Genomic DNA, 72,089 nt, shown 5'->3' with positions numbered 1-72,089 from the left:
AGAAGAAAAAAACTGATACCTCACGCATATCCAGCATAGCTCCCTGCTTCAACGGCAGGGGAGAAGATAAACAACCAATAAGGGCTGTATAACATAATCTGGGTAAAAACAAATAAGCATGGGTGTAGCTTGCTTATTGCGGCGGTTACTACCCCTACTACCTCTAACTAATCAAGCTAGATATTTCACTTGGATGCAGCTCCATCACCGCTCTCTACATTAATGGTGGGGGTGGAAGGGAATTAGAACCAAGAGCTAAGAGAAAAAGATAAGTATGAGAGAAAAAATGAGGGAAGCTTGCTGGGCAGACTGGATGGGCCATTTGGTCTTCTTCTGCCGTCATTTCTATGTTTCTATGTTTCTATGTAATGTGCATTCCAGCATTGCAGACCATTTGCACATTGAGGGAGTGGAAGAGCTTTCTGTTGCGGTACACCTCCTCCCTTTCACGTGGTGAAATGATGGCCACATGAGTGCAGTCAATAGCTCCAATTACATTGGGGAAGTGTGCAAAGGCATAAAAACCTCTCTTCAAGTCCATCAAGTCCTGCCTGTTGCAAGGAAACTATATGTATCAATGAATGCGGTCCATGACAGCTTCAATGACCTGATCCAGACAGTGTGAGAAAGTGCTTTGAGACCTTACCCCCACAACTCCAACTGTGGTTTGGAAGGAGCCGCTGGCAGTGAAATGGAGTGCAGCCAACAGTTTGGTGATGCCAGGGACGGCGTGGGACCTTGTGGTTGCCGGATCCAGATCAGCTCACATGTCTTCATATAATTCATGCATTGTCTGAGAGCTGAGACGATACCTGCTTACCACAAAGTCCTCAGGCATGCCCTCCAAGGAAGTTCATGGAGGAAATATACGCTCCCTATTTATCCTCGGCTGGGGCCAGGCATGTGCCCAGCACTGACCAGGCCTGTGAGCCTGCGAGAGCAGAGCCTCTGCCTGCGCTGCTGGTAAATCCCTGTGATATCTTGGAAGTGGCCTTGCCTGTTTATTAGGTTGTCCTGCTTCCACATGCTGTCGTCTGCGATGAGACTGGCGAGGCATGAAGTGGTCACCTGGCAGTGAGCAAATTGTATCCGGAAGGCAAACCTACTAAAAACAAGCATTTTTATTGGACCATGAAGGCTGGGTAGCTGTGTGGGGATTGTTTTGAGTTTTTATCACACGCGTTATGCGCCGCGATAATACCACAGACAGCAATATAACCTGCAATAACATCTTTGCAGAAATAAAAAAGGTGTAGCTATTATCCGCGTTAATGACCTGCGATAATGGCCAATATTTTTCAGACAACGCGCTAGCAAATCCTACTTTACATGAGACCTCCCCCAACTCCTCCTCAATCCCTCTCCTTTTTAAAATTTGCATCTCCATGTGCAATACAGACCTTTTCGCATGCGTTAACATGTTATTGCATGCGTTAACACGTTATCACATGTGTTAAACTCTTTAACACATGTGAAAACACCATATAGCACTTTGATATATGACCCCTTATGTATGAAATGAACTGAACCAAAAAGGGCTTTTTTGATTCAGATTCTTTATTTCAAATGAATCAAATCCGTATTGCTCAAGAAGCAGTTGCTAAACACATTGGGGTTGATTTTAAATGCAGCGCGAGACCGTCCATGTGTGTGCGGTCCCCGCCGTGCGAACTTGGACGCGCCAATTTTATAACATGCGTGCACTGGGAACCTGGCCACAGGGTAGCCAGGTTGGTACCAGCAGGTCACTGCTTCCCAGAAATCAAATGGGTCAGTGCCATTAGGGGGGTGGGGCCAGGCAGTGCCCAGAAAAATGAACAAGGCTCAAAGATTTTGTTATAGTTAGTGAGGTTTGGGTGGACTCTTGGACACTGTGGCAACTGACCACGCCCACGGGGGGAAGACCCGTGAGGGGCCACAGGTCAGGCTCAGCTCTGGACACACAAACACAGATAGTACTTTATTTTGACAGTTTGAGAAGCCACCAGAAGTGGTGGTAGTGAGTAGAAGATGTAGCCCGGCTGGGCTAGTATTCCCCAGAGCGCTGGAACAGCGGTTCTTCTGATAGCAGTGCTGTAGTGGAGAGAACTGAGAAAGTGAGCACAATAGAACATTCACAGAGTCCCAGATATGGAGAAGCCCTGAGATAGGGAGAGCTGGCCCTCGAGGTAGAGAGACTTGTTGGCAAAGTACTCACACAGCGGTTCCACATAGAAGATGGCACTGGCGCTGGAAAGGGGGCAGGCCCTTGAGGAGCGAGTACCTGGTTCCAGGGAGACAGCTCTGAGGAGTAGATGGTAATAGTACTCACTGATGGTGTCTGTAGCAAATTCTGCCAAGTAGAAGAGGAGATAGATGCAGGCAGCGGGTCAGGGAACATGGGCCCTTGAGGAGCGAGTACCGGTTACCTGATAGCGAACTGAAAGAAACAATGAGGCCCCCGAGGAGCGGGTACCCCATTAGCAGAAAGAGTCCAATGGGAGTTGGAAGGCAGAGTAGCTGGGTACGGAGAGCGAATCCCATCCATAAGATCACCCTTGCTAACTCAACGGCTAGCAATAAACAGTAGGCTTAAATATCCAGGCAGTGTGATGTCATCACAGGGGGACGCCCCTGAGGAACGCGCCAATGAGGAAATAAGAATGAGGGTCACGCGGCGCGCGCGCCCTAAGGCACCTGAAGAGCATGGCGGGAGGCAGCGCCCAAGCCGGTCCGGGGACGCAGGAGAGGACGGCAGGCAGACGCCACGGCAGCCAGACGTCCATGAGGAGCAGAAGGAGTCACAAGAAAGGAAAGGTAGGCGGAGTGAAGCCGTTGGGAAGTGACGGTCGCAACAGATTTTTAGTGAAGTCCTGAAACAGAACTAAAAGCAATGGGCCAGATTTTCCAAGGGGTACGCACGTAAGATACACGCATACCCCCCCCGAAAACCTGCCTGAAGTTCCCCCTGCGCGCGCTGAGACTATGTTGAGTAGGTTCGGCGGTGCGCGCAAGCCCCAGGATGCGCGTAAGTCCCGAGACTTTCCTGGGGGGGGGGGGGGGCATATCGGGGGGCGTGTTGCGGCGGCGCGTCATTTCGGGAGCGGGGCTGTGGGTGTGGTTCCAGCCGGGGGCATTTCAGGGATGTGGCCGAGGCCTCCAAAACTGCTCCTGGGCCTGGGAATCGTGCGTATGCAAGTTACGCCTGCCTTGGGCAGGCAAACTTGTGCAACAAGGGAATGGGGGTTTAGGTAGGGCTGGGGGGGTGGGTTAGGTAGGGGAATGGAGGGGAAGTGCGGGGGGGGGGGGGGGGTGGGTGGGTGGAAGGAAAGTTCCCTCCGAGGCCTCTCCGAAATCGGAGCGGCCTCGGAGGGAACAGAGGCAGGCTGTGCGGCTCGGCGTGTGCAGGCTGCCGATTTTGCACAGCCTTGCGCACGCCGATCCCGGATTTTAACAGATACGTGCGGCTACGCGCGTATCTATTAAAAACCCGTGTACTCTTGTTTGCGCCTGGTGCACGAACAAAAGTACGCATGTGCGCAAATTTGTAAAATCTACCCCAATCAGTACACTCATAAAATCTGAAGTGTACTGAGCTACTGATCATGCATAAACCAACCAACACCAACCCACAAAATCACATGAAAAAAATCGTAAAGGGAAAGTGCCTTCAAAGAACTCAAATAAAAAAAATGAATCTTGAGAAATAAAACTTCAATGAATTTTAATACATATATTCAAAAGTACATATCAGCATTTTCAACATTATACATATTTTCAAAACAAATGAAAAAATAAAAATAAAATACATTAAGCACAACAATACACACAGTGTAAACTCACCCCCTACCCAAAACACACCTCAATAAAAATGTCTTGGTAAGAAACCCACCCTCCACCCATACCACCAGGTGCTCCAAATACTTCCCAAGATGACTCCCAGAGCACTACAAAATTGTACATACACAATCATTTCCTGGTATAGCAAGGAAAAACTACTCTGACAAAATATGCTTGCTCTTCCAACAATGTTCTTAAAATATATTACATTTGCAGCAAAAATAAACTGCTCTGGCAGAAATCAAACATCACTTCAGGACCAACTCATCTTTCCCAAAAGGCATTCCTACAATTCCTGGAATAAAAACTGCTCCAACAGAATTCACGCACCACTTCAGGGACATCTCATCTCAAAACTACAATGTTTCATTCATATTTCCCATATCTTCTCACGTCTTCACACAGGCCTGCGTTTTGCCTCACAAACAAGGTTGCCTCATGGAAAAGAAATCTTAAATCCCACCAAAAACAAAAGAACCCCACCCTTATCTAAAACAATCTCACTTACCCTCATACTAAAACACTAAATATGACTATGCTTTTACTGATTCAGATGTGATTTCCTTATAGCTTATGATGTCTCTTCATCTATATCCATTGTAGTTGTTGAACTGTTTGTCCCCACCTATATTGTTTATACCAGTGAGGAGCACAGCCCAAGGAGGAAGGTATAAACCCTAGCCAATCAGAGCTGAATCCTGCTAATCACACAGGGGCCAATGTAATAAGCCGCACTGAGCCTACCGTGGGTTTTTACTCTAGTTTTAGCATAGGTTTTTTAGTGCTAATGTAACTCTTATTTGCAATATGTTTTAGTGCTGAAAAAACCTGTGCTAAGAAACTTGTGGTATGCTAAGCATGGGTGCATGCAAATCATATGTAAACAAATCTATTAGTAAGTACAGGACAATGCAGAGAGTTGTTTTAATGCATGTTTTTTAACATGGGAATATTAATGCCAAGGTCAGGTCAGGAGTAAAATTTAAGTAGCATTTCTGGTGGCCATTTTAGTCTATCGGTGTATAGGTGCTTCTCTGTGCCAAACATGGATTGCATACTTTTTTTTTGCATCTTCTTGCCACTGATTAATTCCAGGATACAGTAGCTGTGATGGCTGGCATGGACCAGTCATCATTTTCAAGGCATTTCATCCAGGTACTGAGGGCTTTAATGAAATAGATCAGGGAGTACATCAGGTATTCACAGCAGCTTACAGAGTGGCAGGAGATAAAGTGAGTTTTTTTGATATAGCTGGCATGCTGAATGTAATGAGTGTAATTGATTGCACTCATGTCGCTCTCACACCACCCCCACACAGAAGAGAAATAGCATACTATAACAGGAGGTGTTTCCACTCCCTGAATGTGCAAGCTGTGTTCAATGTGCACATGAAGATTCTCAGTGTTGTCTCCAACTTTTCCAGAAGCAACCATTATTCCGTCATTTTTGCTCAATTGATGCTGGCTCAAAATTTCACTGAAGGGAAATATGGTGAAGGTTGGTTGCTCCATAAGTTTGAAATAGAAGTCAAACCAAAGCGTAAGCTAAAATTTCAAAATGTAAGCTCACTGGGGCAGGTACCAACAGTGGAATAATGCACACTTTCTGGTGCATGGTGCCAAAAGTGTGTAATTTCTGTTAATTGTCTGGTATGGGAATATGTAAGCTCTCTAGGGTGGAATAATACACATTTTCTGGTATATGCTGGCAAAGTGCATATTATTCTGCTACATATATAAGCTCTCTGTGGTGGGAGCTGAAAGCTTTAGCCGAAAATGTAAAATGTAAGCTCTCTGGGGTATCAAAAGAAATAGCACACTTTCCAATTTTTTTTTGCAGGAGATGGTAACAATTGCAAAACATGGTTGCTTACACCCCTCTCAGCACCACGTACTGCAACGGAAATCCAGAATAACAAAGTACACACAAGAATAGAATGGTCAAAGACCATACATTTGGTGTTTTGAAAAGCCGGTTCTGCTACCACTTTGGAGTAGTGCTGCAGTATTCACTAGAAAATGTGGCAGATACATCGTGGTGTGCTGCATGCTTCACAATATCGTTCTTTGGCATAGCATTCCTCAAGACATGGATCTGGACCTTGGGCCAGAGCTGATGTGCCCACCTGCTACAAGTGGAAACAGTATAGTAAGGGGGAATAAGCTCCATTGCAAGGTTATAGTGGACTATTTTGGAGATAAATTTGAACAAATTGGAAGAGGGGGGGGGGGGGCTGGAGTTGACAGGGGTGGAGAGGGTTGTGTGGAAGAGATAGTGTTCTAACTTCATTATTTATATTTTCTCAGATTGATACGAACCCCAAGAAAGATGAATACCAGGAGAAATAGGCACTGTGGCTATCTGCTTGTTCTTTAATTAATAGGTTCAGATTTAAAATGTGTTTTAAATACACACTGTGGCCATGTACTTCTGGTTTTGAAAATGTTTTATATGTGTTCTGATTTTGAAGGCAATTTTAAGAAAGTGACCTTTTTATTGATGATTGGTCTCATTCTCATCGGTGTGGTTCTATTTTATCACATCTGTGTGATCCTTGGGCCAAAATTTCCTCGCAGGTCTTTGACACCCATGAAACACAAGCCTGGGAACCCATATTCCGAGGATGGGCCAGTGATTCATCACAGGCTTGCCATCTTCATGTGTAGGGTTTCCAGACTGTCCTGTAATTCCCATGCCAAAAGGATGAAAGGTAAAGCCTGTGACCTACTTGCAATAAAAAAAAAAAAAGACAAGTACAATTTTCAGATTGTTTATTTGACTTCAAAAGCAATTGCACAAGTACAAATTTAAGATTGACTTCTAAGAAACAGCACACAATGCAAGGCTGCATAACTAGCAAAAGTCCACAAATTCCATCAAAAGGTCTATAAACCACAATAACAGTTGGAAGACCTATGCTGACAGCCTGGCAATGTGGATAAAGCATCCCCGTCTGAAAAAAAGAGTTGCAGATGTTATATCGTTTCAGTAGTGTTAAATGAGTAGGAAAGGAACCACCATTTCTGCAGACTGTAGTGACAAGCACCGATGAAGAAGATGCACCCACCTGCAAAAAGAAAGGAAAAGAAAAACAAAAGTGAGAAATGTAAATCAGAAGCCTAGATATTGATTAAACTATGCCCATTGTGGAACCAGTAAGAACAGTACATAGGGGGGTAGATTTTTCGCTGTGCACACGCGTGTGCATGTGCGCGTGCTTCCCGGTGTGCACACATGGATTTTATAAAGCACGTGCATGCATGTGGGTGGTGCGCGCAAGGTGGGGAGTTTTGCAATTTACGCATGGTGACGCATTCGGGAATTCCCAAGTTCCCTCTGGGGATAGGGAAATGCCTATAGCACCTGAATGTGATCCACTCTGAAGTGCTGAAAAGAGTGTGAAAAGCAGAATACAAACAAAAAAAAAATCGAATACCCATTGAATGGGAGTATGTGGTTTTAACATGCATAATATTAAAAATCAGCACGAAAATGTTGTGCCAGTTTTGGCATGAGTTTCATTACATTGGCCCCCATGGAAAGGAAAATAGTGAGACAATACCAGCACTCCAGAGAAGAGATGAACTTTCTGGAAGATAGCACATCAGGGGAGAGCAATCTGCTATGAAGATAAACGGAGTCAGACTGACCAGCCCTGGTGCTTTGTTATTGTATGTTTTATGATAATGTCCTGAGCCCTTGCCTTCCAGTATTGGTTTTACTTCAGGCAATAAGTGATCAGCATCAGCTTGCCACATTTGCATTGCAAGAGCTGAATGTGCTATATTAATGAATGCAAATTATGAGAACAAAATGACATATGAATACTTAAAATTTGTGAAATCAGTCTACAGAGAAGAAATTCATTTACATATCATTTCTAGCACCAGAACCAAATATACTAATTTATTCTAGTATTTTGAAGTTTATTCAGCTGAAAAATGTAGAGTAAGAAAATAAGTGTGTGTCCATCTATTTATCTATCTAAATATAAAGAGAGAGATGAAAAATATACATTTTATTGTTGTAAAAGGGCAAAGAATCTAATCACTGTTTTTATACCCAAAATATCATAACAAAATAGGAATAACATGAGAGAAATAAGTAAAAGTGACTGTAGTCCTATTTGCAAATTCTGAATTCCTCCTAGGACAAGTTACGGATGTTCATTTAGCATATACACACATAAGTAGTTTGCACGTGCTATTTCATAAGCATTCAAAGTATGTGTGTATTTTCAGTTCTGCATGCAAATTTATCTATGCAAAAAAAGGGTGGTCTGGGGCCATTCTGGTGAAAGGCCAGGTGATACACATTTAGGCCTAGATTCATTAGTCCTCTATAAATATAGCAGAATGATGAGCCGTGGCCAGAAAAGGGGTGGAGAAGGCGAAAGTGTGCAGCCGGCCACATCGCAGAGGGAAAAGGTGGTGTTATTTACTGTGGTGCTGCCGGCGATAATGTGTAAAACATTATCGTCCTCAGTGCTATAGGGTCCGAACACCACCCAAACCCCGCCCAGACTCCACTTCCACCAATTAGCATTTTAGTGCCACGATGCGGCCGGTATCATGTGCGGTAACGACCCATCACACAATAAAGAATGACCCTATTGCCATTTATGAGATTTACATGAATACATTAGGCAACTTATTTGTGAATTTTACACCTGCTAATTATCTAGCACAACGAATATCAGTCTTGTCAGTTATTTGCTATTATTGGATGGGAGGTTTGGGTGAACTGGGGAGTTCAGAGTGAAGCGCTAGGAGGACTGGGTGAACTGGAGGATGTATCGGCAAACTGGTGATTTCAAGTACGAGCATATTTTAAAATATACTTTACTTCCATGGAGAAATCAAGGTTTAACATGAAAAAATGTACACATTTTTATTTATAAAATAGAAAAAGTATGCACTTTCAATGCATTGCTGATCTTTGCAAGTAACAGAACATATGCATGTATGTTGACAGGTGGACTAGATTCACACAGGTTATAAAAACACTATAGAACAGTAATTCCCAAATCTATCTTAGGGGACCCCCAACCAGTCAACATAAGAACATAACATAAGAACATAAAATATGCCATACTGGGTCAGACCAAGGGTCCATCAAGCCCAGCATCCTGTTTCCAACAGTGGCCAATCCAAGTCACAAATACCTGGAAAGTACTCAAACATAAAATAGATCTCAAGCTACTAATTCTTATTGATTAATATCAGTTTATGGATTTTTCCTCTAGGAACTTGTTCAAACCTTTTTTAAACCCAGTTACACTGCTATAACCACATCCTCTGGCAGTGAATTCCAGAGCTTAACTATGTGCTGAGTGAAAAAGGGGTAGATTTTCAAAGCAGCACATGTGCCTCCATGTGCCCGCGGTTCCCGGCACATGGATGCGCCGATTTTATAAAATGCGTGCGCCGGAGTGTGCATATTATAAAATTGGATGGCCACACGCACATGGGGGCCAGCTTTTAAAATCTGCATGCATGTGTGGGCAGCAAGCGCAGGGGGGAAAATTTTCAAAAAATACGTGCGGCGATGCAATCGGGCCTTCCCCAGTTTCCTTCCAGTCCGCTCCAATTAAGGAGTGGACTGGGAGGTAACTTCCCTACCCCCCTACCTACACTTCCTCCTTCAACCCCTCTCTTCCCCACTCCCTAAACATTACCTACCTTTCCCTAATTTTTTTTTTTATTACTTACTGCTCCTCTGGAGCTGAAGCAAGTACCCGGCACACGCTTCCCCGGAACAGTGGCTAATGGCTGGCCTCCATCCTGCTCGCCCCTTTTTCATGGCCCGACGTTTGTGCATGTACCAGGTTTTATGCGCATGGCCAGGTGTGTTATAAAATGCGTGCTGTGCACGCATGGCTTAGCCACACACGTAAACCTCGGTTTTTATGCACGTAGGCCTTTGAAAATTTGGCCTATTGAATTTTCTTCAATTTGCTTTATATGAGCTACTTGCTAACTTTATGAAGTGCCCCCTGGTCCTTCTAATATTTGAGAGATTAAATAACCGATTTACATTAACCTGTTCAAGTCCTCTCATGATTTTGTAGACCTCTATCATATCCCCTCTCAGTCATCTCTTCTCTAAACTGAACAGCCCTAACTTCATTAGCCTTTCCTCATAGGGGAGCTATTCCATGACCCTTATCATTTTGGTTGCTTTTCTCTGCACTTTCTCCAATGTAACTATATCTTTTTTGAGATGTGGTGACTAAAATTGCACACAATATTCAAGGAAGGGTCACACCATGAAGTGATACAAAATCGTTATGTTATCCACCATTTTATTTTCCATTCCCTTCCTAATAATTCCTAATATTGTTTGTTTTTTTGACCGCAACAGTACATTGAGCCAAAAATTTCAATGTATTACCCACTTGAGATTTAACCAGTCTGCATAATTTTGTATCATCTGCAAATTTGATCACCTCGCTTGTCATACCCCTTTCCAACTCATTTATAAATATATTAAAAAGTACTGGTCCAAGTACAGATCCCTGAGACATTCCACTGTACCTTTTTCACTGTGAAAACAGATCATTTAATCATAGGGATGTGCAAAGCCTGAACCTTTTGGTTCGGGCTTCGTTTTTGGCCTGCCGCAGGAAATATCGGAATTCCCATGGTTCGGGCGGGCCTTTGAAATTCAGGGGGACCCAAATTTCGGGTTAGCACGCACTAACTCCTATTAGTGCACACAAACCCGAAAACAAATTTTAAACAAAATTTTGGGAAAAATCCATTTGGGTTTCGGGGTCCCCGAACCCGGACGAATTAGGAAATTTCTTGAAATTGCCTAATTAGTCCTGAACGATAGCACATTCCTATTTAATCCTACTCTCTTTTTGCTGCCTTTTAACCAGTTTGCAATCCACAAAAGGACATAACCTCCTATCCAATGACCTTTTAGTTTTATTAGAAGCCTCTCATGAGGGACTTTGTCAAACGCCTTCTGAAAATCCAAATATACCACATCTATCGGTTCACCTTTGTCCACATGTTTATTCATCCCCTTCAAAAAATGTTAGAGATTTATGAGGCAAAACTTTCCTTGGGTAAACCCATGCTGGCTGTGTCCCATTAAACCATGTCTATCTAAATGTTTTGTGATTTTATTCTTTATAACAATTTCCACAATTTTTCCCAGCACTGAAGTGAGACTCACTGATCTATAGTTTCCCGGATCACCCCTGGAGCCCTTTTTAAATATCAGGATTACATTGGCCACCTTCCTGTCTTCAGGTACATTGGATGATTTTAATGATAGGTTACAAATTAATTGAACTAGGTCTGAAATTTCATTTTTTATTTTTTTCAGAACCTGGGGGTGTATACCATCTGGTCCAGGTGATTTACTACACTTCAGTTTGTCAATCTGGCCTACACATCTTCCAGGTTCACTGTGATTTGGTTCAGTTCATCTGAATTGGCACCCTTGAAAACCATCTCTGGATGGGTATCTCCCCAACATCCTCTTCAGTAAATACCAAAGCAAATAATTTTAGTCTTTCCACGATGGCCTTATCTTCCTTAAGTGCCCCTTTAACTCCTCAAGTGGTCCAACTGACTTCCTCACAGACTTTCTGTTTTGATTACATTTTTAAAAGTTTTTATTATGAGTTTTTGCCTCTATGACCAATTTCTTTTCAAATTCTCTCTTAGCCTGACTTATCAATTTCTTACATTTAACTTGCCAAAGCATATGCTTTATCCTATTTTCTTCTGATGGATCTTTCTTCCAGTTTTTTAATATAGAACTTTTGTCTCTTTTACCTCACGTTTTAGCCATTCTGACCCTCCTTCCACCTTTCTTAATGTGTGGAATACATCTGGACTGTGCTTTTAAGATGATATTTTTTAACAATGTCCATGCCTGTTGCACATTTTTAACCATTCTAGATGAACATTTCAGTTTTTTTAAAACTATTTTTCTTATTTTATTAAATTTTTCATGTTGATAATTTAGTGCTATTGCCATGGATTTACTTACTGTCCCGCTTATAGTCATTAATTCAAATTTGATCATAGTATGATCACTGTTGCTAAGCGGCCTCATGACTGAGAGAGAGAGAAGAGAGAGAGCACATCTCTGTGGAAGCTCACTTATATCTGAACTTTCTATACCACTGTAAGTGAGAGCATTATGAACTTGAGGCGAATTTTGGGGGGTGAGTTGGGTTTTGGGGGGCAGTTTTACATGCACAGTCATATGTATGAACAGCATAGTCACCATCAGAGAAAATTTAATGTGATTTGGAGTGATGAAAGCTGGTGAAAGAAGAGTAGATTTGTACCATGTTTTCTCTATCTTACTTGAAGCATTTTCTACCTAGCTGCAATCAAACTAGACAGAGAGAACATGGAACAAATCTACTCTTCTGCTCTAGAGGATCTCCATGCACCCATATGCATGTGTTTATGGGGCTATGCAGAATTTTTTTGAAAGTTACTCTCCCTATGTAAGATCAAAGAAAAATTGTTCACAAGAACTGTGTTTTAGAGGATGAGTATACTTATCAAATAGATTATGCTGAAGATCTTTTACTTTTAGAGAACAGTTTTCAAAGCAGTTTAAGCATGTAAATTAGGATTTACACTTTTAAATTGGCTGACAATTGTGCTCCCTCAGTACAACAAAACCACGTGTGTTTTTCTGCAATACGTGTATTCTTAATTGCATTTAGAGGAGATGTTCCAGGGGGCATGTTTAAGCTGGGGGAAGAAGATAATGGGCCAGATTTTAAAAAATATGCACGAGCGTAGATCTGTGCACGCAACCCGGTGTGCACAAATCTACGCACGATTTTATAACATGCGTGTGCAGCCAGGGTCGGGCCACGCAGCCTTCCTACGTTCCCTCCGAGGCCGTTCCGAAATGGAAGTGGCCTCGGAGGGAACTTTCCTTCTGCACTCCCCCTCCACCTTCCCCTCTCTTTGCCTACCTAACCCACCCCCAAGCCCTAACTAAACCCCCCCCCCTTACCTTTAGGGCCAGATTTTAAAAACTACGCGCTGGTGTAGATTTGTGCGCGCAACCTGGCGTGCACAAATCTACACCCAATTTTATAACATACATGTGCAGCCACGCGCATGTTATAAAATCCAGGGTAGGTGCGCGCAAGGGGGTGCACAATTGTGCAACTTGCACACGCTGAGCTGCGCAGCCTTCCTCCGTTCCCTCCAAGGCCACTCCGAAATGGGAGTGGCCTCGGAGGGAACTTTCCTTCCACCCCCCCCCCCACCTTCCCCTCTCTTCCCCTACCTAACCCACCCCCCAGCCCTACCTAAACCCTCCTTACCTTTAATTTTTAAGTTGCGCCTGCCTCCGGGGGGGCGTAGGTTGTGCGTGCCGGCAACGGCCAGCGCCGGCCGGCCCGCAATCCCGGGCACAGCAAATGGCCGCTGTGCCTGGAGGTTCCGTCCCCGGCCCGCCCACTCCCCGCCCATTTTTTCAAGCCCCGGGACATACGCGCGCGTCGCCGAGCCTATGCAAAATAGGCTCGGCGAGCGCAGGAGGCTTCTAAAATCCGCCCCTTAATTTTAAAGTTGCGCCTGCCTCCGTGAGTAGGTTGTGCGCGCCGGCGCCGGCCGGCCCACGATCCTGGGCACAGCAGCAAATGACACTGTGCCTGGATGCTCCGGCCCTGCACCCGCCCTGCCCCCGGACTGCCCCACCCTGCCCACTCGCCGCCCCCTTTTTCAAGCCCCGGGACATATGCGCATCCCGGGGCTTGCGCGTGCCGCCGAGCCTATGCAAAATAGGCTCGGCACGCAGGGGGGGTTTTAAAGGGTTACGCGCGTATATTACGCGCGTAACCCTTCGAAAATCTACACCAATGAGCATAGATCACATTTTCAGCTCTGTGGGGCTAATGTGATAAGCTGTGGGATTTCCTACAGGCTCTTGGTGATTTTGTATGTCATTTTTTTATGGATGCAACAAATGAACACTAAAAAAAAAAAGAAAATCATGAAATTTTGCTTTGGTGCCTAGCAGAAGAAAGAGGGCTTTTGCACATCAGTTTTTCAAAAATTCATAGTTCATGCTCTGGTTTGTATACATTTTCATTGCAGCAGGTCATTATTTAGGAAGTTACACACACAGAACCCAATTTAATAATGGCCTTAATTTTTAAAGAGGGTCAGTCAACGTTGAAAATTAGCGGACCAGCGTGCACCTTAGGGTGGCATAGGTGCATATAGTTACACCTGCTAAAGAGGAAGATAAAATGTATGTATGTAAATGATTTCCCCACACAATTTTGCCCCCATGAATACCTCTTTGCAATATGCATAAAAGTCCACACAAAATTGCTTCTATGCATACATTTAAACATACAAACAACTCTGGGGTAATTGTCATAAAGCCTCATTATGTGAATGAAACCACATTTTATGTGAATATGTGCATTTGAAAATTACTCCCATAGTGGACTACATATGGGTTTACTTCAAAGGAAATCCCAAAGTTGCAAATTTTTCAGAAGTAGTGTTTGTATGAAAAAATGCACAACATATATAGCACCCTCTCTGCTTGACAAACATTTTTGGAGTACATTGCCAAATACTGAAAAGTTAAGCATGTAGCAGAGAATTCCCTTTAGTAGGTGGTTCCATTTTTCTGCAGCCTACATTAGCTTTGTAATTAGTACCTCTAGGGAAACATTTCAAAGGTCATTTTGGAAAGCACATGATCAGTGTACATATTCTGTGTCCCCACTGCTTAATCTTCTCTCTGGTATAAAACATAATTTTCAAGTCTTAAGAGTACTTGAGTTTACTGGAATTACTGTGCAATTGTCATATAAAAAATTCAAAATGTTTTATATTAAAGCTAAGATATTTTAGTTGTTTGTGATAAATAAAGGTATTAAAGCAATTAAATATAATTAAAATATCTTTCTGGCTCCATGGCATGTATATACAGTATCAATAGATAATACAGTAAATTTCTATATCTCTCTGTAGAGACAATGTGGGAGAAAGCATGCATAATTTTACCTAAAATAAATCAGTAAATGAGTTGGTGGATTTCTATTATTATTATTATTATTATTATTATTTATTTATTAGTTTTGATGAATCACATTTCCAATATAAGTATATCAATGCAATGTGCGTAAACAAAAACATACATACTATACATTAAAGATAATAGTGATTTAAAACAAATTAAAATTCAGGACCTTAAAATTAAAATTAAAAATCAGAATCTTAAAACACTGAGAAAACAAAATGAAAATAAAAAATCAGATACAAACAATAGTAATTATAATATGCACCTTCTATGAAGTTACTAGGTAGTACATTTAAAATAAATAGAAAACATTTTTTTACTCAGTGCATAATTAAGCTCTGGAATTCATTGTCCGAGTATGTAATAAAAACTGTAGTGTTGCTGTGTTAAAAAATGGTTTGGGCAGTCCATGGAGGAAAAGTCCATAAACCATTATTAAGTTGGACTTGGGGAAATCCACTGCTTGTCTCTGGGATGAGCAGCATGAAACTATTGGCCTTTTGGGATCCTGCCAGGTACTTATCAACTGGATTGGCTACATTTAGAAACAGGATACTGGGTTTGATGGACCTTTGGTCAGACCCAATATGATAAATCTTATGTTATGCCAACAATATAATGGAGGACGTCTGATGTGTAAAGCGAACAATAAGAACCAGACCAGATACATTCACATTATAATAGATCTGCCAATATTGTACATATTAAAGTGTCATAAATTTTTTGGTGAGGAGAAAAGTTTCTTCTAGAACCATGTCATGTAAATAAGCAGGCTTTCCCAGCATAGGTCTCCCGCCCAAACAATCTACATCTTATTATCATTATGTTATTTATTTATTGTATTCTATACCACGTTATATAACGTTATATAATGTTATTTCTTGCATCTATTACATTTCTTTTGCACCTTTTGCACTTTGCCTTGTTATGCTCCTGCTATTGTTGCTCCCCCCACCCTCCCTGTTCTCTGTATTTCCCTTAGTTCTTTGTAAATCGATATGAAGTACCCACGAATGTTGGTATATATAGAAGTTGCCAAACAAAATAAATAAATAAATGTAAATACATTTGGCCAAATTTTAAAAGGCCCGTGCACATAAAACCCGTGGTTTACATGCGTGGCCGGGCTTTACGCGCCGCGTTCACTTTCAAACAGGCCCAGCCACAAGCGTAAACCCCGGTTCGCGCACAAGTGCCGGCCCTTTTCAAAGGGACAGGCCGGGGGGATGGGCCGTGACAGCACCATTGTATGCTGTTTAAGGGAAGCGCGCTCTGGCAGCTAGCTGGTGAGCAGTACGTAAAAAAATAAAAAGATTTGGGGTAGCTAGATAGGCATTAGGGGTCGGGGAAGAGAGGGGAAAGGGAAGGAAGGTTAGATAGGAGGGTGAGAAGTTCCTTCGTAGTCCGCTCCTTAATTGGAGCGGACTGGGAGGGAACTGGGGAAGGCCTGATTACGTTGCTGCACGTACTCTTGCAAAATTCAGGCTCCTGTGTGCGCCGCTTGCCTATAAGTGCGCGGATTATAAAATCCAGCACACATGTACGCGCGGCCCACAAATTTTATAACATGCACATGCCGGCGAGCACGTTATAAAATCAGCGCATCCATATGCGCGCACTGGGAACCGCACACACATGGATGCGTGTGCGCACCTTTTAAAATCTACCTATATGTGTGCTACCAGTATAATCACTAGTCTTTATGCCGCCTGTATTTTTGGTAAAACTTGGTGAAACATTAAAACATATAGTTCTTCTTATGAAAATACTTCAGTCAAAACACAAATCTTATCTTAAATATGCCTGTGAGTGACTCAGTTCATTTCTCATGACCCAGAAAAAAGTTGGCAGAATGTCATTCTGGGTTTTTCTAGAGGCCAGGTCCTGATGCATGGGCCTCGGCCTAGGCTGGGGTCCTGATATAGGCCTGAAGCCACAACCCAGCCCAGAGGTCAGGTCCCAATGCCAGGGCCTCGGCCCAGACTCTTGCCAGACAGAGTGACTCAACCTGGAGGCCAGGTTCTGATGCCTGGGCCTCAGTGTGTGCCCATGTCCGACATTACAACTTGGGCCAGAGGCTGGGTATTATGCTGGGACCTAGGCCTGATGCTGGCTAGGCCTGGACCTAGACCTGATGCCGGGGCCTCACTCCGGATCCAGACCCGACAGAGTGACCCAACCCGGAGGCCGTGTCCAGATGCATGGGCCTCAACCCAGATCCAGGTACAACATCACAACCTGGCCTGGAGGCTGGATTCTAATGCCAGGGCTTGGCCCAGACCCAGGCCCAGGCCCAATTGCACAACTCAACCCAACCCACCCCAGGGGCCAGGTCCCAATGCTGGGGCTTAGGCCAGGACTTAGGCCTGATGCTGAGGTCTGGTCTGGAGGCTGAGTCCCGATACCTGGGCCTCAGCTTTGGGTCAGGCCGAGGCCCAGAGTCCAGGTCTCATGCTGCTTCCTCATCATCCTCTTCTTTCTTTTGATTACTTTCGCTAGGGTTGCACCAGAGTTAATTAACTCTGGCATATTCACTCCCCTGGATGGCACCAATTTGATGTATGGCAATTGTACAGATGCCCTGGCTGGTCCGGGTTGCAGCATTGGTCTAAGGTTCGGGCTATGGCCTAGCCCAGGCATCAGGGCTTGGCCTCCGGGTTGGGTTATGGCATTGGGCTTCGGTCCTGCCGAGGCCCTGGCCTCGGGACCTGACCTCTGGGTCAGGTTGTGGCATCCATCCTAGGCTGAGGCCCTGGCTTTGGGACCTAGCCTCTAGTTTACGCCTCGGAATTGGGCCAGGGTTCGGCAGAGGCGTCAGCCTTGCATAGGCTGAGGGCAAAGTAGGTTGCAGCGACCTCAGCCTATGCAAGGCCTCATGAGCGGATCTTCTGCAGACCAGGTAAGTGGGGACAGGAGGGGATCCTGGTATTTTTTTGGGTGGGTGCGATCCCCAGTTTTTTATTCTTGGATGTTTTTTGGGGGTTTTTATTGCTTGATTCATTTTTTCTCACAAATTAAACGAATCAAGCAATCCATGAGCCAAAATTCACGGGAGAAAAACCTCCTGAAAATGAAAACAAATGTCTTTCTTCTTTATATCCCTAGCCAGGATTGAAGACTTGGCAATTAGCATTATTGCTCACAACTTTCAAACTTGTGCTAATTCAACCCCTTTTAAAGAAAAGCACAGCCACTCTGCTCTTTAATCCAGCACGTCGTCTTTTGTTCCCCCCTTCTCTTCCGGTATCTAACTTCTGCTTATTAGCTGCCTTACAGACTATAAAAAATAAACACACTAACTACTGCTTATTTGCTGCCTTACTGACTGATTATTTAAAAATACAAACAGTCTAACTTCTGTTTATTCGCTGCCTTACTGACTATTAACAGCACAAACACAAAAACACACAAACTAGTATTCCCCAATAGTTAACTTCGCCCCAATACTTTTAAAAAGAAAAATTCCCAAGCAAAAAACTTAATGATTCCTTTCAGCCACCAGCAAGGTGATCCTCTTCTCTCGTGCTCCCACTGTTTCTTTTTTCAAAAAAATGTCTACAAGACGTACCCTGGAGCTGTCAATAGGTTTTGCACACTTCATGCTGGTGAATGGGCTTTTTGAAAATTGCAGGGATAGTGTGTTATACTCACCTGCTTAACTCCTTTGAAAATTTCCCCCATAGTGTTTCCTTATTTATAGATTTTTATATTCAATATTTTTAGAACCCATTTTGTAAAAATAAAATAAAACATTTAGGAGTAGATTTTCAAAAGCACCGGGCGCACACACATGGACATGCAATTTTATAATATGCACATGCTGGCGCACACGACGGGGGGAGGGGTCTTTTTTCCAATTACAAATTGCAATGCATCAGGGCCTTCCCCTGTTCCCTTCCAGTTCACTCCACACAAAGATGGCATCAGATAACATCTCTCAACAAATATAATACATACCTTCGTCGGGTATGCAATAGTGAACATAAAGCTAGTACTATGAATGCTTTAAAATAGGCCTGTAGATTACATAATACACATTGATCGCTACCCAGATTAGATCCCCCCTGTTTACCTGATATGATTAACAGACTTACCTTGGACAATGTGTAATGTTGATTATATATTTCAAGAATAAGAAGGAGTTTTTGGTTAGTTTTTTAATTTTGTTACTCAGACCAGTCGGTCCCTGTGACATAGTGAGGGCAAAGGCAATCGGCACCATTTTGAGTACTGGCATCTGACAGCCGGAGTGCAGGAGGTCGCTCCCGGACCCCCGCTGGACTTTTGGCAAGTCTTGTGGGGGTCAGGAGTGTCCCCCAAGACTTGCCAAAAGTCCCTGGGGGTCCAGCGGGGGTCCAGGAGCGATCTCCTTCACTCGGGCCGTCGGCTGCCAGTAAGCAAAATGGCGCCGATAGCCTTTGCCCTTACTATGTCACAGGGGCTACCGGTGCCATTGGTCAGCCCCTGTCACATGGTAGGAGCACAAGATGGCGCCGATGGCCATGTGACAGGGGCTGACCAATGGTACCGGTAGCTCCTGTGACATAGTAGGTCAGAGGCTATCGGTGCCATCTTGTGCTCCTACCATGTGACAGGGGCTGACCAATGGCACCGGTAGCCCCTGTGACATAGTAGGTCAGAGGCTATCGGCACCATTTGATACCGGCACGGAGGGTATGAGTGCAGGGGATGGCTCCCGCCCCCCCCCCCCCCCGCTAGACCACCAGGTACATGTAAAAGGTTTTGGGTGGGGTTCGGGAGGGTGGGGGAAGCTAAGGGGTCAATTTTAAAGGGTCTGGGTGAGTTTTTTTTTATCTGCTCGGGCATCACTAAAAAAAAATTAGCGATGTGAATTGGAATCGGAACAGATTCCGATTCACATCTCAACCGATCAGCTTTTGTTCTCCCTCCAGTCGAACCCGATCGTTAAAACGATCGGGCACACGATTCACATCCCTACTGTTAGATGTAAGGTTTGTGTTAAATTGTAATAAGGAGTAATCGTGTTGCTCACATTCTCTGAGTTCACTTACTGTTTTATGCCATGGTTGTTGATGATGTAAACCGGAGTGAAGGCAGCTAGATATACCTCGGTATAAAAAAAGCTTTAAATAAATAAATAAAAAATAAAAAATTAAGGAGTGGGCTGGAAGGGAACTTCCCAACCCCCTAGCCTAACCTCCCTTCCCCTTCTCCTATCTTGCCCTCCTCCTATCCCTATCTTAACTAGCCCTAATTTTTCTATTTTACCTTTGGCTTCTGCCAACGAGGAGCAAGTTGCGTGTACCGGAACAGCGCCTCTAGCCTCGCCCCACCCTGCCACCAGACCACCTCGTCCTGCCCCCCAGACAACCCCTTTTTTAAGCCCTGGGACTTACATGTGTCCCGGGGTTTATGCACATTTCAGAGCCATTTGAAAATTGGCGTAGCACATGTAAGGCCCTGCCATGCATGTAAACCCTGAGATTTACACGCACTGGGGTTTGAAAATCTACCCCTTAATATAAAGAAAAGTGACTTTGGATGCTTATAACTATTTATTTATTTATTTTATTTATCGAGTTTTATATACCGTCGTTCGGTTTCGCCATCACAATGGTTTACAAAGTTACGATGTTACTAAATAAATAAAATTAATAAAATTAATAAATAAAATAAATAAAATAAATAAAAATAAAGTTACTAAAATAAAATTAATAAATTAATAAATTAAAACTAATGGTATCATATGAACACCCCTAAATTTAGTGAACTGACCCAAACATCCCAAAATAAGCTAAGGCAACTATAGTGGCTAGGAAAGTTCTACAGTGGTATACAGGGAATACATACCTTTAGCTTCCCTAGTTACCAGTGAGTTGGTCAGTGTAACATTATTAGAACTGGTCAAAGCACAAACATGAGTTTAAAAATTAAAAGGTGTTAAGAAAAAAATAAAAGATGAGGAAATCTTTAATAATTTTTGGAATAAATATAAAGTAATACAAATGTAAACTAATAACTAATGTTATTCAGTTGAAAAATAAAATAGCGCTATATGACCTCACCGAGCATTGATTCAAAGGATATAGAAAGGGAAAGAGCAGTTGAGAAATGAGGGAGTCCAGAGGCAACAGTTGAGCAGAGCAGAAGCTCTGTTTAAGGGCCTCATTTTCTAAAGTATCGTAGGCCTGAGATACTTTAGGGAATGAGGGGCGGGGGGCCGAAATGGGGGGCGGGCCTGTGCTAGCCGGCAGCTATCGTACCGTCGCGGTGCAATCGCTGCCGGTTTCGCACCCAATAGTGCCACCATAGAAGGTGTAGCTATTGGGCGCGAACTCGGACGTGAAAAGGGTCTTACCTTTTCGTCGTCCGTGGCATTTTCACCCCCATTTTGGTATCGCACGCGATAAGGGACTTTTCACGTCCCTTATCGCGTGCGATCCCTCTGGAAAATGAGGCCCTAAGTGCTCTATCACAGAGGCCTCTAAAAAGTAAAGAAATCACAATTTAATGGGAAAAGAATAGAAAACACACGCTGAGGTAGATTTTAAAAACGTACGCACGTGCGTACTTTTGTTCGCGCCACCGGCGTATCTTAAAAAATCCGGGGTTGGCGCGTACAAGGCTGCGCAAAATCAGCAGCCTGCGCACGCCGAGCCGCACAGCCTGCCTCGGAGGGAACTTTCCTTCTGCGTCCTCCCACCTTCCCCTCCCTTCTCCTATCTACCCCATCCCCCTACCTAAATCCCCCCCTTACCTTTGTTGGGCAAGTTACGCCTGCTTGAAGCAGGCGTAACTTGCGCATGCCGCCCCGGCATCCCCCGGCACAGGCCGCTGAGCCGGGGGACTCGGGACCACCCTCCCGGCCCGCCCCCCGAACTGTCGCCACGCCCCCGGACCCGCCCAGGACCGCCCTTGCTCCGGACACGCCCCAGACACGCCCCCTCCTGCCCCTTTTACGAAGCCCCGGGACTTATGCGCGTCCCGGGGCTTTGCGCGCGTAAATCCGGGAGGATTTACGTGTGCATGGGTTTTAAAATCTACCCCTAAATGAATGAATGTGAATGTGTTCATTCAATGCTGGTAAAGCAAGGTAAAGTAATAAGATTGAGCTGAGTTAAAAATAATCTTAAGTGTCACGCAGGATTTAGAAACAGCTTTAACAGAATAAAACAGCACATCACCCCTATTTTATACAAACTGCACTGGTTACCTATCAAATATTGAATTTTATATAAAATACTGATCATAGTTCACTCATTACTAAATAATCCAAATTCTTCCTGGCTTTGCTCCACTTTAAGAATATATAAACTTTTCAGAGAGCTCCGATCTTCAAACATGAACCTGTTGGACATTCCATCTGTGAGACTAGCTAGACTGAATGTAACACGTCAAAGAGCTTTCTCGGTGGCAGGGCCCATACAATGGAATGCCCTAACAAATGCATTACATCAAATCTCTAACAGAAAGGATTTTAAAAAATCACTAAAAACATACCTCTTCAGAGAAGCTTTCAGAACCATTGAATAAGAGGCCAAGTAGTTTCTTTTTCTATGATCTTATGTTTTAGCTAATTTGATTTCATTTTCTTTCTTTATTTCTATCTTTTTGTTTTTATTAAAGTTAATGTAAATTTAAATCGAATATTATTATTTTTATTTTTCATAGATATTAGTTATATTGATATTGAAATGTTACTAATGTAATTTTTATTCAAACTTTACTGATTTTTTCTATTTTATTTTATTTTTACTTTCATGGGGGTCATTTTCTAAGGAGTTACCGCAGGAGATAAATTCGCAAATCGCGCTAACAGCCGTTAACGCGATTTGCGAATGCAAATTCTTAATTTAGTATTCAGGGGGGTGGAGTTGGGGCGGAGTTTATGTAAAGTTATCGTGTGCGGCGAAGCGGCCGCAGTGGTAGCGCGGCTCCTAATGCGGCCAATAGTGGTCTCTAGTGAAGATTTGCTGGCCGTCGGAGTGAGGACACTCACTCCAAGAAGAGATTTGGGCAACGTTCTCTCAACCTAGCTTGTTGTTGCCCAGGTAGTGTGTCCATCAAGCTAGGTTGAGAGAACGTTGCCCAAATCTCTTCTTGGAGTGAGTGTCCTCACTCCGACGGCCAGCAAATCTTCACTAGAGACCACTGTTCTTTCCGTAGGTCTCATGTTGAATGTGAAAGTGGCCCACAACCCCCTACGCTCATACCTAATCCCCACCTCGAGTTACTAGGTGGGCCTACCATAGGGATACAAATACCTGTCTAGGGAGGAGATACTATAGCAAGTCTCTCTCTCTCTCTCTCTCTCTCTCTCTCTCTCTCTCTCTCTCTCTCTCTCTCTCTCTCTCTCTCTCTCTCTCTCTCTCTCTCTCTCTCTCTCCTTTACCAGCCTCTAGCACACAATGTAATGAAAGAGGTGTAGTCTCCACCCCCTAAATTAAAAATTCACATTAACAGCTGTTAGCACAATTTGTGGAATTAACTCCTTGGAAAATGACCCCCAAAATTTATGAACAAGAAACTGAAATAAAACAATTGCCTGTGCATACTCCTAAAAAGATTGCATAGGAATAAAGAAGGGCTTAAAGAGCAGAAGCAAGAAAAAGATACTTGTGAAAAAATCATGAGACAGAACAGCAAATGATTGTCTCCATAGTACAAAATATCTTTGGAATCTTTTTTGAAAAGGAAATGGAGGTAAACATGAGATATTTATGCCCATGTCTGTTAAGGATCTCATCAAGTTTAAAGATGTCCTAATCCTTTATCACTATTTCTCATAAAAAGTATCCTATAACAGCAAGGAAAAAATGTTTTTCTTAGTTTTCAAATATAGTTCCCAAAGACACCTAGGACCTCATTTTCTAAAGTATCACAGGACTGCGATACTTTAGAAAATTGCACTAATGGGGGGCAGGGGGGTCAAAGCAGGGGGGGTGGTCCTGCGCTAGCCAGCAGCAATCGCACAGCCACGGTACGATCGCTGCCGGTTTCGCACCCAATAGCGCCACCATAGAATGTGTAGTTATTGGGCGCGAAGTAGGACACAAAAAGACCCTTACCTTTTCGCCATCCGTGGCGTCTTCGCGGAGTCGGCCCCGGTGACGCCCCGACTCCTCCTCTTCCGAGGCCGACTCCACCCCGATTTAGGTAGCGCAAGCCTGCGATAGCCTTGGAAAATAAAGCCCCTAGACTCATATATTTCAAGTTTTCTCAAATATATAAACAAAGTAAAACTGAAAGATATTCAATTCATGCACTTGAGTTATCTGGCTAAGTGGTGGTGTCTAATATTCAGCCACATTCAGCTGCTGCTACTTACCCAGATAACTAATTAACCTGCTAAAAAGTTATCTTCCTAAGTGGTGAAAGTGGAAGGGAAAGTTCTAGGGAATTTCTACTTATTGGCTAACAGGCCTAGATTCATCATTTTGCAATAAATATAGCAAAAATAGCACCCACGATAAAAAAGGGGTGTGTTTAGGATTATTTTCCAGGTATCTCATAGGTATTTTTGTTAAATTTATCGCATGCTGAGAAGTCCATTGCATACTGTATTACTGACAGACAGGTTTCTGGATTCCTGGTAAGAGAGAGAGAGAGCATGAGAGAGACTCTACAAAAAAGTTAACTATTTATACCATTGTAAGAGGAGGCACTAGTAACATAGGGTGAGGTTGGGGGGGTGAGTTGGGTTTTGGGGAGCAGTTTTATATGCACAGTCATACGTACGAACAGCACACTTAACTTCAGTGAAGATTTAATGTGATTTGCAGTGATGAAAGGTGAGAGAAGAGTAGATTTGCTCCATGTGCTCTCTACATTATTCTGAGTCAGCTGAATCCTGCTAGATCTTGGAAGCTAAGCAAAGTTAGACTTGGTTAGTCCACCATTTTGAGAGGCTTTGGAATAAGCACAAATTGCCCAAGTTTAAGCTTGAGAAGATCAATACCAACAGATACTACCATCTAGAAATTTTACAGGCCAAGGGAAACTTCATAAGATTGGCAAACATCCATCTGCACCAATTGTTTCAAACTATTTCTCACCTTTTTAATCAACCCTTACCCTTTATCCCCAGGCAATTCCATTTGCTCTGTAGATGGTTTTGCTGATCATTTTTTTAAATAAGGTTTCCTCTGTTTGCAGGGACTTGGAATCTGTCAGTTCTGATTCTCTTTCATCTGCTCAATCTCCTATCTCTTCCTTACAAAGTAATTTCTCCTCATACAATCTGACCTCTGCTTCTGGTATTAATTTGCTCTTTATACACTTGATCCTATACCCTCAAAATTCCTGAAAAATTCATTGCTGGGTTTATCTAACTCATTTCAACCATCATTAACTCTTCTTTTACTTGTAGCTCTCTACCCAAATAACTGACAATTGTGAGGGGTCATCCTTTATTGAAGAAGCCTTCTTTAGACTCTACAGTGTTATATAACAACTGACCTGTTTATTACCCCGTTATGTTGTCTAAAGTCATCAAGAAAATTGATTTTGATCAACTGATTTTGTCTCAAAAACACATTTTTTGCACTTTCACAATTTGGTTAATGACATCAGAATCCAGGCCAAAGGTGGCAAGAATGTACTCATTGTCTTGTTAGACATGAGCAGGGGCGGATTGGCCTATCGGAGGATCGGGCATCCACCGGTGGGCCGGTCGCTCCAGTCATGTGATCTGCCGTGTGTGGCCATGATGGAGCCGCGCTTGGCAGACCACGTGATGTGGCCTGGGCGGCGAATCCCCAGGCCGGTCTTCCTCGGGAATCCACTGATGGACATGAGTGCTTCCCTTGATTCCATTGACCATGGACATTTGCTTCTTCATCTCCAAGAAACTGGTGCCTCTGATCTACCTTTGGCCTGGTTTTACTGCTATTTACAGGACTGTTCTTTTCAAGTCGAAAGGAATCATCATCTTTTAAATATCATATCCCTTCCTATGGATGTTCCCCAGAGGTCCATTCATTCCCCTTTTTAAATATTTTTCTTTCTCCTCTCGCCATATTGATTTAGAACTGTGGGTTTAGACCCTCTTTATATGCTGTTGATTTTATTTATTTATTTATTTATTGGTTTTATATACCGTCATTCAGTATTCTATCACAATGGTTAACAAAGCATAAAACATTAAACGAAACACATAGTACAAATTGCTGCATTTTTTAAGTCTAAGACTTCATTCTTGCTTTCAGCATTTAATAATTGTCTTGATTAAGTGGCAACGTGGTTTCATGATTATAAGTGAAAAGTCAATCCTATCAAATCAGAAGCTATTTGGATTACCAATCATGACACTTCCCAGCTCCCTTGGCCTATCATATTGTGTACCCATATCATTGTTAAGGATGTGGTTACCTCTCTTGGGGACTTATTAGGCTCAAATTTGTCTATGGTTCCATATATTTTGAATATCAATCAAAAATCATTTTATTTCTTGTGGTATATCTGTAGGTTCTAACCACTTCCCAACCCCTACGACCTCAAACTACTTACTCATGTCTTTGTTATCTCCCAATTATTACAATTCCTTTTTGTATGGCTTTCCTCTCAACTGAAAGGTCTAGAAATTCTACAAATATTGCTGCAAAGAATATTTGTGGCATAAAGAAATCAGATCATGTTACTCTGATCTTACAGTCTTTATATTGTCTACCCATTATCTGTCAAATTAAATTCAAAATTCTCTGTATCACCTTCCATGCTTTCCACTATGGCTTTCTTTTATTTCTTTTAAAACTTTTGACTCCTTACACTTCCTCTCATACTTACATTCCTTCCAGAAGGGTCTTTTTCACCTCCTTCCTCCCTCAGTTATTCGATTGGAGGTCAATAGAGATTTCTCTTTTGTCTACCAAGCGCTTCTCCTCTGGAATGCCTTACTATTTGACATTCATGCTGAGTTTAATTACATGAAGTTTCAGAAAATAGCAAAATCCTGCCTGTTCTCACAGGCCTTCAATTGTTAACAATTTGCATGACTTTTACCAGGCAATGTCTGATTAATTTATGCTGTTTTTGTTTATCAGTAATATTGTTCAATAATGTTGTCCCTATTAATGTATTATTTTGCTTTTATTTTGTACTTTATCCCCAAATATTTTTTATTGCTTTTAAGCATTTTATTTTAATTTATAAACCACATGAATAATTTGCCTTACAAGTGGTATATAAAATTTAATAAATAATAATAATATTTGGATGAGAAACCACTTACCTGGTGCTTGGGTTGTAGAATATAATAGCAAAATAATACAGTATCCTGTCAAGAAGAATCATGGTTATGGTCATGAAATAACTATAGTACCTGAATTGTAATTGCCTTGAGCTCAGATTTGGAAAGGCAAATAATTAAATATAAAATCCAAATGTGGTAGGCCATGATTGCCAATGTTTGTTTCAGATAAGGCATGTTACACCAACACCTTACTTTTGAATAAAGACTGATTTTTTTATTTGCTGGATTCTCTACCATATGAATACATCTATGCACAATATTTCATGCATCATTGAATTTGGCAGAATCAAGGATTTTATGCTTGCTGCCCATCAGTTAAATATCAATATACGATATACAAGCTTAAAAAATATTGCTATGGAAGACTCACACTTGCAAATCATTAAAATATGTCAATAAACAATTCACTGCCGTGAACAGATTTCCATCTGTTGTATAATATGTGACTATGTGATGTAACTGTTATCTTGTAACAGTTCTGCCAAGTTTAATGACTAAAGCCACTTCTGTCAGGCTGTCTAGAATTAACAAATCCTAACTTAGTGAAACAATTGTACACTTATCAGGAGAACATCATAAGTAGAAAAAAAGGCACACCAAATTTGTTCAAAATATATAGAGAACAAGCCGTTAAGCCCGTTAAAACGGGCTACATCCCTCTGTCTCTCACCTCCCCCTCATTCTCTCTCCCCTCACTCTTCACCACCCCCTACCTCCCTCCCTCCCTCACCCACTCCTCCCCACCCTCCCTCTCCTCTCACTCAGTCCCTCCCTCCCACTCAGTCTCACTCACTCCCCCCTCTCTCCCTCCCTCTCACTCACTCAGTCCCACTCACTCTCACTCAGTCCCACTCCCTCCGTCCTCTCCCTCAGTCCCACTCCCTCCCTCCCTCTCTCTCCCTCAGTCCCACTCCCTCCCTCAGTCCCACTCACTCCCTCTCACTCAGTCCCCCCTCCCTCTCACTCAGTCCCTCCCCCCAGTCCCTCCCCCTCACTCCCTCCCCCTCACTCAATCCCTGCCTCCCACTCAGTCCCTCCCTCTCACTCAGTCACTCCCTCCCCCCTCTCTCCCTCCCTCTCACTCACTCAGTCCCACTCACTCTCCCTCAGTCCCACTCCCTCCCTCAGTCCCACTCCCTCTCACTCAGTCCCACTCCCTCCCTCTCACTCAGTCCCTCCCCCTCACTCAATCCCTCCCTCCCACTCAGTCCCTCCCTCCCACTCAGTCCCTCCCTCTCACTCTCTCTCTCCGTCCCTCCCTCCCACTCAGTCCGTCCCTCCCTCCCTCTCTCTCTCTTCTCCCTCCCTCGCTACTGGCCGCTACCGCCGCCGCTACCGCCGCCGCCCGCTACCGCCCGCTGCCGGTACCGCCGCCGCTCGCTACCGCCGTCGCCGCCCGCTGCTGCCACTGGACGCCGCCCGCTACCGCCGCCGCCGCCCGCTACCGCCGTCGCTGCCGCCGCCGCCCGCTACCGCCGCCGCCCGCTACCGCCGCCGCTCGCTACTGCCGTCGCCGCCCGCTGCTGCCACTGGACGCCGCCATTTTTTTTCTTTCTGACGCTGGCTCAGACCGACGTGCTCGCCCGCACATGCGCGGTAGAGCTGGTCTCTACTGCGCATTTGCGGCACGTCGGTCAAGCTTCGTTTATCTAGTAAGATTTAATAGAAAAAACAGACAGATCAACATTTGTCATGCTGGATCTTTAATAAAACAAAAAATGATCAGTATGTTATGTTTTTCTATTATTATTATTTTTTTTACAGAAAAATTGTTTTTTTAAATTAAAAGCAAAAGAATTCTTTGAAACCAAAATATTGTTTAGGGAAAAAAAAGAAAAACATCTATCTTCAAACTAGTAACCCACATTTCAAATAATAGAAAAAATAAAGGCAAGTTGTTATCCAACAGTTGATCATGTACTTTGAAAACCTAATAATAACTCCAGTCTCATGATAGACTGTGATAAACATCAAAAGCTATCACTCGCTAAATCAAAAGCATCTCATCCCTGTGCCAATTTGACTGCGGAACTTCTCTGTCAAAACATTTCCAGCTGTGCAGGATAAAAAAAAATTAGGGGTAGATTTTTAAAAACGGCGCGTTCGCGTACTTTTCTTCGCGCTCCAGGCGCAAACAAAAGTACGCTGGATTTTAGTAGATACGGGCGTAGCCGCACGTATCTTCTAAAATCCAGGATCGGCGCGCGCAAGGCTGCCGATTTTGGGCAGCCGGCGCGCGCCGAGCCGCGCAGCCTGCCTCCGTTCCCTCCGAGGCCGCTCCGAAATCGGAGCGGCCTCGGAGAGAACTTTCTTTTGCCCTCCCCTCACCTTCCCCTCCCTTCCTCTACCTAACCCACCCCCCCAGCCCTATCTAAACCCCCCCCTACCTTTATCCGTGGATTTACGCCTCCCGGAGGGAGACGTAAATCCACGCGCGCCAGCGGGCTGCTTGCGCGCCGAGACGCGATCCGGGGGCGGTTCCGGAGGGCGCGGCCACGCCCCCGAACCGCCCCGAAACCACGCCCCCGAAACACCACGTCCCGCCCCCAAAACGCCGCACCGATCGGTCCCGCCCCCAACACGCCCTCGACACCCCCCCGACTGAAAACCCCGGGACTTACGCGAGTCCCGGGGATCTGCGCGCGCCGGCGGCCTATCGAAAAGCCCTGCTCGCGTAAATCCAGGCGGATTTACGCGAGCAGGGCTTTTAAAATCCGCTCCTCTATGAATTGGGTATCATGAAAGCAAATGTGGCCCAGGCCCTAAATCAAGTCCTTGCTACCAGAAATTTTCCCTATGCATAGTCTAAAACATTTTGTCACTTAACTTTTGCTTTGGTTATGTATGATTTTCTCCTGTACAGAAGGTTATAGCCTTTTTAAGTAGTGGACCCCTAAGGGGAGTTCAAGATAAGCTCATGCTTAGAGTGGGTGGTGTTCATTTTCAGACTTGGGAGTTTCTGCAGTGATTTCTGGAGGGTCTACTGGTTCAACCAGCCAGCAGGGTCATGCTACCAAAGAGTACATTCTATAAGTTCATTGGCAGTGCCCAATGCCACCTAGGCTGGACTTAAGTACCACAGCATTCTTGTTTGAATTATAAAGGAATGTGCTGTGGTACTATGTGGAATATTTTGAGAAGAACATAGAAGAGATATGAGTACTGATAACATCAAACTTGAAGAGTGATAAATACATTTGGGACGTTTAAGAACTTGATTATAATTTTATGTATTTATTTATTTATATGTATTTATTTATTTATTTATTTATTTATTTAAATGATTAGTTTCCTGCACATCTTGGAGCTATAATGAAGGAAGAGGAAATGTAAAAGTGTATTTTTTTTCCATCTGCTAATATCTGATACAACCTTAATGTGATTTTTATTGCTCTGGTAGTGACTGCTGATTATCCTACACAGATTTTTCTATTTTCAAAGATACTTTTTGAATAAGACTTTATTGCTTGATCCCAGGGTGGGATTTTGAAATGTGAGTCTGTCAGTCAAAGGAAGAGAAAAGGAAGGGATTGTTGCTATTGGGATATATATGGTGGGAGGGTTTGAGGGATATGGATGGCTCTTTCTAAAGTGTGTTCTCTACAGGGACAGTGACATCTGGTGACCAGACTGGGGGGGGGGGGGGGGGGAGGGAGGGTTCTGCCACATAACCAATTCCTCTCTTCCCGTCCTTGACCATCTGACTATATCCCAATAGCAACAATCCCTTCCTTTTCTCTTCCTTTGACTGACAGACTCACATTTCAAAATCCCACCCTGGGATCAAGCAATAAAGTCTTATTCAAAAAGTATCTTTGAAAATAGAAAAATCTGTGTGGGATAACCAGCAGTCACTACCAGAGCAATAAAAATCACATTAAGGTTGTATCAGATATTAGCAGATGGAAAAAAAATACACTTTTACATTTCCTCTTCCTTCATTATAGCTCCAAGATGTGCAGGAAACGAATCATTTAAACAAATAAATAAATAAATACAATTGTAATCAAGTACTTAAATGTCCCAAATGTATTTATCACTCTTCAAGTTTGATGTTATGAGTACTCATATCTCTTCCCTGTTCTTCTCAAAATATTCCACATAGTATCACAGTACATTCCTTTATAATTCAGACAAGAATGCTGTGGCACTTAAGTCCAGCCTAGGTGGCATTGGGCACTGCCAATGAGCTTATAGAATGTACTCTTTGGTAGCATGACCCTGCTGGCTGGTTGAACCAGTAGTATAGTCAGATGGTCAAGGAGGGGAAGAGAGGAATTGGTTATGTGGCAGAACCCTCCCCCCCCCCCCCCCCCAGTCTGGTCACCAGATGTCACTGTCCATGTAGAGAACACACTTTAGAAAGAGCCATCCATATCCCTCAAACCCTCCCACCTGGAGGATCTGGATTGGATGCTTGAGCACTCATTTTAAGACGCTTTGGGATCAGTTTGAGGAAGTAGCTAAAGAATAAGGATGTCTGATTTTTAGACTCTGGTGAGGCCTCCCAGCTTCACCCAAATGGAGTTTCTTTTAGAAGTGATACCTCATTGTGCACTCCATGCCAGAGGGTCCTTCGCCTATTAATTTGCAGAGAGATAGATTTTTAAGCCTGATACCCTTTAGGGGCAAAAAGGCTTTCTACTGGGGATCAAAAACCTGTGAGAGTACTCTAGGTGGGCAAACACTTGTAATGGATCCTGGTGTAAGAGACAGTGAAGGCAAATATGTATCCAGTTTAACATTAAGAAGTTATTTTTTTTTGGACTTGAGTAGAGTGGGGAGGTTTTTGGATCCCCCCTTCCCCAGTGTGAGTGAAGTGTTGAGAGCTAGCCTGATCCGCTCTGATTTTTCCCCCAAGAGAAGTCCCCAAAAAACTGAGGATGATAGAACAAGATTGGAAGACCCCAACCAGATCTCCGCACAAACACCAAGGGACCAGGATGGGCTGGGTGTCCAAGGAAGAAGATGAACTTAGACAGATGTTTTGCTGTAAAGTCGGGGACCCCTCTACTAGGAATCCTGGACAGCTGCTGGGAGAGTTAGCGCATTAAATATCACCATGGGTTCTACCCAGAAGTCTGATTGAAGGGCACCTACCTACAGAAGAAAAATATATGTGTACCTTCATTCAGACGTAAAGTCACACTTCTGGACAATGAACTTTAATTTATGATTACCAAGCAGTAAACTTTTATTTAACGCCCAGATCCTGGTCCTGTCTATTCATTACAGCCTCTCACCACATGAGAAGCACCTATAGTATACACACACACTGGGAGCCTTTAAATATCATCTGGGCCACAAGCGAGAGCCTACCCCCATAAAATGAATCCCCCCTCCAGGGATTGAGAGTCAAGTGTGGGATGGTATTGCTAGCCAGAGCAGCTCCTGAAGATATAAATTAGTTGTGTGCCCTGAAGGGAGTTACTACTTCCAAAAAAGGGGTTACAGTTACATGTTCTGCATGAGAAAATACAGCTCTTTCCCCTGGGCCAGATCTAGATCCACTACATTATGTGCTTGATCAATTTGGTAATCTGATTTATTTGAGTACACAGAGAGTGATGTTATAGTCAGAAACCCAGCATGAGAGATATCTCTTATATTTAAGTGACCCAGAAGGGGGTTACACAACAAAGTCTTTATAAGGAATTTGGAACCAGGGACGTTAATTTTCAAATCGGTACAGAGGTGCATATGTGCTCACATTTGTTGGCTCGCACCCGGGGATGCAGCTATTTAATAACATGCGCATGTATATGCGTGTATGTTATAAAATAGACTGGCTGTGCTTATGTGCGCCAAATTTTAAGTGGTGCATGCAAATGCAGGCAAATGCTGCTTCTACCTTGTAATTTGGGAGATTTTGAAAGGTGTGCATGACAACTCCATTTCCAGTTTTACCAGTTCATCCCCAGTTCACCCAGTTAAGAGACAGGTCCTCCAAACTCCCTAGTTTAATAGCCTTCACTCCCCCTCCCACCTCAGTTATCCCAGCAGATCTGCCTATTTATCTTTATTTATAACTTACATGGCCACCATAGCAGAAGTAAAGTTACGCAGCAGGGGGCCTCAGCTCATGCCGGATAACATAAATATTTAAATGTAAATCCCAGCTTCATGCCCCCAAATGCCTATGGTCTATCCAGATGATGCCCATTCCCCGCGCCGTTTTGAAGACTTCCAAGATGTGCATGCAACGGCATTTACGCATGTATCCAGGTGCTTTCAAAAGCCTCTTGATGCATGTAAGCCCAACATATTCACGCATCTCCTAATTAATGAGCGGGTTGGGCTTCTAAAATTCATCTTTAAGATGGTATCTCTAGACTGTGATTCCAGTCTGCGTTGACTCCTGAAAATTGATCAGATCTATTCTATCTGTCCAATTTCCCTTCCATTTTATATAGGTTTACAACATAATGTCGCCGGGTACATCAGAGGCAGGTGCCAAAGTGATGTCACTTTAGCACTGGCATTAGGGCCTCAAGCACTATTCAGGAATGAATGTGCATTGCTCCTGCCTTTTCATTTTGCAGACTCCATGGAAAGGGGTAAGTAGAGGCCAGGGAGGTCTTCAGCACAGGCAAATATTTCTGGAGGGGTGGGAAGAGGGTGACCCTGACTGGGACTTACTTTTTTTTTCAGGAGCTAGAGAGGCTTATAGGGCTTCAGGAAGGCCCCAGCTAGGTTTGGCTCAGCCCAGTCAAGTAGGGCCAGTACCCCGTGGCTGTCTTGGGAGTTGAAATGTCTTATACAAGCCTTTTATTCATTTTTTTTAAATGAATCAAAATATTAAAAAATGTTAATGTATTTTCATGCAAGGCCTCTTTCGGTTCAAATGTGCCATTTGTTTAAAATGCATCTACATCACTGTCACAGTACTAATTTCTGGACAGAATTTAGCTAGGGACTTTAAAGACATGCTTTTAATACAATTAAACTAATTACAGAAAGGGAGCAGTGGTTTTCTTTTTATAAAATGCAAAAAGCAAATGTTTCTATCTTTTCCTATGAGAATAAATTCTTCTTTTACTGTAAGAGCATGCACTTTTTCTACCAAAGGGTATATGAGTCTAAATTTATAATTTAAAGTTGGTTAAGAATTTGTTTTCATTGTTTGTAATAGCAATTTTTATCTGCTTCTGCCCCTCCTCCTTATCCCTGAGAGAACCTTTAGCTGAGTTGGTACATGTCTATTGTCACGATCACGCCCATCCGCTCAGCATGCTGTGGGGCTTTGCTGGGCTTCAGGTCTCCGGCTTCACTCCTATGCCACGTCCCGTCCACTTGCACAGCTCATGCACAGCGCTGCTATGGATTCCTCACAGCCTCTAGTCAGAGTGCCAGGCCTAGTCCTGGCACTCCCAAACAGTACACAGAGAAAGAGGCTTTTATCACAAAAAGGTTTAATGGAGTCCTGTAGCCTCACCGGCTGCAGCCCTGCACAATGCCTGCTTGATTGTACAAACCCCCAAGCCTAACTGCTTAGGTCCTCCTTAGCAAGCTTAGAAGTAAATAGCATTTGAACCATAATATCCTTTCACCATTTCTTAAACCTCCTTGTCTAAACCTAGGATTTACCATCCCCCAACCTCCCGGTTATTCTAGCTCCATAGAGGAACAGCTGGAGCTTTCCTCTCCCCAGCTTACCTCCATCTCCTCCTCCAGAGACTCTGAGGAGCCGGGCTTTTGTGGCCATCTCCACCACGGTGGCACGCCCTCTTCCTCAACGTCCATGGACTCTGCTGAGTCATAGGGATCAGTCCCAATTTCCTCCACCTGTTCCTGCTCATCCTCCAGCCAGGGGTCAGGTGTCGGTTCAGGGAACCTGGGAAGTGTAGTCTTTGCTACCTTCCTCAGCGCCCTCCGGTGGCTAGGCCTTTCTTCTGTGTTCCCTGCGGGATGCAGGGCACAGTTGTTTGACTATTTCGGTGGGAGAGTGGGCTGGTGCCCCTCTCCCGGGCATTTTTCTGTACGGTCTGAAATAGGCCCTCCGGTGGCTAGGCTTGGTACTGCCAGCTTCTGCTTTTCTGTGTCCCGGCTGTTTCTGCCCCGGGCCAGGTCGTACTGCATCACACTATTCTAAATCAAAAAGCTGAGAGGTGGAGATTTGGCAAGCCTGCTCCACAGAGTGATCACTGGCAGTTATTGGTCATGGTAAATTGGTAACATAATTCCTTAGCTTAGCCACTGAGATCAGGGAGGGAATTCTATTGCTCTTCCTCTTGTATGGGTGCTAGTTGTAAAAGCTGGGGTTTACAATAAATAACAGGATTTGACTATGTGCAAGAGAGAGAGAGAGAGAGAAAGAGAGAGAGAGAATATGTGAATGAAAGATGGAGGTTATGTGTGTGATGAGATAGTTAAGTGAGAGAGGGGAGGTTGTGTGGTGTGCATGGATGAGAGACTGTGATGTAGATTTTAAAAATGTTGCTTGTGCAAAAATACCCACATATATATTGGTATATGCATAAAAAAAAAGAGAGGGCAGAAAGGGGGGTGCAGCATGGGCATTCCAGGTCAGGGATAATAGTTACATGCATAACTCCATATTTTAAAACCGGAGACTGTGGCGTTCATCAGCTTGTTATCCACCTAACTTTACTGCGGCACCAGATGGGCACCAGATGAGCAACTAGTCTGTAGCTCTTGAGTTTTAGGCCTTATAGGAGAAGGTGAGAGGTCTGAGTCAACTGGGAGCATGCAGGATAAAGAACCAGAGGGCTCTGAAAGACTTCAATATTAACTGGATAAACAGGTGGACTAATTGGAAAAACCGAGTTGTCCTTTGCTCGACCATGTTTTAAAATCTGCCTACATATGCACGTAAAAGGTAACAAAGTCCTTTGGAAGACATGCATCATGGCTGTGCTTGAGTAACCTCTTAAAATTAGGTACATGCTGTTGCCTGGTTGGTGTATTTTAAAACACACATGCGCAAATGTGCGCACAATTTAAAATTTCAACATATCTTTGCTCGCACGCCAATACGCACGTGTATGGGGCCATGTATGTTCTTTTTAAAATTAGCCTGTGAGGTTGCAAATAAGCGTGTGTGGCAGTGAGACAATATGACTGTGTATGTGAGAGTGTAAGAGAGATGTGAGTGTGTGTTTGTGTCTGATTGAGAAGGATGTTGCTCGTACTCATGGGCAAGATGTAGAATGAGGGAGAGTTGCATGTGTGTGTTTAGAGAGGAAGGGTCTATGTGTAGGTATGAGTGAGAATCTTTTATTTGGTACTGCACATTTTATAGGAAATTATTTTTATTTAAAAACTGATAGCAATAACATCCATGCAATAATCACAAAATGCAATGGAAAAGAAATATAACATGTCATAGTTCCATAATAAAACAGCAAGAAACTTCTCCGTCCCATCAGTGTTACCTCGCTCTAACCCTCCCCTCGCCCCTACCCCAGACAACAAATATATCCATATCAACAGCTGCGCTTTCAGGGAATTAACAATTGCACTGTGCGGCCAGAGAGAAAGTGAGTCAAGAAACACATTCCAATCTCTTAACAATGTCTTGTAACACGCTATAGTGGTCCTGATTACAGACTACTTTTCCATAAACATTAACTTATGCATTTGAATCCTCCACATAGTTAAATTCGGAAAGTCCTTATATATGTATTGCATCAATGTACATTTTAAAATTATTAGACGCAAAATTTTATCAACAGAACATCATTATCCTGCAATTTGTACTTATCAAACATCTAACATGTTTCGATTGTGGACCCTTGAGCCAGAGAGAGCGGTGAAGACCACCGAGGGATTGCCCCTGATGGAACTCATCTCTGGGAGGTGGAGCTGGAGAAGAGCACTCACACGGAATGGTTCCAAGAGACCCGGCAGTACAGCTCTCTGAGGAGCAGATGGCCTATGAATGCGGGACAGCCCCTGAGGAGTGGGAACTTGGAGCGTTCACCCAGCGAGTCAGGAACCAGGAACCGAAGCTTCACGGAGAAGTAGCATGGAGCCCAGGCAGAAGATCTGAGGCAGGCAGTGAGGAAGCGGCGTGGAGCCGAGTCACAGGCCAAGGGTCAGGACGGTCAGCAGATGATCAGAGACGTGAAGACAAGCCGAGGTCAAAACCTGGGGATCAAGCCGAGGACGATACAGGAACAGAGGCAGGCACTGAATCAGGGCAGGAGCTTGGAGATGAGGCAAGGCAGGAACTCGCAGGCAGGGCAAGGCAGGAACTCAGAGGCAGGGCAAGGCAGGAACTTGGAGGCAAGCATGACGGACAGCCAAGCAGCAACAGAGTAAACCTGTTGCAAAGGCAATTGTCTGCAGCAGCTGTGGGGTTTAAATACCCCTCCAAAGGGTGTCATCATCCGGGGCCAGGCTTGGCTTTTCCCGCCGCTGTCCCTTTAGGGGGCGGGGCCTCCCGCATGCGCATGCACGTGCTTAGGAAGAGCCCAACTGGGGGGAGGAGGACGGCATTGACGGCCATACGGCAGGCCATGGGAAGGCCTGCCACGGTGTGGAATGAGACGCACAGTACTGCGGCAAGAAGGAGCCGAGGAGCAGGTAGAGGGGGTTGGCCGGGAGTTACTGTGGCCGAGAGATGTAACAGTACCCCCCCTTATATGCCCCCTCCGAGAAGGACCAGGCTTGTCAGGGTGCGTCTGATGGAACTGTTGGAGTAAAGTTTTATCCAGAATATTGGATGATGGTTCCCATGAATTCTCTTCAGAACCAAAGCCCTTCCAAGCGATTAAGTACTCCCATCATCTGTGATTACAACAGACATCAAGAACATCTCAAACTTGATAGATAGGGTCATCATTGTATTCCACATCAAGAGGTTTAGGTGGAGCCACATGGAAAGGAGAGGGTATTAACGGCTTCAATAGTGATACATGAAAGTAGTTATATATCCGAAGACTTGCGGGAAGCTGTAAGCGGTAGGTTACCGGTCCCAGGGATTCACTGATAGAAAAAGGTCCAATGTATCTTGGAACAAGTCTCATGGAAGGAACCCTCAGGCATATGTGGTGGTTACTGAACCAAACTCGATCTCAGATGTTGAACAGTGGGGCCAGTCGGTCGATGGTGTTTGTCCGCCATCCATTTGGAAGAGTTGGCAGCCTGTAGTAAATTAGAGTTGGTAGACTCCCATAGGTCGTGTAGTTGTTCAGCTGAAAGCTGAGACGCTGGGGAGGCTACAGAAAGCGTCAATAGAAGTGGGGGTCTTGGAAGCTTGTCATATACAATTTGGAAAGGAGAATTCCTGGTAGCAGAGTGCACATGGGAATTGTGTGAGAACTCTGCCCATGGCAAAAGTGTGGCCCAGTCATCTTGACAGTCATTCACAAACCAGCGAAGGAACATATTCAAGCCCCTGTTGACACGTTCTGCTTGTCCATTCCCTTGGGGGTTGAAAGCTGTGGTAAAGTCCAACTGCACTCCAAACATTTTGCACAGTGCATCCCAATATTTTGCAGTGAATTGAGGACCCCGGTCCGAAGTTATATGTAGCGGGAGACCATGTAGGCGAAAAACATGTAGAGAAAATAGACGCGCCAGCTCAGGTGTGGATGGCAGCTTGGGCAATGGGGTGAAGTGCGCCATCTTAGAGAACCTGTTGACCATGACCCATATTACTTGGTTCCCTAAGGAGGTTGGCAGGTCAACTACAAAATCTATGAATATATGGGTGCATGGTTCTCATGGTGGTGGGAGAGGTTGGAGGAGACCCAATGGCCGGCCGGGTAGTGGTTTCTGTTGGGCACAAGTCGGGCAGGAGCTGATGTAGGCGCGAACATCTTGGGTCATGTGAGGCCACCAGTAGTAGCGGGATAATAGTTCCAGGGTTTGTGCCCACCCTGGGTGTGCTGCGGTGAGAGAATCATGTGCCCAGGATAGTATTTTGGGACGAAGGCGGAGGGGTACCACAGTCTTCCCTGGTGGCACGGTGTCTGTGCCTCCACAATAAATGGCCGAGTTGGATCTGGGTGGTGGAGACATGGTTCTTGCAGGAATGCTGCCTTGAGTTTTTCGAAAGCTTGCACAGCCTCGCTGGGTGAATGCCTAGGGTCGGTGCCCTTCTTGGTCAGAGCTATAATTGGTGCCACGTATGAGAATATTGTGGGATAAAGTTCTTGTAAAAGTTGGCAAAGCCAAGAAAGCATTATAACGAATGAAGCCCCACTGGTTGCGGCCACTCCCAGATGCTGACTAGGTTATCTGGGTCCATTCGGAAGCCGGTGGTGGAGACAATAAAGCCCAGGAATGGTAGGGACTGTTGTTCGAAAAGGCACTTCTCAAGTTTTGTAAATAAGCGATTCTCCCTTAGGCGCTGGAGAACCCGACGAATGTCTGAGGGATGGGTAGCCAAATCCTTGATTAGAATGCCATCGAGATAGACGATTACTCCCTTATGGAGCATGTCCCAGAATCCTTCATTCATTAAATTCTGAAATACTGCAGGTGCGTTACACAGTCCGAAAGGCATTATGAGATACTCATAATGACCATCGCGCGTATTAAACGTGGTCTTCCATTTGTCTCCAGGCTTTATTCGGACCAAGTTGTAGGCACCATGCAAGTCCAGTTTAGAAAATACTCTGGCCCCATGGAGACGGTCCAAAAGCTCAGGAATCAGAGAAAGATAATAGCGATCCTTACGAGTAATAGCGTTGAGTCATCTGTAATCTATGCAGGGTCTTAATGATCCATCCTTCTTGGATACAAAGAAGAACTCTGCACCAGCTGGGGAAGATGAAGGGCGGATGAACCCCCCTGTCCAGATTTTCTTTTATATATTTGGACCTAGGGGTGTGCATTCGTTTTCGACGTATTGTGAATCCGCAACATATATGCCATATTCGTTGTATTCGTGGGGGTTCCAAAATGTAGGGTGAACCCCCACAAATACAACAGATCACCAACAAATAGGCCCCCCACCCTTCTGACACCCCCCCCAGGACTTGCCCTTGTGGTCCAGCGGGGGTCCTGGAGCGATCTCCTGCACTCGGGCCGTCAGCTGCCAGTATTCAAAATGGCACTGATAGCCTTTCCCCTTACTATGTCACAGGGGCTATTGGTGCCATTGGTCAGTTGCTCCTACCATGTGACAGGGGCTGACCAATGGCACCAGTAGCCCCTGTGACATAGTAAGGGCAAAGGCTATGGGCGCCATTTTGAATACTGGCAGCCGACAACCCGCGTGCAGGAGATCACTCCAGGACCCCCGCTGGACCACCAGGAACTTTTGGCAAGTCAGGAGTCCCCCCCCCCCCAAGACTTGCCAAAAGTCCCTGGTGGTCCAGTGGGGGTCCTGGAGCGATCTCCTGCACTCGTGTCGTCGGCTGCCAGTATTCAAAATGGCGCCGATAGCCTTTGCCCTTACTATGTCACAGGGGCTACCGGTGCCATTGGTCAGCCCCTGTCACATAGTAGGAGTAACTGACCAATGACACCCATAGCCCCTGTGACATAGTAAGGGCAAAGGCTATTGGCGCCATTTTGAATTCTGGCAGCTGATGACCCGCATGTAGATCACTCTAGGACCCCCGTTGGACCACCAGGGACTTTTGGCAAGTCTTGGGGGTGGACTCCTGACTTGCCAAAAGTCCCTGGTGGTCCAGCGGGGGTCCTGCAGTGATCTCCTGCACGCGGGTCGTCGGCTGCCAGTATTCAAAATGGCGCCAATAGCCTTTGCCCATACTATGTTACAGGGGCTATTGGCACCATTTTGAATACCGGCAGCCCGAATGCAGGAGATCGCTCCAGGAACCACGCTGGACCACCAGGTACTTTTGGCAAGTCTTGGGGGGGGGGGGGGGTTATAGATAAATAACTTTAAAGGGTTGGGATGGGGTTTTTTGGGGGGAACAAATGTATTTTTGACATATGAACGGATCAGGGGCCCCTGAGAATGGATGCAACGGATTTGGGCCCCTAGGAATCCGAATCCCGAATGGGACGAATCCGTCCCTGCTGCACATCCCTATTGGGACCTGGCTTGAGTCTCTGGCAAAGACAGCGGATAAACATGGCCCCGGGGCGGAACAGTATTAGGTAAAAGATTGATGGCACAATCAAAGGGATGATATGCCGGAAGGGTCTCTGCCTCCTCTTTGGAAAAGACATCAGAGAAGTTGGCATACTCTGGAGGCAGATGAAGGTTAGTCATAGCAAGTTGGACTCTTGGTTGCGACATCTGATGTAGGCAGGTTGAAAAACATTCGGAAACCCAAGCTGTGATTTGGAGGGTCCTCCAGACAATAGTGGGGGGGTGTTTTTGTAAGCAAGGAAGGCCCAGTACAACTGAATGGACAGCCTTTTCCAGGATGAGGAAAGATAGTTCCTCCTTGTGGAGAACCCCGGTATGGAAGGTTACCGGAGCTGTGCAGGAGGTAACTTGATCTGGGAGAGATTCCCCTTGGATGGATGAAATGAATAAGGGTGGCTTGCGAGGAAGCACTGGAAGTTGGAGCTGACGGACCAATTCTGCTAGGATGAAGTTTCCCCCAGCCCTGGAATCGATGAGGGCCAGGGTCATGAAGGATCCTTCAGAGCAGTGGTTCTCAACCTTTTTTTGGCCGGGTCACACCTGACAAATGGTTCTCACGTGCCTGACACGCTGAACATGTGACCATCATGGGGCTAAATGTAAACATGCACTCTGCATCCACAGGAATCCCCTCAACCCCCAGCAATGAGTGCAGAGCAGATCTAGGGTATTACTACCCTGTTCAAATTGCCATACAAAAAAGATATTCTGGTTCTGATGACATCTCAGTAAAAGCAAAACAAACTCATTTTACTACCAGGCACAATAGCCTTCCTTATGAAAAGACAGTAATTTACCACTAATGCATATCCTATTGAGAAAACACAACAAATAAGATTGATACAAATGCCTACATGCTAGTAAAATACCTCACCTCAGTCATACCCAGAACTGACCTTCACCAAGTACAGAAAAACCACAAATTATAAATATGGAGACAGAAACTGGAATGGAAAACCAAAAAAGCCACTCTGCATGCAGTGCGAACCTGGAGAAATGGAAAGAGAAATATAGCACCTAACATAATCCCAGAATCTGCAATAATGCACACAAACTAACCCGCACAAAGTTATACCTGTATTATGGAACACACGTAAACAGTAACAACCCTATCTAAGAAACACAGCTATTAAACCAGGCCCTAAACACTAATACATTTCCTATTGGGAAAACAGAATAAGCCAAGCTACTATAGAGCCCCACACAGAAATAATTGTAAAGCTATACTAAAAATGTTACAAAACAGCTGCTGAACAGAGTAATATCCAACAAAAACTCATAAAAATTATTAAAACATGTCCAAATATCAATAAAATATTTCAAAACAGCAGACATTGCATAATACCCAATAATTAAAATGGCAGTCAATCAAGAAAAATAAATTTAAAAAGCCGCATTTACTTACCCACTCCGGCAACTTTCCTACTCCTTTCTCTTCCAGGCCAATAGCACTCACCAGAAGCAGCAAGGGCTGCTGAAGCTCTGTCCTCATAGTCCTCTTTCTTAGCGCCCACAACCAGTCACTCACAACACACACACCCCCAATTAGACCCCACGACCAGTCTCGGTCTCTTTCACACCAGTCATTTTCCTGACCAGTCTCTCTCTCTCACACAGAAACACATCACTTTCCTGACCAGTCTCGCTCTCTCAATTGCACACAAAAGCTCTCACACCCCCACACACAAGCTCTCACCCATTCACACCCACAAACACAAGCTCTCACCCATTCACACCCACACACACAAGTTCTCACCCAGGCTTCCATTCGCACCTACAGACACAAGCTCTCACCCAGGCTTCCATTCACACCTACCAACACAAGCTCTCACCCAGGCTTCCATTCACACCCACAAGCTCTCACCCAGGCACCCATTCACACCCTCAGACACAAGCTCTCACCCATGCATCCATTCACACCCACAGACAAAAGCTCTCACCCAGGCACCCATTCGTACCCTCAGACACAAGCTCTCACCCATGCATCCATTTACACACAGACACACCAGCTCTCACCAAAAACAACTTCTTCCTTCACTGCAGGGATGGGCTCCAGTTCTGTCGCAGCTTTAATCCGGCGGGCCTTCTTTTTTTGGCGCCACGGGAATGGGCACCTCAGTTGGGGGTCAGGTTTTCCTCTTCACCGCTACAGGGATGGGCTCCCGAAGCGGCCTTGCACCATCGGGGTCGGGTTTTCCTCTTCACCGCTACGGGGATGGGCTCCCGTAGCGGCCTTGCACCATCGGGGTCGGGTTTTCCTCTTCACCGCTACGGGGATGGGCTCCCGTAGCGGCCTTGCACTGTCGGGGTCGGGTTTTCTCCACCGCTATGGGGATGGGCTTACGTAGCGGCCTTGCTTCGTCGGGGTTCTACATTGCCATTCCTCCCACCCCACTCCCGGGCTATGCCGTGCCTGCCTCACCGGTCAATCAAAGGCTTCCTCCCTTCTTCCTACTCCCACTGGCAGGTAGAAGGGAGGAGGCTTCCGATTGGCCTGCGCAAGGGAAGGCAGAATGAAGGAGGCTTCCCATTGGGCAGGGGGAGAAGGAAAGTACAACGGGGCAGTGGGACACCTGGAGACGTGACACACCTGCCGGTGTTTGGCGACACACTGGTGTGTTGCGACACACCGGTTGAGAAGCACTGCTTCAGAGAACTGGAGCGAGACAGGGACAATACATTGAGGTGCGGGGTTGATGCAACCTAGAGTCAGCTCCCCGATGACACCTAGGCCCGGGATTTCCCAGATGTTCAGGACATTGAGCCAACAGGTGTCCCTTGCCACCGCAGTAGAGGCACAATCCAAGCCTCCTTAGGTGCTGTTTCTCCTCAGCTGTCAGGTGGCTCCAGCCTAACTGCATAGGCTCCTCTCTACCTTCCAATGAAGCCTCAGGAGCTGTTGGGGTGGCCACAGGGTGAGAGAAGGAAGGAGCCAAGGGAACCCTATGACGGGCTGGTCTTGATTCCTTAGCGTGCTGCTCTAATCTCCGATCGATCCGACTAGCTAATTCAATGAGCGCCTCGGGATCATCCGGAAGCTCACGAGTGGATAACTCATGTTTATTGCGAGGAAACAACCCTTCCAGGAAAATACCACGTAGGCTGTCCTCACGCCATCCCAGTTCGGATACTAAAGTGCGGGATTCTACTGTGAAGTCGGCCAGCATGCATGTGCCTTGGCGGAGGTTGAGCAGATCTGAGGTTGCCATAGACTGGTGACCCGGCTCATCAAATACTTGGCAGAATGTCTGGACAAACCAAGGCAGGTATCCCAGAATGGGGTCTCTGTGCTCCCAAAGCGGCGATGCCCAGGCCAGGGTTTTACCATCCAGTAAGGAGATGATGAAAGACGTCTTCACTTGGTCAGTCAGAAACTGCTGTTCCCGCAGGGAGAACCTTATGAAGCAGTGATTCAGGAATCCTCGGCACTGCTTGGATTCTCCGGCAAATCGAGGTGGAGCAGGCACATGGGTCACGGATGTCAAAGCTACTGGAACCACCGGAGGGGGGGGGGGGGCGGCAGCCTTGGCCCCAGAAGTGGACTCCAAGCAAGTCAACAAGCACTCTACAGTGGCGGTCAAGGCTTCCAGGCATTGCTGCTGCTGCTGTAGTTGTTGAGCCAGGCCCGGAATAGCCTGGAGGCCAGACAAGTCCACCAGGTCCATGGCTTTTGCAAACTGTTACGATTGAGCCAGAGCAAGCGGTGAAGACCACCGAGGGATTGCTCCTGATGGAACTCGTCTCCGGGAGGTAGAGCTGGAGAAGAGCACTCACATGGATTGGTTCCAAGAGACCAGACAGGATGGCCCTCCCAGGAGCGGATAGCCTATGAATGCGGGAGAGCCCCCAAGGAGCGGGTACTCAGAGCGTTCACTCAACGAGTCAGGAACCAGGAACCGAAGCTTCATGAAGAAGTAGAATGGAGTCCAGGCAGAAGATTTGAGGCAGGCAGCGAAGAAGCAGAATGGAGTCACAGGCCAGGGGTCAGGACGAGCAGCAGACGATCAGAGATGTGAAGACAAGCCGAGGTCAAAACCTGGGGATCAAGCCAAGGACTGGATACAGGAATGGAGTTAGGCGCTGAATCAGGGCAGGAGCTTGGAGACGAGGCAAGGCAGGAACTCAGAGGCAGGGCAAGGCAGGAACTCGGAGGCAAGGCATGACGGACAGCCAAGCAGCAACAGAGTAAACCTGTTGCAAAGGCAATCTTCTGTAGCAGCTGTGAGGTTTAAATACCCCTCCAAAGGGTGTCATCATCCCGGGCCGGGCTTGGCTTTTCCCGCCACTGTCCCTTTAAGGGGTGGGGCCTCCCGTGTGCCCAATTCTAGGGAGAGCCCTGCTGGGAGGAGGAGGATGGCATTGTCAGCCATGCAGCAGGCCATGGGAAGACCTGCCGCGGAGTAGAACGGGCCGTACAGCGCTGCAGTGAGAAGGAGCCAAGAAGCAGGTAGGGGAGGTTGGCCAGGGGTTACCGCAGCTGAAAGACATAACATAACAAACCCAACTCAATATCCAAATGTATAGATTTCCCAGCACATTTGGAAATATTCAGAAACACCCCTTCCAAAAACATTTAATAAATATGCAATCCTAAATAAAAAAAAAATTGGTCCCATCTAAATACCATATTTGAGACAGTGCTCAGATTGTGTAATATAGCCCTTTTTGGATTGAAAAGGGTAGACTTACATAGCAATATATGCATAAACTGAAACTGCATCTATCTCAAATTTGAAATTTCTATTATTTTATATAAGTGTTCCAAAAAGCATTTCATATCTTCTTCATCAATTTCCTGCCCAGTATCCTCGGTCCATTCCTTCACCACAGAGGTTTGGATTGACATCTAGTTCTCTCACCAAATTTTTATATAACTTGAGAGCAGACTGCTTTTTGGTTGGTGCTTCACAACTTTCCCTTCAAAATTAACCACTCTAAAGACATGCTTCCCAGTTTCAACGATAAATAAACATAATGTCATTATTGCAAATAAACATAAAAGTCCCTTTGCCTCTAAACCCTTCTAGTATCCAGCAGAGCTTGACCTATTATTTTGTGACGTTTAGTTTCCCAGTCATTAAATACCACATTTTCTATCCCTGGTATAAAAGATATGTTCTCTCTAATTGGAAGGAAATTGGACACATTATAAGTTAGCCCATACTTCTTTCTCACTGTCATAGTCAGTGAGCCCCTTTAGACTGAGGCATGATTGACATAGCCTAGTAGGTAAACCCACTAGGTCCATGTCATCAGTAAGCAGACAAGCTTGAGGATGAGATCTAGGAATCACCTTTCCTAACCCTTTCCCCAGAGGTTGAGCCTTTGGGATCTGGGGTCGGTAAGACTTAGGTGATAGTCCCAGTGAGTGAAGGAAGTCCTAGAACAGGCCAATAGTCAGGGCAGGCAGTGTACAGGGGAGAAGTTGGCTACCAGAAAGAGGTCATAGCAGGCAGCGTTCAGGCAGAGTCAGATAACAGGCCAAGGTCAAGCACAAACAGATTAGTCTGAGAGGATGCCAGGGGTCAAGGCAAGTAGAAGAGACAGGCAAGAGCAAGGCAAAGCAGGATCAGGGGACACAGACAGAAGCAGGACTCAGGAAGCACAACAGGATCAGCAACAAGGCACAAACAGGATCAAGAACAATGGAGTCAGCAGCAGCACACACTGCAGAGAGGGAGGACCCATTGCTAAGGTGCTGGCTGATTGCAAGGAACTTCCTTATATACTTATGCAGGATGTAATGTCATTAGCCACTGTCTCAGGAAGGCCCAGATGGAGGACCTATAAAAGGGGCTCAGATCTACAGGAAGTTCAGCCATGTTCTTCAGATACAGCATGCTGCCAGAGACTATATCGAAGATGTTTCATATTAGAGGTGAGGGGTGTTACCAGTACCCGTCCTTCAAAGCCCCTTACCCATGCTCTAGGCTTGGGCTTATGGATATAAAATCTAGGAAATGTTCTGGTTAGCTGAGCGGCATGAACATTTTAAGCAGGCTGCTAGGTATTTTACTCAGGACCAAATCTTTGCCATGATATAATTCAACTTTCCTCAGATATACTTCGAATTTAAGATGGCCTCCACTTCATACTCTGTATCTTCTTTCATGTCAATCTTGGTAGAGTCAGGAAGTGTGCAGGATGGCCAAAACAAGATTAATGGCTTGAGTAATGAGGTATGGAACACATTGTGGATCCTCATCATAGGAGGAAGCTTAAGCTGGTAGAATATGGGACCCACTTGTTGAATTACAAGACTGCAAACTTCATCAAAAGCATATTTAGTCATAGATCTCTTGTCCACCTGCCTCTTAAATTTATCTGTGGCTGAAGATTATAATTGTTTTGTTTTTTTCCATAGCTTCCCTAGGTCTTGGCCCATTCAGTCAGCTGCCGGGAATGGAATGGACAATGGGAGTGGTAATGGAATACGGGGCTGTCTGTCATAGAAAATCTTGAAGGGTGATGACCCAATTGCCTCACTCATGTGGTTATTATGGCAGAACTCTGCTCAAGGAAGCAGTGATGCCCAATTGTCCGGTCGCTCATTCATGTAGACTTGAAGGAATCATGTAGACTTGGAGAGTTTGATTTGTCCTTTCAGTTTTCCGTTGATTTGGGGGTGGTACACTGCGAAGTCTAAGCAAATATTGAACTTTTGGCACAGGGTTTTACAAAATTTTGAAGTGAATTTTGTCCCTTGATCCAAAAGGATTCTTCATGGCAAACCATGGAGTCGAAAGATATGTAAAAAATTAGTTGGGACAATTCTTGTGTTAAAAGCAATCCGGAAAGTGGGACAAAATGGTTAACCACCACCCAAATGATGATACACCATTGAATATTGGAAAGTCAATCACAAATTCCATGGCAATAGGGGACCAAGGTTCTTCTGGAACCATTAAGGAATAAGCAGGCCCCAAGGGGCGGGCATACAATAGTTTGTAGATCACACAGGTGTGGCAAGATTGTATATACTTCTGTATATCGGTTTTTACTTGCGGCCACAAGTAGTGTTAGGAGTGGAGCTCTAATGTTCTTTGAATCCCAGGATGGCCAGTCAGGCAAGAGTCATGTGTTCATTGTAACACTTTCTCCTGGACATGTTTGGGGGCAATGGTTTTCCCCAGAGGTACTGGAAAGGTTGTGGCCATGATAATTTTTGCTGGGTCAGTGATATGTTGCAATGTTGTGGTTCTCTGAAAATAAGAATGCTTAAATCCACTAGCTGTAAAGAAAAGTTTTTTATTATTAAAATGCTATAAAATATAAATCTTAGACATTAAATAATAAGGTACCTTATAGAGTTGCAGAGCACCATGCAAGACACTAGCATAAACTCCCTCTTAAATGATTTTATTGATAACACAGCATTATATAAATTTCAGTTATATATTTCCAACCCCTAAACCAAGTTACATAATTGTCAAAATTTCTATGATTGGCTTTTTATTATAATCTGAATAACTATATGGTAATTTAATTCTCATCTTCCATGTATATGTTTTCTTGGAATTTGCCAGCATTAGCAACCTTGTTCTAAGAATATTTTCTATAATCTTAGATGGAATTTCAATTGGCCTTATCCTTATTCTAGTTCTAGATATGTTTCTATAATCTTAGATGGAATCTAAACTGACCTCATCCCTGTTTTTAGAAGGAATGTCAAATAATATCATATCAGTTCAAAATGCTCTATAACCTTGTTCTTAGCATCTTTATCTAGTTCATAGTATCTGAATGTGAATCGGTTATTTACTCTTTCGGATAGTAGAAAGACTAGGGGGCACTCCATGAAGTTAGCATGGGGCACATTTAAAACTAATCAGAGAAAGTTCTTTTTTACTCAACGCAGAATTAAACTCTGGAATTTGTTGCCAGAGGATGTGGTTAGTGCAGTTAATATAGCTGTGTTTAAAAAAGGATTGGATAAGTTCTTGGAGGAGAAGTCCATTACCTGCTATTAAGTTCACTTAGAGAATAGCCACTGCCATTAGCAATGATAACATGGAATATACTTTTTTTGGGTACTTGCCAGGTTCTTGTGGCCTGGATTGGCCACTGTTGGAAACAGGATGCTGGGCTTGATGGACTCTTGGTCTGACCCAGTATGGCATTTTCTTATGTTCTTATGACTGTCTATATAAACAACTACAAAGTTGCAACACAAATCTCATGTTAGAATGCTATACTTGTTAGCAATTATAAAGGCTACTTATGAAAAATAAAAAACTTAGGAGAACAGGAATAATGACTTCTGTATTACATGTCAAAAAGTGTTTTACTGAGACTAAGGGTCTATGAGTACCCACATCAGCAACAGGCCCAATATGTCTGGATTCAAAGGACTGAGAGAGTGCTTCAGCACACTGATTCTTTTCTACTGGCTGGTACTTAATTTTGAACTCAAATCAATTGAAAAATAGCAACCAGTGGGCTTGACGAGAGTTCAGACATTGTACCTTCTGCAGATATTGTAAGTTTTTGGTATCAGTATAGATGTCATAGGAAACGTAGCTCCCTTGAGCAGGTGACACTGTTCCTCTAAAACCAGTTTCACTGTCAGTAAGTCTGATGGCATAGGTTTTTTTGCTGGTGAAGAAGCAAGGCATGAGAGTGTCCCTGTTGTTATGCTGAGAGAGGACAGCCCTCTTCCTGGAGGTGGAGGCATCTACCTCTATGACAAAAGGCATGATGTCAGGATGCTGGAGCCATGAAGCACTGAAGAAAGCCATCTTTAGTTGGATAAAAGTCTGAATGGCTTCTTCAGGCCAGTTTATGGCATCCTCCCCCTTCCTGGTGAGATGTGTGAGACGTGCAATCAAAGATGAGTAATTGTGAATAAATTGGCTGTAATTATTACAGAAACCTAGGAAGCATTATAAGGCTTTGAGACCCTCTGATTGGGGCCATTCCTGGATAGCTTCCAACTTTTGAAGGTCCATACATAGGCTCTGGTACAATGCTAAATATCCTTGGAAGGGTAGCTCTATCTACCCAAATGTAAATTTCTCAAGCTTGGCAGGTTTTTTTCAAAGCCTCTGAAGTACTTGATTGATGTGCTCACGGTGTTGGTGGAGAGTCCAAGAAAATATTAGGATATCATCCAAATATACCAAGACAAGTCTCAGAAGATTACATTTACCATGTGTTAGAACACAGCTGGAGCATTGCAGAGACCAAATGGCATCACCAGATACTTGTCCATCTCCAGTGTTAATTTGTTAAATGCTGTTTTCATTCATCTTCTTCCCTTATACGTATCAGATTATAGGTGTCTCTGAGGTATAACTTGGTAAATATATGACCTCCTTATAGCTGATCAAATAGTCTGTGATTAATGGCAAGGAATAATGATTTCACAGGTGATGGCATTAAATCTCAGTAGTAGATACAGGGCCTAAAAGTCTCATTTTTGCCCATGAAGAAAAAGCCTTCTCCAGCTAGTAAGGAGAATGGCTAAACAAACCCTCATTCCAGATTTTCTTTTATGTAATGCACCTTGAGGGGGCAATCCCTGAGAGAAAAAAAGACAAAAAAAATAGAAAAATCGCCGGGAAACCAAGAATGTTTGAGAGCTCAGTGAGAAAGAGATCCGCCCCCCCTGACATCAATACGCTCAGCGTTCGAGACGGTAAATGGCACCAGTCCACCAGGCGTCGCACGCCGAAGGGGCGCGACAAAGGGGCTCTCCCCTTTGTGCACCCCTTCGTGCAAACCTTTGTGCTTCTTTTAAAATGTATTTGCTTCCTTTGTTAATTAACCTTTTTTCAAGTTTTTTAGCATTCTGCCTTGTTAACAATTGTTTTGTTTTAAATGTTCATTGTATTAGACTAAGGAATCATTTTTCCTGCTTATTCTGTTCAATGTAAACCGGTATGATTTGCATTTTGATGCAAGAATGTCGGTATATAAAAGTTAAAAATAAATAAATAAATAAATAAATAAATAAATAAATAATTTGACATGGCTGTGGCCTCTAGCACTGATAGTGGGTATGCTCTGTCTCATGGTGAAATTTTTCCTGGGAGAAGATTGATAGAGCAGTTGGAAGATGTATGAGGTGACAGTGTTATTGCCTGCTTCTTACTAAACATGTCCATGAATTTAGCATACTGGAGCAGAAGCCCAGAGGACACAGGAATGGAGATTTGAGCCATGAAAATTAAAGGACTGATATAGGGTAGGTATTATTTTTGGCATAGAGAACCCCAGCAAGTAGTCTGTAAGGCCTGCCAATCAATGGTGGGATTATGTTGCATTAACCAAGGTAGGCCAAAAATTATGGGATCTACTGCCTTTGAGAACACAAAAAATGGAAGACGTTCCTAGTGTAAAGCCGCTATTTGAACTTGGAGTGGAGTGATGTTTTTGGATGCATGGCCTGGCAGTGGTTCTCCATATTCCAATGAGATGGCCAGTGAGATCTCCAGAGTAAGCATCTGCAGCTGATATTGTTGCACCAAGACCCCTCAATGAAGTTACCTCCGGCCCCCAAATCTAGGAAAGCTTTTGTGTGGACTTCCTTTGTGCTGATGAAAAAGGAAACTGGGACTAGCAGCTGTGGAGAGAGTGAAGCATGGCCAACCCTAGGCTCAGTAGCTTCCTGCCTTTTTGGGTCATCATGTTGTGTAATGTCTGGGATTCCCACTGTAGAAGCAGGTTATGGGTTCTTCTCCTCTTTTATCAAACTGTATGGGTTCTTCAGGCAGCAGAGGTGGGACCTGCTCTTTGGAAGGAGCTACCGCAGGACACTGTAACCTAGAGCCAACTTGAATTGCTGGTGGTAGGAATCCTTCTCCATAGCCTGCTCCTGGAACTGAAGATCTATTTTGATGGCTAGTACGATCTTCTAATCCGGTGGGAATGTCCCATCCTGTGAGCTCACTTTGATACATTCACTAGACCTTGCTAAAATATGTCTGAGAGACTCTTCTCATTCCAGTTCAGGTCTAAGGCCAGGGTTCTAAACTAGATGGCCTAGTTCCTGTGGAAGGTTCCATGCTTGAGGCAAAGGAGCTTGGAGATGTCCAAAGAGGAACATCCTGGTTCATTAAAGTGCTGAACTGGACAAAGAAGCTTTCCAAGTTCCTCATAAGGGGATTATTATGCTCCCAAAGTGGTGAGGCCCAGGCTAGTGTGGAACCCAACAGCAATGACAGAATGAAGGTATTCTTTGTGCAGTTTGAAGGGAAGCTAGAGGCTTGTAGCTCAAAATGTATCAGGCACTGATTTAGGAACTCTCGGCAGGCCTTTGGGTCTTCATCAACATTGGCAGAGGATCCAGATGTGGAAATGGCCTCAAAGCCTGGACAGGAGCTGGCAGGTGTGAAACAGGTGGAGCCAGTGATGGAGGCTGAACTTGTAGGATTTTCAAATGCTCCATAATTTCCTGAAGAAGGCCTGAAATTTGTTGGAGCTGCTCCTGCTGTTATTGCACTCGGAGCACTAAGCCTTGTTTAGCTTGAGCTGCTGAGAAGTCCACTGAGCTCATGGCCTCAGCAATCTGTCATGGTTGGTGAGCTCTTAGGACTAAGGCATAATTGACGCAGCATAGCAGGCAAACCCACTAGGCCCATGCCGTCAGTAGGTGAACAGGCTCAGGGACCATGTTTGGTTTCCACCTTTACCAACCCCTTTCCTCGCAGGTTGAGTCCTTGGGTTTGAATGCTGGTAGGATTTAGGCAAGGTTCCAATGAGCGAAGGAAGTCCAGGAACAGGCCAATGGTCAGAGCAGGTAGCATACAGAGAAAGTCAGATACTAGACAGAGGACAAGTCAGGCAACATTCAGGCAGAATTAAATAACAGGAAAAGGTCAAGCATGAGAGATCAGTTCAAGAGGAAGCAAGGGACAAGGCAATGTGAAGAGGTAGGCAAGAGCAAGTAAGGATAGGACTGTGGGACACAGATAGATGCAGGATCACAGGAGTCACACACAGGATCAGGAACGAGGCACAATCAGGATCAGGAACAACAAAGTAGAAACACATAATGCAGAGGCATAAGGCCTATGCCTGAGGCTCTGGCTGGTCTCAAGGGACTTCCTTATATACTCATGCAGGATGTGATATCATCAGCCAGTACAGGAAGGCCCAACAGGAGGACCTATAAATGTTATTCTGATCTACAAGAAGTTCAGCCATTTTCTTTGGATGTAGCATGATGCCGGAGGCTACGTCTCAGAGGTACTTCCTATTAGAAGTGAGGGGCATTACATCACCCAACACCAAACTATATGGATTGGATAGGAATATACAATTGACTTATTTTGATCATTGACTATAGCTCTGAAGGCATAGTGTGTACAATATAAAGCATTGACAAGTGACTTGACAAGCGCCCAAACAATACCACATCTGTAACAGTTCTCATACCATACTACTTGTAATAGACAAACCAAACATATAGCCTAAGTTTAGAAAAATTCAACCCACCATCCCCAACTACCAATTAGATTTGTGCAAATTTCATGGGTGGCTTCTTACCACTCCAAATAAATTCAGAAACTAGGCTATTCCATTTAAGAATAACATCTTTTGATAGCCATAAGGTTAAGTGTTGTAAAATATACAATCATCTTTATCAGTTTATCAGTATTATTCTCCCACACCAAGAAAAAGGACAGTTTTTCCAACATTATGAAAGCTTCTTAGTCACACCGCTGAATAAATCTGGCTATCTTAAAGTTTTACGGATGTTTGTCTGGTTAAATTTAGAACAGCATTATGGGCCAACCAGATTTTAGCCTGATAGGTTGTTTGGCTAATTATGAATATCTGAATTAGCTGGCTTACTTATCCAGCTAAGTTGGCTCCTCTTAGGAATACCCATGCCATACCCTCCACTTAGCCTGCTAACTATTTAGCTAGATAACTAGTTATCTGGCTAAATGGTGGCCATTCAGCAGGACTAGATATTCAGCTGCTGCTACTTAGCCAGATAAGTCCTAATTTATCTGGCTAAGTAGCACTGAATATCACCTATACATATTCAATTTCTACAACAGAGATTGGAGAGAGAAAAAACAAACATATTTCAACCATGATACTGAGTAGATAGAAGAAATGAATTATAACATTGTACAAAGACATTATTGTGACTATAAGTTAGAAGAAATCTGTTGTATATTTCCCTTTTCTTAAAACAGGCTACCGTCTTTTAAAGATATGAGATTCCAAACACTAAAGAAACAGAAAAAAATATGATGACAAAGATATCTCCAAATTCTGAAAGAATATGCACTGTGCTTTTTTGCAATAACAAAGATTTGGATCCTACTTTTGGTTTTATGTGCTTGCATTTAGCAAAGGGCTTGTTGTCCAATCCTTTGATTTGTGCATTTCATAGCCAATTTGTAAAGCAGCATTTCCCAACCCTCTCCTGGAGGCATACCTAATCAGTCAGGTTTTCAGGATATCCATAATAGATGTGCATGAGATAGATTTGCATACATTGGAGACCCAGGCTATGCAAATCTGTCTCATGCATATATTTTGTGGCAATCCTGAAAATCCGACAGGTTAGGTGTGCCTCCAGGGAAACACTGCTGTAAAGGCTTCTTAGCATGAGTTCAGCTCTCTTCCATTTCATGTCTTCCAGCAGTTTCTATTCCACACTGTTTGATATCACTCAAATTTTGTGTAGTGTATATTGTAGGACCAGTTAGCAGATTGACAGATGAGCAATTTTGACAACTTAATTGCATTATAAAAAGAAGTATTTTGTTGTTGCCTCCATACTTTTGTATAAATCTTCCCTTTTGCATCCTAAGAAGGAGAAAATGATTTCAGTAATTGCATGGTATGTGACAACATGCTATAATTTCTTTATTAATTATGAATCCTAATGTAGAGAAAATGACATATCTGTGTGTGAATTCCATTGCCTTGCCTGTGATAATTGCTCCTCAGAAAGATGCCATCCTGAGAAGTGATGGCACGTTTGAGAGTGAACTACTGATTTTAGTTTCTTGTTTTACATTGAGTTAACATTTTTCATGGAATTAGTCCCTGATGAGGATGTGAGGGAGAGGGGCAGGAGTTTAAGATAAGAAGATCTAATATGCTGTACTCTAAACATAAGAATAGAATATAGTTAATATAAGGGATACTTTGAAAGTACACCAGCGAATTACAATGTTATAATACAAACACATTCCTATTTGTTATTGGGTTCATTTAGGAAATAAATTAATGTAGCTCCTGTCTCCTTTTTAATTTATCAAGGAAAAATAGACAATATAAATGTATTTGGAAAAAATAAAGTTTGAGGAGTTTGTTGCGGTCTCCACCGCTTCCCCTCTTTTTGCTGAACTCAGGGCTCACCTCCGATGCCGGAAACGCCGCTTCTGCGGCTCTGCTGGGCCTGTGGGGCGTCCGCCATTACTGGGTCATCTCGCTGCTGCCACGCACGCGCGCGAGGACGCGCATTATGGACGCACGGTCACCGGAAGTCTGGCCCCGCCTGGGCTAACTACGCCACGCCCCAAGCCTGATTTAACCAGCGTTCATCTGCCTTCTCATTGCCTTGCAACGAGGGTCGCTACTGTTGGTAGTTCTTAGTTGCGTTTCTGCTGTTCTGCTTTCCCGGTTGTCCTCAGCTTGTTCCTGACTCTGCTTCTGTCTGCCGCCTGCCATTGACCTCAGCTTGTTCCCGACTCCGCTTCTGCCTGCCGCCTGCCATTGACCTCAGCTTGTGCCCGACTCCGCCCCTGCTTGCCGCCAGCCTCCGATCTTGGCCTGCACCTGAGACTGCATCGACTGGCTGTCAGCCTGACTCGGGTTTGTCTTCCTTACTCTCTGCCCGGTCTGGCTCTGTGCACGCTACTGACCCCGGTCCTGCCTTCAGCAGGTCACAGCCTACGTTCCACTACAGACTCTGTTCCTGTTACCTGTCGGCTCTGCTCCGCGGCATACTACAGATCCCGGGCCTGCTCTCTACTGCTTGTTCAGCAGGCTACAGACTCTATCTACTGCCCCGCTCTCGCCGGGCCTTCCTGTTTCCTGCTGCTGGACTCTGTGGATTACTCTTGCCCAGGCCTTCTCTATAGAGACTGTTACTGTGCTCCAGGGTCCCAAGGTTCTAGGACCCTACGGGCTCCTCCTGGGGGGTTCCTGGTTCCCGGGTGAAGACCTGTGCCTGTGGCTCTTAAGTCCCAAGGTTCTAGGACCCTACGGGCTCCTCCTGGGGGGTTCCTGGTTCCCGGGTGAAGACCTGTGCCTGTGCCTCTTAAGTCCCAAGGTTCTAGGACCCTACGGGCTCCTCCTGGGGGGTTCCTGGTTCCCGGGTGAAGACCTGTGCCTGTGGCTCCGCCTCCCGAGCTTCTCTAACCAGGGTAGTTCGGTTCAAGGGTTCACACCTGGACTGCAGCTTCCCAGACTGCAACAGTTTGCAAGGCCATGGACTCGGCGGAGTCTCCCAGCCTGCAGGCTATCGCTGGAATGGCACAGCGCCTTCAACAGCAGCAACACTGTATTGATACTCTTGCTGCCACTGTGGATCAACTGGCCTCTCGTCTAGCTTCTACTCGCCAAGGGCCTTCTGTATCTGTCGCTGTTCCCAACACACAGTTGCCAGCCCCTAGCAGGTACGCTGGGGACAGTAAGTCCTGCCGTGGGTTCCTGAACCAATGTCAAGTACGGTTCACCTTGTTACCAACCCAGTTTCCCACTGAAGCGGCTAAAGTGGCCTATATTTTTTCTCTACTGGATGGCAAGGCACTAGAATGGGCTTCCCCCTTGTGGGAACGCTCCGATCCTCTGCTTCAGAATCTTCAGGAGTTTCTTCTTCAGTTTCGCCTGGCCTTTGAGGACCCTGCACGCCAGTCCACGGCGGCATCTGAACTCCTGCATCTCCGACAGGGCACACGTCCAGTAGCGGAGTACATTATCAACTTTCGGACCCTGGCCATGGAACTTGCTTGGCAGGACGATTGTTTAAAAGGGATCTTCCTTGAAGGTCTGGCTGGTCGGATTAAAGATGAACTGGCAGGACGGGAGATTCCTGAGGACTTGAATGACTTAATGGACATTGCAGGCAAGGTTGACCGCCGTCTTCAACAGCGTGATAGAGAGACTCGGTCAGCTAATAGGAGTCAGCCACGCCTACACAGGTCTCCACTGCAAAGGACTTCTCCTGCTGCCAACCCTGCTTCTGAACCCATGCAGCTGGGCAGGTCACCACTTACTCCGGAAGAGAGGAGCCATCGGCGCTCGCTAGGCCTCTGCCTTTACTGTGGAGGTAAAGGACATTTCCTGTCATCTTGCACTGAGTGTCTGGGAAACGCACGTGCCTAGGTTATACCGAGGAGCTACACCTAGGCGCTACCGGATCCGCTCCTCTCTGCACTCTGCCTGTAACCCTCAAGTACCCCGGTGGGGAGATCCAGATTCGGGCCTTTGTCAATTCTGGGGCCGAGGGGAACTTTATTGTGGCCGAGCTCGTGAAACAACTGGGCCTGCCTACTGAACCAAGGAATCCTCCTCTACGCATCTCTTCGATCCGAGGGACCCTGTTGCCTGGAGTTATCTCTCGCTCTACGAGACCAGTAACTTTGCAGACGGGTCTATTTCACTCCGAGGAGATTTCTTTACTCATCCTGGAACGAGCTGTGCATCCATTGGTGCTGGGACTTCCGTGGCTCCGTCAGCATTCCCCCGTCATCAGATGGGATGACTTCCAGCTAGTTAGCTGGGGTTCTGCCTGCTTTGACCAATGTTTACGGCTTCCTCGTCCTCACAACGCTCTGCATCTCTGTTCCACACATCTCCTGCCAGAGGCTTACCAAAGTTTTCAGGATGTCTTCTCTAATGAGATGGCGGAGATCCTCCCGGAACACAGACCCTTTGACTGTCCCATTGATCTGGTTCCCGGTAATACACCGCCTCGTGGCCATGTATATCCTCTCTCTCTACCAGAGACTAAGGCGATGTCCCAGTACATCTCCGAGAACTTAGCCAAGGGATTTATTCGTCCATCCCGCTCACCGGCAGGTGCTGGATTCTTTTTCGTGGGCAAAAAGGATGGTTCTCTACGACCGTGTATTGACTATCGTGGTCTCAACGCCATTACTAAGTGAAACCGCTACCCATTGCCACTCATCCCGGAACTACTGGACCGTCTCCAAGGAGCTCGCATTTTTACCAAGTTGGACCTGAGAGGGGCCTATAACCTTGTACGTATTCGCCCAGGAGACGAATGGAAGACGGCATTCAACACACGTGATGGGCATTACGAGTACCTCGTAATGCTCTTTGGGCTTTGTAATGCCCCCGCCGTCTTCCAGCACCCCATGAATGAGGTTCTTCGAGAGATGCTCCATTCCCATGTGATAGTCTACTTGGATGATGTCCTCATATACTCCAAGGACATAGAATCCCACCGCCAGCATGTTTGCCAGGTCCTTCAGGCCCTCCGGGCCAATCATTTATATGCCAAGCTTGAGAAATGCGTGTTTGAAGCTAAATCTCTACCGTTCCTGGGATATATTATTTCAGCAGCTGGCTTTTGCATGGACCCAGAAAAGGTAGCCGCCATCACGAAATGGCCCCAGCCCACGGGTCTCAAAGCCCTTCAGCGCTTCCTGGGGTTTGCGAACTTTTACAGACATTTTATTCCACGTTACTCTCATCGTGTGGCTCCTCTTACAGCCTTGACCCGGAAAGGAGCAGATGTCAAGCACTGGCCGGAGGCTGCTGTCACGGCCTTTTCCGATCTCAAGGAGGCCTTCCTTTCGGATGTCTGTCTACGACACCCTGACCCTTCACGAGCATTCATCGTGGAGGTCGATGCCTCCAGCATCGCTGTGGGAGCGGTTCTCAGCCAGCACTCTGATACTGGTCAACTCCTGCCTTGCTCGTACTTTTCCCGGAAGTTCTCAGCCACTGAAATTAATTATTCCATTGGGGATAAAGAGTTGCTGGCGATAAACCTCGCCTTCAAGGAATGGAGACAGTGGCTTGAGGGCTCCTTGCACACTACCACCGTTTACACGGATCATAAGAATTTGGAATTTCTGACCCAGGCTCAATGACTGAACCCCCGCCAAGCCCGCTGGGCCTTGTTTTTCAGTCGTTTTGACTTTGTTGTACAGTACCATCCTGCTGCTAAGAATCTTTAGGCAGACGCCCTGTCTCGCACCTCTTGTGCCGAGGAGGACATGGACCCACCACAATTCATCTTGGACCCCTCCAAGATTCGGCTCTCTGCCATGACCATCCTCTCACAAGACCGCACAGTGCTCTCACGCCGAGACCGTTTGACTGCATTACGATGGGCCCACGACTCCTTGATCGGAGGACATGCTGGACGAGAAAGGACCCTGGAGCTTGTTAACCGGTATTACTGGTGGCCCAACATCCGGCGAGACGTCGCCTCGTATGTGGCTTCTTGCCATACCTGTGCTCGCCAGAAACCCAATTCTGGCTCCCCATATGGTCTCTTGCACCCGCTTCCGGTTCCCACTGAACCATGGACCCATATAGCTACAGACTTCATAGTGGACCTGCCTCCATCCCAGGGACATACGGTCGTCTGGGTCACGGTTGACCGTTTCTCAAAAATGGTCCATCTGGTTCCCTTGCCTAAGCTTCCCTCTGCACCCAAGTTGGCCCACCTGTTCTCCCAACATGTGTTCAGGCTTCACGGCCTCCCTCAAGATATCGTTTTGGACAGAGGTTCGCAGTTTGTGGCCCGCTACTGGAGAGCCCTCTGTAAATGCTTCCAGGTTAAGCTTAGTTTCTCCACAGCCTTTCATTCTCAAAGCAACGGACAGACCGAGAGAATGAAAAGGACTCTAAAAACCTATCTCCAGGCCTTCATTAATGAGAGGCAAGACAATTGGTCTGAGCTCTTACCCTGGGCCTAATTTGCATATAACAACCAGGTCCATGCCGCCACGGGCAAATCTCCGTTCCATCTAGTATATGGTAAACCATTACGACCACCACTCCCGCTAGAGGCTCCCAGTGCCTCACCCGCTGCTCAAGTAACAGCCCATCAACTCCAGGCATTGTGGCACATGACACGTAGACAGATTCTCCATGTGGCCGAGAAGGCTAAACAGATGGCCGATCGCCATCGTCGGCCAGCTCCCACATTCCAGCCTGGGGATAGAGTCTGGCTAAGTACGAAGAACCTGCACCTTCGACTTCCCTCATGAAGATTTGCCCCAAAGTTCTGTGGTCCGTTTCGAGTGGCTGAACGAGTGGGACTGGTATCGTATCAGCTTCGGCTACCCTCTTCTTTCAGAGTACACAACGTGTTTCACGCCTCACTGCTCAAGCCTGTGGTCCTCTCCCGGTATCACCATACACCTCTGGACCCTGCAACCACAACCGTTGATGATGATCCTACATACCAAGTATGGGACGTCCTGGACATCCGATTTCACAATCGCAGATGGGAGTATTTGCTAGCCTGGGAAGGGTGTGGTGATGAAGATAACACCTGGGAGCCCAGCCGTAATATCTTAGACAAGGATCTCCTGCATCAGTTCCACCGGGACCATCCAGAGAAACCCGGTCCGCTCAAAAGGGGCCGTAAAGGGGGGGGGGGTACTGTTGCGGTCTCCACCGCTTCCCCTCTTTTTGCTGAACTCAGGGCTCACCTCAGATGCCGGAAACGCCGCTTCCGCGGCTCTGCTGGGCCTGTGGGGTGTCCGCCATTACTGGGTCATCTCGCTGCTGCCACGCGCGCGCGCGAGGACGCGCATTATGGACGTATGGTCACTGGAAGTCTGGCCCCGCCTGGGCTAACTATGCCACGCCCCAAGCCTGATTTAACCGGCGTTCATCTGCCTTATCATTGCCTTGCAACGAGGGTCGCTACTGTTGGTAGTTCTTAGTTGCGTTTCTGCTGTTCTGCTTTCCCGGTTGTCCTCAGCTTGTTCCTGACTCCGCTTCTGCCTGCCGCCTGCCACTGACCTCAGCTTGTGCCCGACTCTGCTTCTGCCTGCCGCCTGCCACTGACCTCAGCTTGTGCCCGACTCCGCCCCTGCTTGCCGCCAGCCTCCGATCTTGGCCTGCATCTGAGACTGCATCGACTGGCTGTCAGCCTGACTCGGGTTTGTCTTCCTTACTCTCTGCCCAGTCTGGCTCTGTGCACGCTACTGACCCCGGTCCTGCCTTCAGCAGGTCACAGCCTACGTTCCACTACAGACTCTGTTCCTGTTACCTGTCGGCTCCGCTCCGCGGCATACTACAGATCCCGGGCCTGCTCTCTACTGCTTGTTCAGCAGGCTACAGACTCTATCTACTGCCCCGCTCTCGCCGGGCCTTCCTGTTTCCTGCTGCTGGACTCTGTGGATTACTCTTGCCCAGGCCTTCTCTATAGAGACTGTTACTGTGCTCCTAAGTCCCAAGGTTCTAGGACCCTACGGGCTCCTCCTGGGGGGTTCCTGGTTCCCGGGTGAAGACCTGTGCCTGTGGCTCTTAAGTCCCAAGGTTCTAGGACCCTACGGGCTCCTCTTGGGGGGTTCCTGGTTCCCGGGTGAAGACCTGTGCCTGTGGCTCTTAAGTCCCAAGGTTCTAGGACCCTACGGGCTCCTCCTGGGGGGTTCCTGGTTCCCGGGTGAAGACCTGTGCCTGTGGCTCCGCCTCCCGAGCTACTCTAACCAGGGTAGTTCGGTTCAAGGGTTCACACCTGGACTGCAGCTTCCCAGACTGCAACAGGAGTGGAATAATGTTTTACCCAATAAAATATTTAGAATTGATAATGATGTAACAGTTTCAAACATCGAAAATATAAAAAAAGATTTGTAGACGGTGATTTTCCACAAGAGTCCTCATGGATTGGAGGAGTAGTCTAGTGATTATAGCCACACACCCTAAACTAGGGATGTTGGGGTAAAATCCCAATGCTGTGTCTTTTAACCTTGGACAAGTGCTTCCAGAATAGGAGGTAATGTTCTATTATGGGCTGGTAACTGGTTAATAGGCCAGAAACTGAGTATGGGACTAAATAAATGGTCAGTTTTCCAAATGGAGAAAGGTCATTAGTGAAGTACTACAGGGACTTTACTGGAATCTGTTCTGTTCAACATTCATAAATGATCTGGAAAATGGAACGACGAGTGAGATGACCAAATTTGCAGATATTAAAATGGCAGCACATTGCAAGGAACTGCAGAAGGATCTTGTGAAACTAGAAAACTGAATGGCAGATGAAATTTAATGTGGAAAAGTGCAAAGTGACGCATATAGGAAAAAGTAATCCCAACTACAAGTACATGATGCTGGGTTTTGTATTGGGAGTCACTACCCAGGAAAAGGACTTTGGAGTAGAGATATGAATCGTGTGCCAGAACGTCTTAACGATCAGGTTCGGCTGGGGGGGAAATCTGATCGTTAAGATATGTGAATTGGAATCTTTTCCGATTCCAATTCACATCGCTAATTTTTATTTTTAGGGTGGACCGCACCGCTAAAAAAAAAACCCACCCGACCCTTTAAATCGACCCCCCTTAGCCTTAGAGTATAGTATAATAGGGGCTGATGAGTAAAGATGGATGGCGCCATCTTTAAAGATGGCACCGGCCATCCAGTGCTCCTACCATGTGACAGGGGCCGGCCAATGGCACGGATACCCTGTCACATGGTAAGGGCAAAGGGGCATCGGTGCCATTTTATTTTAGCGCAGCTGATGCCTGGGAACGGGAAATCGTCCCCCGAGGCCCCCCTGGACCACCAGGTAATGTTAAAAGGTTTGGGTGGGTCGGGAGGGTGGGGGAGGCTAAGGGGGGTCGATTTAAAGGGTCAGGTGGGTTTTATTTTTATCGGGCAATTGGCGCCATTTTAATTAGTGGCAGCCAAAATGGCGCCGATGGCCCGAGAGCGGGAGATCGTGCTGGGACCCGCCCCATTGGACCACCAGGTAATTTAACATTTTGGGGGGGGGGTTCAGGAGGGTGGGGGAGGGTAAGGAATTGGTTTTAAAGGGTCGGGGTGGGTTTAGGGGTTGTTTTGGTATGCCGGTTTTCCCGCCCTCCCCCAAATAATTCCCGTGCCCTATTTAACGATTTAGGACGATTTATGACAATAAATCTGGGGCATTTGTATTGTATCATGCACTCTGACGATTTAGGACAATTTTAAAATTATCTGACGATAATTTTAATTGTTCAAAAACGATTCACATCCCTACTTTGGAGTCTTTGTGGACAACACATTTAAACCCTTGGCTCAGTGCACGGCGGTGGTCAAGAAAGCAAATAGAATGCTAGTAGTGATCCAAAAAGGAATGGAGAATAAAACAGAAGTTATCATAGTACCGCTGTAATGGGCCACGGTGTGACCACACCTTGAGTATTGTGTGAAGTTCTGGTCACCCCGATCTCAAGAAAGACATAATGGGACTAAAAAAGGTGTAGAGGAGGGTGACAAAAATGATAACATTTTTTCTATGATAAAAGGCTACTCAGGACAAGGATCTTCAGTTTGGAAAAGAGATGGCTCAGAGGGGACATGATAGAAATTTATGAAGTCATGAGTGGGGTAAAATAGATACATAAAAGGTGGTTGTATACCCTTTTAAATAATACTAAAACAAGGGGACACTCCATGCAACTAACAACCAGCAGATTCAAAACAGATTGTAGAACGTACTTTTTCCACTCAGCTCATTGTCAAGCTGTGGAATCTGCTGCCAGAGAATGTGATCAAGGCGGAGGTTTTAAAAGAGGTTTGGACAAATTCCTGAAAAAAAGTCCATAATGTATTATTAGCCAAGTAGACTAAAGAAAGTTATTGCTATCTCTGGAAGTAACTAGCAGGAAATGCATCTACTTTATGAGATCTGCCAGTTATTTGCTAACTGAACTGGCCGCTGTCAGAGACAAGATGTTGAGCTTGATGGTATTTGGTCCTACGCAGCATGGTAATTCTTCTTTTCTTACGTGCCAGGCTTGTATACCATAGACATTAAATCAATGTAAATAAATATATGTAGCCATTGATGAAATGCCACAAAGATGCTAATCCTGTTTGCTGTCATATTTGTTATAACTCATTTATATCATTGCTCTTGAAGTGATATGTCAGATACAAAGGAAATATCCATGATATTCATTATACCATAATTGTTAATTGACTAGAGGTGTGAATCGTGTGATCGATCGTCTTAATGATCGATTTTGGCTGGGAGGGGAGGGAAATCTTATCGTCGTGTTGTTTTTTTTTAAAAAATCGTTAAAAATCGTAAATCGGGGGAGGGTGGGAAAACCGGCACACCAAAAAAACCCTAAAACCCACCCCGAACCTTTAAAAGAAATCCCCCACCCTCCCGAAACCCCCAAAATGTTTTAAATTACCTGGGGTCCAGTGGGGGGGGGGGGGGTCCCGACGCGATCTCCCTCTCTCTCTAGCCATGACTGCGTTGAGAAATGGCGCCGGTGGCCCTTTGCCCTTATCATGTGACAGGGCAAAGGTAGCGCCGGCGCCATTTTGTTTCCTGGCTCCCGATGTCACGCCTGCTGGAGATCGACCCCGGACCCCCGCTGGACCCCCAGGGACTTTTGGCCAGCTTGGGGGGGGGGGCCTCCTGACCCCCACAAGACTTGCCAAAAGTCCAGCGGGGGGTCCGGGAGCGACCTCCTGCACGCGGGCCGTATTGCCAATCTTCAAAATGGCGCCGGCGCTACCTTTGCCCTCACTATGTCATACGGGCGACCGCCCGTGTTACAATTGTAACACTCGTGGCAAAAATGTATCGTATCTGATTACTAATGGTTGCAGCATCCTGGAATACCCCATTTTTTAATTTTTAAGTTTTGTATTTCATCTTTGAATTGTCCACAGGGTTGGTATATTCATATGATTGACTAAATTGAAGGAAATGATGTCATAGGTTTTGGCGCGGTAAGAATGTATCGTATCTGATTACTAATGGTTGCAGCATCCTGGAATACCCCACTTTTTAATTTTTAAGTTTTGTATTTCATTTTTGAATTGTCTACAGAGTTGGTATATTCATATGATTGACACAAATTGAAGGAAATGATGTCATAGGTTTTGGCGCGTTTTGTTCGAGTTGACTATTTAAATGACAACACAGCGAATGAACTTTCTCAGATGCAGTGCCATTTGTTTCTTGACAAATCTCTGCTTTGTAAGGTAATGACTATACCCTTCATATTAATAAATCTTTCTCGAGTTAATGCTAAGATTGATAGTGATTGAGAGTGGTATTGTTGTTTTTATTTATGTAAGAAGAACCACTGAACTGTATGGCGAAGCATACTTTACAGTTTGACATTGTTGCAATGTAACCGCGGCTCCTCTAGCACTTAGTTAAAGATCTTAAAATCTGCAATGTATATTATTAATACCACCGTGTAGATATTCTAATATGGTATAGAGAGTTTTTAAGTTATTAATTGTATAGCGCCGATACTTTTAAATGGTTGGTATGAATTGAAGGAAATGACGTCATAGTGTTTGGCGCGATGTTTTGAGTCAAGTATATAGGTGATAGCATAATGACGGAATTTCTTCAGATGCAGCGATATTTGGTTCTTTTTTCAGCTTTACAAGGTAGTAATTATACCGTCCACATTGAAAAGAAAAAGATTTTATTTGAGTGATATATTTAGATCGTTAGGAACTGCAAGCGGTACTGTAATAATCGTTGTTGTTATTATATACTATCCATATATTTTTAGGTTTGTACCACTAATACTAACTGTGGGATTAAAAAGAATCATTGAACTGAAAGGTGAAGTATATATTCTTATATTTGTATGGTTAAACACTGTCATAATGTAACTTGTTTTTAAGCATCTGTATTAATGAAAATTTAAGTTTGAAGTTTTAGAATTCACAAAGTGGATGTGTATAACTAATATAATTAAGAATATATTTTATTACTATTTTTAAAAATGTGTTTTAATTTTTATAAGGACATGACATCACTATTTTTAAGTGAAGACAATATTTGTAGTTTAGAGGGAACCCCTATCATTGTTCACAATAATATATCATCGTTTTTATTACGACTTGAAAGACTAAGTGAGAGATACATGTTATTTTACATTCTACCGTTGAGTATTTGTGTTGTTGTTTTTTTGTTTTTTTTGATTAGAATAAGAATATGGCGCTATTTTTTCTTTGATTTAATCACAACATAGAGCACACTTTAGCATAAGGAATTGATGTGATTTTTTATTTTTTTTATTATTTTTTTGGCTTAAATACAACACATAGTTGACCTTGGCTCATATTGGTATCTATATAGTGAATCTTATTCTTACTATCTAATGATATGATATATTGGATTAAAAACAATTTTTATATCTTTGGAGTATTCATAATATGTGACCCTTAACTACTACTTTGTGAAAACAGTATTATGTATTAAATTGTTTTTTGTTTAGTTCTATTGCGACAATCAATATTCAGATCGATATACTGACTCTTGCAGCAGTGAGAGTATTTTACAACATAAAGGTAATTATCTCCATTTTTTACATTTATATATGATTTGTTATTTAATAATATGGATCACATAGGTATGAGATATGAGATGCTTTTAATATAGAAATAAGTATATCCCTAAGATTTTGTAACACTGTATAAAAATGTTTGAACATGGATGTTGTAACAAATGTCTTTATGATAGAGAATATGGGACTCCATACAATAATGCAACCAGCACATTCTTGTGATATTTTAAAAATATTTCTTGTTAAAAATATTTCTTGTTTTTAATTTTTTAGCCCCTGATGCAGCCTTTGTTGGCGAAACTCAGCTCGAGTCGGGCACACTTAATAAAATCTTCCACGGTGTAAGGTAGTCCCTTTGTTGTTTGTTGCGTTGGCTACGTGGGACCGCCTTCCGATTTGTTTTATTGGACATCCATTTACCGGCCAGACCACACCTATGCCCACCCCCCCCCTTTAAAAACTTTTCATTTGTGCATGCAATGGGAGATACGCGCATATCTGGGTGGCTTTTAAAATCCACCTGGCACGCGCAAGCCCGATATATTTGCACATCCCCTAATTGATGCACATGTCAGGCTTTTATTTATTTATTTATTTATTTAACAACTTTTAATATACCGACGTTCGTATGGCACATCACGCCGGTTTACAAGTAACTCACGCCGGTTTACAAGTAACTTTTAAAATTCACCTTATTATGCGTGCACATCTCCCAATTTTGGTGTGCACCAGGCTTTTAAAATTCACCTTTAAATTTCACCTGCCATTTAGATGGCCAGTTCTTCAGTCTAGCTATGTCCTCCTGCAATTTTCATAATCAGTCCATGTTTTAACTATTTGAATAATTTTGTGTTATCTGCAATTTTGATTGCCTAACATTGCTTCTAAATAAGAAAAGTCAAATTAAAGTCATATTTATTTTAAAACCTACACCCACTTGATCTACAATGCTCAGCGGTTTACAAATCACATTCATAAAGGGGCAGGTTTTCGGGGGGGATACGCGCATGCCGAGCCTATGTTGAATAGGCTAGGCGGCGAGCGCAAGCCCCGGGACGCGCGTAAGTCCCGGGGCTTTCCTGGGGCGCGTGTTGTGGCAGCACATCATCTGGGGGCGGGGACATGGGCATGGTTCCGGCCCGGGGCATTTCAGGGGGTGTGGCCAGGCCTCTGAAACTGGCTCTCAGGCCAGGAATTGCGCGGCGGTGCACATGAGTTACGACTGCCTCGGGCAGGCGTAAGTTTCAAACAAAGGTAGGGGGGTTTAGATAGGGCTGGGGGGGGTTGGGTTAGGTAGGGGAAGGTGCGGGGGGGGGGGGGGGGGGGAAGGAAAATTCCCTCCAAGGCCGCTCCGATTTTGGAGCGGCCTCGTAGGGAACGGAGGCAGGCTGCGCGGCTGTGGCGCGCGCCGCAGGCTGCCGATTTTGTGCAGCCTGCGCTCGCTGACCCCAGGATTTAAAAGATACAGCGTATCTATTAAAATCCGGCATACTGTTATTTGCACCGGTCACGCGAACAAAAGTACGTGCGGGCGTAGTTTTTTAAAATCTGCCCCACAATGATTAATACATTAAGGGGTACATTTTATAATTTTGTGCGAGCGCATACTTTTGTTCACGCACCAGGCGTGAACAAGAGTACGTGGGTTTTCAATAAATACGCGCGTAGCCGCGCAAATCCATTAAAATCCGGGATCGGCGCGCGCAAGGCTGCCGATTTTGGGCAGCCTGCGCACGCCGAGCCGTGCAGCCTGCCTCCGTTCCCTCCGAGGCCGCTCCGAAATCAGAGCGGCCTCGGAGGGAACTTTCTTTCGCTCCCCCCCCTCACCTTCCCCTCCCTTCCCCTACCTAACCCACCCCCCCAGCCCTATCTAACCCCCCCTACCTTTATCGACGTATTTACGCCTGCTGGAGGCAGACGTAAATCTGCACGCGCCAGCAGGCTGCTGGCGCACCATCACCCAATCCAGGGGCTGTTCTGGAGGGCACGGCCATGCCCCCGGAATGCCCCTGGGCCGAAACCATGCCTGCGGCACCGCCCCTGAAACATCGCGTCACCTGCGCCACGCCCCCGAAATGCCTCGTCATGACCACCATGCCCACCACGCCCACCACGCCCACCACCACGCCCCCCGACATGCCTCTCCATGCAAGACCCGGGACTTACGCGCATCCCGGGCTTGCGCGCACCGCCGAGCCTATGCAAAATAGGCTCAGCGCGTGTGGGGGGGTTTGGGGTAGGTTTTCGGGGGGTACGTGCATATCCTACGCGCGTACCCCTTTGAAAATCTACCCCTAAATACTACAAGACATCTATACTACTTTGTTCCCAGCACTCAATCAGCTTGTTGCACCAAATGTGAAATAGAATATAGAAACTTCGCTAGTATCCAATAATTATGCTCGATATTATAATATTTGAGCCACAGATTAGAGTTCCCAAGATAATCATTTAAAAAATGTGTTCTTTATTATTGCATTACCCAAGAATGCTCTAGATTTTCCTCATAGAGTTATTTTAACCAGTTTTCTAGAAACATAGCTCTATTCAAATGTGAGAAATCAGAATTTGTAAACTGTCTGCTGGCTAATTGCTAAAGTATCACAGTTAGGTAATGCTTGCATGTAATGTATGCTTTCTCTTTGGTCCTTCAGAGAAAAATATTTAATTACCACAATTCTGAAGTATTGCATAAATGGTTCATGGTTATAATGGGCTGAGCAAACATTCTAAGTGCAATGCTGTTGCTAGGGTAATTAAGGAGTTGAAGGTGGAGCTGGAGTTAGTGTATTGCTCCAATCCCATTGCTGGCTGTAGAGAAAAGATTCTAGAGCAAGTTTGCAGCCCTGTCCAGCTGCTGGCTGAAGAAAAGCAGAGGCATTCTCAGGCTCATCCCTCCCCATGCACCACACCTCCACCCTAAGACTACAGCTATGACTTCCAGAAATCTAGCAGTCCACAAATATTTGAAAGCCTAGAATGTTTTTGGTATTTAATCATCCTAACTTCCATTATTAAAGGTTTATTTACTAATCTTTCAGCAGTGGGAAAAGTCCTGAGAATTGCTTTCCTCTTCTTCAGCCAGCGGCTGGACAAACCTACAAAAACTACTTCTAGAATCTTCTTTCTATGGCCAGCATTGAGATTACCTAATTTCAGTACTATAGAAGTTAGTGCCCACATTGTTTACATGCTCTGATTTCTCTCATTTGCATAGTGCTCTTAAGAGTACCTGGTTTTGCATATCTGGAAAAGGGGTTGTAATAACTCTGTTAGGAAATCTGAGAGCATTCTTGGATAAAGCAATAATAAATAACCCCTTTCAATTATATAAGATATTACCTTGACTAATAAAACTTGTAGAATTACTTTTTCATGAGTTCTTAAGATTATGAAATTAATATCACTAGGGATTTTGTACAGAGCATATTTAGCTGAATATTTTAAAATATTTATGCCAAAATGCTCTTGTACTCTCTGATATCATCTCCTCATGTAACATGAATATTGATATCTTATTCAGATGGGAAACGATGCAAATTAAAAAGAACTTGAAATATTTGTTTAGTTCTCTCTAAAGCCTCTTTTCCTTTCTACACTTTTTTTCTGATAGGAAAGCTTAAGAATTATTATTGTCAAATTAACACTTTTTAGGACAGTTTTTGTTTAGTTTTGTCTTTTTTTTTTTTTTTAACAGATTACAATAGTTAAGTCCAAGATTGAAGATTTTAAGTTTAATATCACATTTTAACTGCTGCAAATAGCCCCCTATTTTCAGACTTTGAAATATACACTTAAAGGTGAATTCTAAATGCTCAGCACGTGTCAAAATTAGGGGATGCGTGAATATGTCAGGCTGGTACATGCCGAGTGGATTTTAAAAGCTGGGCGGCTATGCGTACTTGCCACTACATGCGCAAATGAAAGGTTTTTTAAAAGGGTTGGGGTGTGGTCATTAGGGATGTGCATTCGTATTGACCGCATATGTAAAACGCTACTCATATTTTTTTTTTAACTTAAAAAAAGGATTCGACATATACGATCGGATTTCCCACATATCCAACATAGCTATGTTGGATATGTTGGAAATCGCAATTGTTGAGCCAAATAAAAATTTAAACCCCTCACCCTCCTTAATTCCCCCCCCCCAGACTTACCACAACTCCCTGGTGATCGAGCGAGGAGTGAGGACGCCATTTCTGCAATCCTTGGCGAGAAGCATGTGACGTCGCACCACGTCGAGTGACGCGGCGTCACGTGATTCCCGGCGAGTTCGCGCCGGAAGGCTCGTTCGGCCCAAAAAGAACTTTTGGCCAGCTTGGGGGGGTCAGGAGGCCCCCCCAAGCTGGCCAAAAGTTCTTTTTTTTTTGCACATATGGACATATACCCAACTCATTTAATTTTTTTTATGTCCATATTGACCGCAAATGGGACCCCCTTTGGACATATGGACATATGGACATAAACTTTTGCTCTGCACATCCCTAGTGGTCATAGTCTGTGCGAGGCATGGGCGTTCCAGGATTTAACCATGAAATTTGCACATAAATACGCACACAGGGATTCCCTGCCGCGTAACTTTACTTCTGCTATGGATGACATGTAAGTAGTGAAACAAAACAGGATAGGCAGAACAGTGGGGTTTTAAAGGTTGGAGCGAAGGGGGGAAGGGAGGCTATTAATCTAGGGAGGTTGGGAAGTTCTATCCCTTAACTGGGTGAACTGGGAATCAACTGGGAAAATGGCCACTGGCGTTGGTGCACTTGGCTTTTAAAATTCCCCCATTTACACGGGGTCACATCCACTTAAAATTGCACACATGTACGCACGGTCAGACTATTTTATAATATGCGCACATATATGCATGTATGTAACAAAACTGCCATGTCGCTGGGCCCGTGCTCCACATTGAATGTTATATTACCTATCACCAAAAGTGTGCACTTAAATGTGCTGAAGAAAAATTACTATTTTCAGCATCAATAATGGATTGGTCAGCTCTGTTGATCAGATGCTTTGAATACCGGATTTTAAAAAGGTTACGCGTGCCGGGCCTATTTTCAAAAGGCCCAGCGACACGCATAAAGCCCCGGGACGCATGTAAGTCCCGGGGCTTTACTGAAGGGGCGGGGCAAGGGCGGGGTCAGAGGCTCCAGGCACAGTGACCATTTGCCGCTGTGCTTGGGATCAGCAGATGCAAAAGGTAAATTAAGATTTTTTGGGGGGTTAGAGTAGGGCTAGGAGGAGGAAAGGTTAGGGGAAGGGATAAGAAGGTCAGATTAGGGGGAAGGGAACAGAGGAAGGCAGCGAGGCTCGGTGCGTGCAAGGTGCATAACTGTACACACCCTTGCGCTTGCTGACCCCTGATTTTATAAAATGCGCGTTCCTGCGCGCGCATGTTATAAAATTGGGCATACATATGTGTGTGCGCCGGGTAGCGCGCGCACATGTAGGCCGCGTGTGCTTCTTTTAAAATCTACCCCTATGTGCACAGAAGATTTTCTAATACTTTTATGAGCAGGAC

This window comes from Rhinatrema bivittatum, chromosome 6 (genome assembly GCF_901001135.1).
Source record: "Rhinatrema bivittatum chromosome 6, aRhiBiv1.1, whole genome shotgun sequence".
NCBI lineage: Eukaryota > Metazoa > Chordata > Amphibia > Gymnophiona > Rhinatrematidae > Rhinatrema > Rhinatrema bivittatum.
Note: the sequence above shows the minus strand (reverse complement) of the source record.